Below are 63,618 nucleotides of genomic sequence, written 5' to 3'. Positions count from 1 at the left end.
TTGCCCCAAACCCAGCTCTAGTTGTGGGCAGTCATTACAGTTTTTGGTTCAGGGATCAAAGAAAACCCTCTAAACGATGTGGGACAGTGCTGCCCCCGCCGCGTGGTTCGGGAGGGTCAGGATCGGAGCAGGTGCGGTGAACGTGAAGCTGGATGGCTGGGGAAGGGGCCCTTTATCCCTGTCTGTAAACGAGGCGGCAGGTGTCTTTCAGGCCCAGGAGGACCAGGCTGGGATTCAGCCGATACCTCGATACCTCGGCAGGCCCAGGCCGGGCGGAGCGACTGGGAAAACACCCCCTCGCCCTTGAGATGGACTCCTGGACTCCGCCCACCTGAAGCCGGACCCGCCCCCGCGCTTTCCCGGCGCAGGAGCCCGGCATTTCCCCTTATTAAGCCACACCCACTCGGCAGATCCTTGTTCTAGACCTTCACATTTCAACCAACGCAGCAGGAGTGTCCAAGTTGCCGAGGAATTAAAAGCTTTCTAAATGTCACTCTCAGCTTCTTTCATTTTTATCACGTACGAAGTTGGCAGAGAGTCCCCTGCTCGACGGAACACCTGATTGCCACTTAATGAGCAGCTGCTGCTTTTCCTTTCGGTATCCCGGGCGGGCGTGAAGACTCCTTCCTTTTTGTGAAAAGCTAAAGAAAATAAAGCTTCCCATTCGTTTTCTGTGCCTGTCAAAAGCTCAATTAACAGGGGTGTGTACCTTTAGAAACATGCTCACAGCTCCGAGCCGCTGCAGCCGCTCGGCCCCTTAGCCTCCCCCTCCGCCCCCAGGTCTCAGCCCCGCCCACTTCGAGGCCACGAATCTGGTTTCAAGAATTGGAACATTAGGAATACAATTTTTTCTGTCATAACAATCTAGAAACATAAAACTCATTCTATGTAAATTATATAAAACATATCGTTGAACCCAATTAGAAGTTTAAAAAATCACCCCAAATAATTAGGATCTCAAAATCACCAGGCTACAGTAATTAGCTTAATGCATTTTTATCTGTTTTCCCCTTTTCCAATATTTTGTGAAATTTGTCAGTTGCAGGGGGCAAGGAAGTAAATGGTGGGAATAAACTCAACCTGGTGCTTTGTTGTGATAACTACGTGCCATGTGCTTTTCCTGACATTTCATCACTATCTCCAAATATTGATGCAATAATAACATCCTTTGTTCTTTAGTAGATTTCAGTTTTTAAAAAAATTTTCTGATCCTAAGCTTTATTTTATGACCTATAGAAATGGTAACATAAAAATATGCAACATGTTCCTCAATTTTAACAGCAGTTATTGTCAGCTTTGGGGGCAGAAAAGTCTGGGGTCTAGGGAACCTAGAATTTCTTTAAACAACATTAATGTACGGATCTGGAGCAGATAGACTCTAGAACGAGCCTGTCATTAAGGGCTTTGATATAAATAGATGTAACTTCCTGAAGAAAACAAACCAGCGCTAAGCGACCGCCTCCAGCCCCTTCTGGAATGTTCCGCAGAAAGTGAAGCTCCACCCGGGATGACGTCAGCCAGCAGATGGGGCCCCACCTGCGTCTTCCACCTCCTCCTGCTCTGAGGCCGTTTAAAGTAACGTCACACCGCCCACTGTTCATGACATGCTGTGGTCAGTCAGCCATCGCTGTGTTTAGTCAAGGGTCTTGGTGAAGGAAAGTCAGGCGAAGTGTTTGGGTGAAGAGAGGGCGCTGCGTTGCCGCCCGGTCTCCCTGATTGTTTCTCGGAAGAACGGTACCGAGGAGAAGCGAGTAAAGCCGGCCCCTCGCCCTCCGAGCCTGCCAGCGGTCACGTGCCCGGAAGCGGGTCTGCCTCCTGCTCCTCTGAGAACCAAAGCGCCCGTACTCACGGCTGCGGTGCCCGGAGCGGCGAGGCGAGGGGAGATTTCCCGAACCCTCCTAGCGACCAGAGCGCGTCCGCACGTCACTAAGGAGTGACAAAACTTCAGAGCCACGTCCTCCTCTAAAAACACCCGAGCGGTGAAAGCTGCCGCGCGGGCTTCCCCGAGGCCAGAGGCTAACTTCCCGTGAGACACAGGACGCCTTGGGGACGGGGCTCACGGAGGGGTGGCCCGCGATGGCCTCAGGATGGCAGCTTCCGTCTGTGCTGGTGGCCCGGGCAGCCGGCCCCGAGGTGGGGCACTTCCGGACGTTGGGAAGGGCTTATTCTGCGGGAACGCCGCCGTCCCCACCGGCGTGTGCCTTACGTTCCGCGGTCTAGGCTCCCGTGCTTTGGGTTAGGGTTTAATCCCGCGAACCTGCGGACGATGGGCTTCATCAGTGGAGCTGCCAATACGCTGCGCGCAGGACGGCTGTTAACGAGGAACGCGGAGCTCGTCAAAGGGGAGCGGGTGTGGCTGTAGGGTCCGAAAGCGGCTTAAAAATTAAAATGGGTGCGTCTCAGAGGGACTAAAATTGACACAGAAAAACATGTTAAATGAAAAATATCGAGGTACTGAAATTAACCTATTTTCAACCTTAAGTAAATCAAATCAAATTTAAAAAATTAAAAAAAACGTAATTTAAATTTATGACCAGGAAAATAAATACTCTTCTCCAGGATTACCATGACAGGTGTCCAGGTACAAGCAGCAGGAGGGCCGCGCTGGCGCGCCCAGCTTCCGGGAGCCCCCACACCCCCCGCCCCCGGGGCCCAGGGCGTGGTTCCTAACACGAGGGCTCCCAGCCGGGGCTCCTAGGGAGGCCTACGTTCCCGCGGGGCGTTCTCAGTGAGGGCGGGACCCAGGAGCCAGCCCAAACGGGCTCATCATCTGATCGTTCAAGACCACATTCAGCATTAAAAAGAAAATGGACCCTCCATCCCAGGAAGATTCGCTTTTGAAGGTCTGTGGGTTTATAACGATGCTCCGGAAAGGTACGTTAATATGAAAGCGCGGTGAATGGAACAGGGCGCGCCTGATTTTTATTGGTGTTCGGGAGTCAGGGAACGTCAATGTACGTGTGCGTGGGGGTGGCTATTCATTTAGGTCCATACCCATTTATGAAGGACGGCGGTGGCCTTGTTTGCTAGTAGTGCCCAGGTGAGTGAATTGGTGAGGTCGCAAAGGTGGCTGACTGTGCGGGCGGGATCTCCTGATGGCATGTTTCAATTAAGGCCACAATGCTGTGATTAGGTCTGGTGGCCTCAGGGAGCATGAGGGAGTAGGTCACAGCCTAAGAGCTGCCTGCCGTTCCCAGAGCAAAGGTGAGTGAAGAAGGTGACAGTATTTTGGACGGACTTCTCACAACAGGGCCAAGCACATATGGCCTTTCCATTCAAGTCAGCTCTCCTGGGGAGGTGAGAGAATGAATCGCGCGTCAGCCTCACACACCTGTGCGGTGGGCCCGTGCAAAGATGGCATTAGCCGGCCATTGGGCAGTTTCCCCGGGTAATGATGCCTCTTTAGGGGATGGAAGGGAGATTTACATAAAATTAAGAGGAGTCGTGGACAGAGTCTGCTGCACTAAACTGCAATACCAGGTCAAGTTCTTTATCTCAAGATCATAAAGGCACTCGCTCTCCCTGGATAATGGCGTGCCCTTCTGCTGGGCCCCCTGCTCCGATTCCTGCCTTCTAATTTTTCAGTCTTTTTATTACTCGCCACCATCTGTCCCCAAATGCTAAAGAGCGTTTGTGCCCAGGTGAGAATTCTCCTCAGGTGAGGCAGCGCAGACAGCAGGCTGTAAATATTTTATGCTTTCCAGGATCATTTTCTTTCAGAATATTAAGAATGCATGCCAACATTTGATAATGGGCCATACAAAGAAGGCTTTGCTTAGTGCAAGATTTGTCTTGGAAAAGGATGGGAAGAAAGAGCTCGAATAACTTCAGAGCTGAGATTTCAAGGCACTGTAGCATCATTGATAATAGTTCATCCTGGTAGACTCACCTATGTATTAACAGTTTTAAATGCCCCTTGCTGACTGTTTTTTAAGAGTTTTTTTTTGTTTTTTGAAACGATCTCCAACTTATAGAAAAGTTGCAAGTAAGTGCAGTACAGAGAACTCTTTATCTTGTGTCATCTGAGAACAAGCTGCTGACAGGGTGTCCTGTGACTTTAAGTCCTGTAGTGCATGTTTCCTGCAAACGAAGACTTCCTCCTACTTTTATGGGCTGAATCACGCCCCCTCAGGATGCACGTGTTGAAGCCCTGAGCCCCAGGACCTCAGATGGGACTGTATTTGGAGATAGGGCCCTGGAACAAAGAGGTCCTTAAAATGAGTCATATGAATCAATGAGTAAAATGAGGTCATAGGTTGGACCCTAATCTTTTAGGACTGGTGTGCAGGGAAGAAGAGGAGGTTAGGACACGGACACGCACAAGGAAGACCATGTGAAGACACAGGGAGAAGATCGCCATCTACGAGCCAGGAGAGAGGATCTGGGAGAAACCAACCCTGCACACACCTTGATCTTGAACTTCCAGACTCAAGAACTACGAGAAATTTAATTTGTGTTGTTTAAGCCACTCAGTCTGTGGCGCTCTGTTATGGCAGCCGGAGCAAACTAGGAATCCCACACAACATAACCCACAACCAAAATACAGCCCTCAGAATGAGAAAACTATCCCCGATTCATTACCACTGTGCAATAATCCTTGGACTCCTTTCATATTTTTCACATTGCTTCAATCTTGCCTGTTACGATGAGACAGTCCATGATTGTGTGTTACATACAATGAGACAGTCCACAATCACGTGTTATGTTCGTCCATGGTGTCTTGTTAGTTTCAGTCTAGCACAGTGTCTTGGGAATTTTTCCTTGACTTTTATGACTGTGACATTTTGAACATCACAGGCCAGTTATTTAGTAGAATGTCTTGAACTTGGAAGTGTCTAATGTCACGCGTCTGTAGCCAGAACCTCGCAGAAGTAAAACCCTGTTCACTACGAAATTTTCAACTTCTTTATTTCCATCAGTACAGGTTCCCTGTTTTATTCAGTGGGATGCACTTCACTGCTATTCACTGTGATGTGCAAATTGCCCAAGACTGGGCTATTGGAGCCCCTTCAAGCAGGCCCCTATGCCCTTCTGATACGTCCTCTTCATCCCTTGAGCGCTTTCTTGTGTTTTGATGGGAGATGTTTCAGGCTGATCTCAGACCTTGCTGCCCGGAATGGAGAAATCACCCATTTCTCCAGAGAACCCTGGTTCTTTTCGGCGGGATTTGGGCCAACCAGAAACCAGGCTTGAGCACCTGTGTGGCGGGTTAAAATGTATATATGTATACCGCACTTTGACCCCACATACCTGGGTAACATGCATTTCGCTGTCTTGGGAAAACACCACCAAATTTTTATGGTCATACATTTCCACTGTATAGAAAATGGTGGCATTTATTTCCGACACATCTAATCTTAGTCAATGTGGATGTTTTTCTGAGCAAAGGCAAGCTGGTAGATGAGGTCATTACAGAGTCTGTTACGAACGGCCTGCATCCCAGACTCATGCCAGCTGGATATGCATGCTCCCCGCCCACCCTCACCCTTCTCAGTCCCATGTCACCTTCAGACTGGTTGAGACTCAGAGAGGTTAAGTAAACTTGTCCACGTCACTCAGCCAAGTCAGGGGCAGAACAAGGATTTCATTCCTTGATTTGTCCAGCGCTGAAGCTGAACCCCTCCCTAACTACTTGGCCAGAATTAATTTTTGATAATTTTCAAATCACAGTTTAATACTATTTTGATTTTTACTGTATTGTCAAGATTTCGCAGAAGACGTGTTTCCCTGAAGTGTGGAAAGGTAGGTTACTTGATAATCGACACCTACAGTGGTTATGCAGCTGTGTATGGAAGAGAGTCACACAGAGGAACTTGGGGGGGTGTCATGAGATCAGACCCTCCCCCAGGGGACGGGGATCTCACCACCTCCCGTGGAATTACCACTGCACCTCCCCCGCTGCTGGTACATTGGATGGCCTCTCACGCGTGCGAACATCACAGGGCAGGACTCCTGCAGCGATGATTGTGAAGATGAACCAGGGCAGTGGGAGGCGGTAGCAATGAAGGAAGACGAGGTTGTGTGCAGAGTGTGTGGGGGGGAGGTGGGAAGCAAAGATTTCACAGCACCCGGAAGCCATTCTCCTCCCGGCAATAATTCCAGACCACAGTTTCAACACATACAAGAGTTGACCCCCATGACAAGGTTCTAAGACAGACGTATAAAATAACTTTAATGCTTTTCCAAATAGCTCTGCTCAGTGTAATTTCAAACAAGGTATTTGACTGGCACAGTAAAAAACACTTCCAAGCTAAGGATTTATATCCTTTTTGCAATGCAAATTATGTTGACCCGGATGACAGAATCTAATAAAGTAAACCCTTTAAGCACATTAAACAACTCAATCTTCCTTCTTGTTCTGCAAATATGCCCAGATCTGAAGTCCGGTCTCCTGTGGCTTGTAATGTACTATTCGGTTTCCATGAATACGACCTCGAAATGTCATAATTTCCATAAAGAGCCAAAGGATGTTTCTAAAGTCCACTGCGGGGGAGCAGAACCACCACATGTGAGCTTTCCCTGGCGGTCACGTCCCAAAACCTCTGTGGAAACATCACCAAAAGGTGTTGAGGTGAACAAAGACCTGAGTTATTTTTTTGAACTCAGGAAATCCACTGCAGCTTTTGCCTGGAGCCAATGGGTGCCGGCGGTCCTCGTGGACCATCGAGTCCCCGTGCTTATTCCTAACCCGAACTCCTAACGTCTGATCAGCCCTATGAGAGCATCGTAACTGTCGGACAGTACCTGTGCTTGTTTGGTTCTCGGGGGGTGGGGAAGACAGCTCTGTGAAAGTTCAGGTTTTTTGTAGCACTTTGTTAGTTGTACCTTCTCTCTTTACTTCCCGGCACGTGGCTCTGAGTGGCTCTTCTACCGCCTGGAGCAGGGGAGAGCTCGGGCAGAGGACAGTGGCTGGGAGGCCACGTCTCACCCTCGGCTTCCGACCGCCCTTCCGGCAGCAGAGCCGAGCCACACTGTGTCCATGGCAACTCTGCCCTCATTAGGTGCAGCTCAATAGCTTCCCCCTGTGGCACGGTCAACACCCTTCAGAAACGGAGTTGCCTTCTGTGCGAGGGTTTTATTAAGTGACCAGCGATGTCCTGTGAACAAGTGGGAGCAGGGCCCTGAGCGGCAGAGCTGGGGAGGGGAGGGGTCACGTCCAAGTTCTGGAGAAGTTGCTGTTGCAGCTCAGCCCTGGGCAGCATCCCAGAGCCGTCGCGGTCTCACGACTGTGCGCTCCTGGAGTCCCTGCCAGGCTCTCGTCCCCATAAGCCGCCGGCCTCACTGGAGACGACGCAACACACGCAGGACACTCGGAAGAGGGGGGCGGCTCAAGCGCCAAGAGCCGACGGTGGGCATTCTCTTGGCTGGCTGGGCCCAACCCATCCAGGTGACTTAGGGGAATTCGTTAAAATTTAGAGATTCTTGGGTTCTGAGTGGATTTAATGGTACCCCCCCCCCAAAAAAAAATGTCTATGTTGTCATACCTGTATCCTGTGAACGAATGTGAACTTACTTGGAAAGGGTCAGTTGCAGATGTAATTAAATTAAGGCTCTTGAGATGGGACCTCCTGGGTTATACAGCGGGCCCTAATCCAATGACCAGTGCCCTCTGAAGGGAAGAGAAGGGGAGACAGAGAGAGGCAGGCCATGGGATGACCTTTCTGCCCATGTGGCACCAGGGGCTGTCCCAGCCTCCCGGAGGCAATGGGTTTGGGTTTTGTTGGAATGACGCGGGGCTGCTCTGGGACAGGCCAGCACTTCGGCCGCCGGGGACTCTGCAGCTTTTTAAGTCACTTTCTGAGTAATGTGTTGCTTATGTATTAGAATTGTAGATGTTCCTACGGCTTGGGTTTAACAAAATTTTTTGAGACCCTGCTGTCTTCTAAATACTGAGAACTGGGGGTACAAAAATGAAAGTGGTACCTTCTCTATCTACAATCTCAAGGGCCGACGAGATAATTAATTGATGGCTGCGGCAGGCAGGCGCCCACCTTGTTGAAACACCTTCCGTACCACCTTGTGTGACCTTATGGCAACCTTGGGAGCTGATGGCGGTGTCCTCATTTGAGAGATGAGGAAACTGCACCGCGGAGAGAGTGGTGAAGGACCACATACTAGGGGTTCACCACCCAGGACAGGAGAATCGGATAGGCCTGGGGTCAGCCCCTGCTTCCGAGGTCACACCCTGTGGATGACCTTGAGCCAGCCACTGCCCAGCAGACAACTGTTGGTTGCCTCCTGAGTGGTGGGCGCTCAAAGATCTGTCCCCCTCCTCATCCTCAGAACCAGCTGATGTAATGAGGCCAAAGGCATGATTAACCTGAGGCTGCTGAGCAGATGGGCTCATCCCAGTTGTCTGGTTCAGCATCAAAGTAGCACAACCCGCGGCTCACGTACGGGTTCAGCCCGGGCTGCGTCACATGCTGCAACTTCTCCCAGGGCGTCCCGGCCCCGTGACTTGCACACTGAGCAGGAAGGAGCGCATCATTTCCTTAGTTTCCTAAATGTTTAAGATTTTTCATAATTAAAAAGAAAAGACATTGAAAACAAGCCATTAAACTCCAGTTTGAACTGAATTAAGCAGAGAGATAACTAAGTACTGGAGATTGCTCGCCTGGGGGTCCGTCCATCCCCAACAGCTTACAATTTCAAGTGCCCATCAGGCGGGCCTGAGGGAGAGGGAACAGCATTTTAGGGGACCCCTCAACACTGAAACTACCGCAGGCAAGGGCGCTTTTAGACCTGCCCCAGCACGCGCAGACCTTTAGACAGACATGCGATCGCACTCCCCTAAGTGAAGGTCGCTTTTCTCCACGTGCCCTGGGGCTCCTTCAGATAAAGCAGGCTGTGCATGGCCACAAGGCCTCCAGGCGCCTGGCCTGACGCCCACGCTGCCTCTGGCAGTGACACCACCGAGCAGGCTCTGAAGGGCCGGGACGTTCTGGGGGCACCTTCTGGGGTCCAGGCATTCGTGCCTGTCGCCTCATTCAGCTGCTGGAATGAGACCTGCTGGTGAGGCTGGACGAGGTGAGGGAACCTGCGCAAGCCCGCCCGGCTTTAGAATTCGCTTCCCCGTGGTGTGCAATGCCCCCAACTCACGGAGGGGACTGGATTACAGCCCATACGGTGTGACAACCTCTCTCTGATCATTTGAAGGGCGTGGACTTGTCATTTGGTCCCTACAGTTCTCAACTATTTTCAAATGCTCATCGTGAGTCAGATACCAAAGTACATGGAAGGAAGCTGCTTCTGACATGTTAGTTTTAATTTTATTCCACAGATTTTATATAGCTATAAAACATAAAAGCAGAAAATACTGAACTGTTTTCTTATTTATATGATGTTTTTTAATGAAAATTTCTTAGGAAGGATGATGTTAGAGCAGAAATACTGCCCAGGGTCACCTAAAATATGCTCTAGTCAATGATTTTCTACTCTTCAAGGGAAACTCGAACGCAGCTGTCTCGATGCAGCAACTAGCCCGGGACGTCGCTTTGCTGGGCTCTCCTCCCTCCTGCCCTGCCCGAAGCGGCCGCGGAAAGGAGCTGCGGAGGTCAGCGTGGCGTCCGCCCCTCAACACCCACCCAGGGCCGCGGTGCCGCCGCGCTTCGTTCTCTCAGGACCGATTATCCTCGATGATGATAGTTCTTCGAGGATAGGTTTCAAGTTCTACAAATATATATCGAAATTCATATTCGCCACTTTCTGGGTTCTGAAAAAAAAAGTATTTCCCGGAGTTACTGTTCCGCGCAGCGCGCTGCGCCGCGCCGCACTCAGCCCGGGCCCCTCCCCGCCCTCGCACCTCCTTCACTTCCAGGTGCACCGTTCCCTGCTTCCCAGGCTCGGAGCCCTGGATGTAGAACTTCACGCGCATGTGCTTCAGCCCGTCTTTCACATATTCAATAAAACTGCCAAGAAAATGGAAGAACACAGGTCTAAATCCTTTTCATTTAAAAATGATCCCCGAGCCTTGCAAGTTCAAGCCCAAGGCAGTACCTGACGTGCTGCCGGCGACCGCGCCTGGTCATTTCCCCGTAGCCTTTAACGGGCTCACCAAAGACGCTTATTACCTGCAGAGGAAAGAATGTTTTACTTCGTTGTGAGGCAAGTATTCCTGATGGGAAAACTCACAATGAAACGCAAATGTAATTTTTACTTAATTTAAAATACGAACATTCTTGGAAACTTTAAAAAATATTGATATCAAATAAAAAAATAAAACTTTTCTTATTTTGTGTTGGCATCATCAGTTATCACATTTTTCACGCGTAAGGAAAAAGGAGCAGTAAGATGAGAGACACTCGAGAACTGTGGGCTGAAACACATGGAACATCTGTTCAAACAACTGAGCGGATTACGCGTATCAGCATCGCAGCATAAGGTCTTCTATTTTTCAACCAGGCAAAGTGCCTGGCAAAGAAACGGACCTTTATAAATGTTGACAAAACTAAATGTTTAATTATTACATGTAGACCTCTGATAGGCAGCAAATTGGGTTATGACTTTTATATGGCACCACTGTTTATTCTGTGTATTTTGTTTTGGTCAAAGGGTTGAAGCCCTAGGAAAGGCTGTTTGTGAATGACACAGTCCGTCGTCACCTCTGTAGAGAGGCCTCCTCATGGTTAATTAGGCTGCTGTTGATACTTGTCTCCTGTCTTTAAGTGCCAGCTTCCCCTTCCGCAGACGGGCCAAAGCAGAACACAACCCATGGCGGCTTTGGGGTCTAATGAGGACGGCGCACTGAGGCACTACACGTGATCCCTGGCTCGCGTGCACTCTTAGTACGAGTCATCACGGTGGTATGGGGTCACAGGTCAGGTTTTTTGGAAAAGAAAAGACACATCACACAACAAGAGTCCAATAAAAAGGAATAATGTGTAACAAGAGAGACACTTAAGAGCTATGTAGCTGTTCAAGACTCTGGTACAGTCAGAGCATTTATTATTTATGACAACTAGTACAATGACTTCCTCTTGTATAATTAGGGTGGAAACACCCTACCTGGATCTTTGGGTGCCCTTTGGGCAGTTCAAGCACAAAAGAAAGAGCTAGTAACAAACAACGTGCACATATGCTTTATCGTATGAATTCCACTCGGCTCAGAACCGGCACATGAACTCTGCCCACCCCTCCTCGGTTCCGATATTTGCTCCCTCTTATCAGGGCTGTGCAACTCTGTCTTGAGGACTCACCTCTGGATGTGATCTGCATTTTTCTAAGGCTTTCCCGTATATCTTATTAGGGCTGGATGATGAAAAAAGTTCTTTAAAAATCACGTAAAACAAGCTACCTGAAAGGCAACGAAAAAGAAGATCAAGTAAAGCCGGGGTGAGACAAACAGTAAGTGAAATAGATATTGGGGGGGTGGGGTCTTATACTTGCTGTGTTTTCAACCTGTAACGGTGATTCCAATCAGTACCACTATTAAATAGGTAAAATCTCTTCCGGCTTCTTTAACTGTAAAGAGGAAAGAGCACAGAGTCACTGGCGTGCCAGGCGCCAGCAGGAGCCGTCGGTACTTCTGGGTGGGTGTGGACTCAGGCCTGACGAGTGGGTCTGTGTCTGAAGCAGCTGTTTTCAAATGTTCCTGCGAATCAGAACCAAACCAAAAACCCACCTGACCCAAACCACATCTAGGAGGGGATGGCAGAGAGAGTGCAGTTCCTAGGGACCTAAGACGCAGGGGTGGCGGAGCCCATCACATCCCCTTCGCTCACCAGTCCTCCTCTCAGAAAGCCCACAGATCCTAGAGGGCGGCGGTAGTCCACGCGCGCTCACCCCAGCGCCCACGCCGAGGCAGAAGGTAACTTACGGGAGTGCGTTAGCACAGCCTCACGGTGCGGCCACTGATGTGGAGGCGGCACCGTTTGCCGCCTCTACCGGGGAGGAGCAACAGTACTCGTCTGCAGTAACGCGCAACAGGCGGTAGCAGGGTCTATGTATGGTCTTGCCCTGTCACAATACCGTTGTAAGTGACCTGGACATTCTGGACCTGGATGTCCAATACAGTAGCAACATGCCACACGTGGCTGTTTAAGTTTAAAATTAAAAATTAACCTAAGTTAACTTAAAATTAAATAAAAACCGAGTGCTCCCACACTAGCAGCACCTCAGGTGCTCAACAGGCACGGGCGGCTGGCGGCCCCCCTAACGGGACAGCGCACACGCTGAACATTCCCAGCCAAGCAGACTTTTATCTGGACAACGCTGCCCTGGGGGTGCTGCAGAACATGCCACCATGCAAGAGCCGACAGTAACCGGTGGCAGGTGTGGGGGGCGGCCTGGGGAGACACATGTACTCCAAGTGCGGGGAGGAGCCCAACCAAGGGCCAGGGCTGGCCCAGCACCCCGGCACAGCTCGTCAGCGTGCGCCGCAGGGCACACGGGACACGCCGTGCCCAGTGAAAGACAAACAACTGCGTCCTGTCCGTCCTTTCTGTGCGCGACGGGCCTCTGGGGTCTCTGGGGGCAGCACACCCACGCGTGGGACTGCTGCTCCCACCATGCACCTCAGCGGGGCCCCAGGTCAGACAGGGCCCTGCAAAGAGCCTGCCCGCACCATGACCTGTGCCGCAGCCGCCGCCACATGGCCCGGCACGCCCGCGCACAGGCTGTTCCTTCACGCTGAACTTTTCGTCAGACTACTATGAATGAAACACTCCACTATATTTTTGTCACATTCAGCTGATTGCAAAAACTGGTAAGATACGACTAAATTATTTTTGTTGAAAAATACATGCACAGAAATGACAGAAACCAAATATTACCTTGGTCATCTCTGCGTGGTATAATCACGGGTGTCTGAATTGTTTTCTTTTCTTGCTTTTTACTTTTTTTTTTTTATTATTCATGAAATGAAGAAACTAACAAAAAAATGAAATGCTTTCTTATGTCATTTGTGAAAACTTCACCTTCCCTCACCAAATGACATTTCATTTTTCCTATTTTATACATTCTATTACTGCATGGGTCATCAGAAGGGAAGAGGTATTTCGGATGCCTTTAACTCTGTAGTATGCCAAGTGTTACTCAGTAACTGGGCACAACAGCAGCCTCTCAGGAAAATTGTTTATTGCCTTGGTGTGGCTCAGTGGATTGAGCGCCGGTGCGCCAGCCTGTGAACCAAATTGTTGCTGGTGCAATTCCCAGTCAGGGAACAGGCCCGGGTTGCAGGCCAGGTTCCCAGTAGGGGGCGCGTGAGAAGCAACCACGCATGGATGTTTCTCTCCCTTCCATCCCCTCTCTAAAATAAAATAAAATCTTTTAAAAAAGTGTTTATTGGGTTGAACTATATGAGTTAATCCCTATAGATTATGACTCAATGATTTCTTTTCTATTTATTCTCGCCAATTACTACTCTTCATCATAGTCTCCCTAGTCCTCTTTCTCTGTAGCACAACTAATCTTTTTTCGCTATTTGTTTCACACTTTGCATCTTCTTCCCAATTAAGTGGTAGACTATTTGTGTTTCAGATTTCTTTGGCACAGCCATTAGCAACTGTTCAAGTGCTAAGCACTGACGAGATGGGAACTCACGAAATCCTTGTCAATAGTTGTCCTAAGGAGCACTGGCCTGGACGTTAGGAAACCGAAATTAGGGAAATCTGCATTTAATTTTCAGTTGTGTGAAACTGGAGAAGTGTGCCTCCTACCTTAGAACAGAAATGTTTGAAGGACTGAAGGCGAGAGTCAAATGGATGAAATAACATCTGGGCAATCTCCTTGTCTGTTTTAAAGTATTAAAGAATGGCTAAGTTTTATATGGCTCTCTCCACAGCAAAACTAATCAAAGTTGAGAAAAATTTCCTAGACATAATTCAACTTTCAAATTTGAGGTCAAATCTCTGAAGGATATCGCAGGCCTATACTCTCTGATTCTAAACTATGTTTAGCGGTTCCGCCTTTTAATTTGCGTGAATTGACTTGGCATCCTCAGCACTGAACTTCTCTATAAAAGCGCACGGGCACTTCTTGTCACGCTTGCTGCAAGGCTGGTCCTTACTGGAGAATTCCCTTTTACCTTTCTGTGCCGTCGAGATGGCGGTTTCCGCCCTCTGACTGTGCACAGACACTTGCTTGCTGCCGTCCTCCTTTGCTCGCTGGCGGCCCTGTCCCCGCGTCCAGACGGTCCTCGGGGCGGCTCCAAGGATACATCCGGGCCGCACTGTTTTCCGCTCGTGCAGCGCCCATCTCCGTCTGGGCTCGGTCTTAAAGCAAGCTTTGCTGAGTACGAAGTGTGGCGAAAACAGGCGCTTCCCCGAGGACCTATGCAGCTTCTCCGTATACTGCACAGCTCGCAGAAGAGAACAAATCATGTTCACAGAAACCCGCTTCACTTACGGAAGACGCCAATCACGACCAGCAAAGCCTCACTGGTCCCTCCGCGCCTGGCAGGACGTGTGATCCAGGGCACACATTCACGCCGGAAAGGCTACCTGGCGTTCTCGACAAAAACGTTAGCTCCGGCAGCGTTTTTAAGACCAAAGGAGTTGCTTGTCCACCTCCTCTTCCCTTTGGTCCTCTTTTCGGTGGAATCAAAGTGCTCTTCTACGTTGACATTCACACTGTCCCCGCCATGCCTTTGCAAAGCACCCTGGGAAACCCTTAGGGATCCTGGGAATAGTAGTTTGAGGATTTCACATCTATCTTAGTTGCTTAGTCAAGGACTACAGCTCCCAAAATGCAAGGCGGCCATACCCCACCCAGTCCTTCATTTTCTCCCAACGAGCCCGTGCTGACTACCTACGCATGCGCTGCACGAAGTTGGTTTTTGGCAAGATTGGCGTTCTTGGAGCATAGTTCTAGAACTCACAAAAGTCAAATTAGCATTTGCAAACTGCACGTTCTTGCGCCTCTTTATACAGGACAGTGTAAACCGAAAATTCTCGGCTCTGATTGTTGTTCTGCCCTCCCTTAAGGCAAATGACAGAGCCTTTGCATTTCGGATTCTTCCTTAAAAAAAAAAAGGGACAGAAGGTAGCACGAACTACCTAGAGCTAGCACGTAGGACGGAACGAGGCCCCCACTTTTGCAACGCGGTGTTAACAAACAGCACTCGTAAATTTCTAGAACCGCTAGTGGAGTGGGCGGGAAAGCGCTTCTGCGCACGAGTGCCGGGGAGCGCGCCGGCGTCGGGTAGGCGTGGCGTGGGCGGCGCTCTATACCTTCCCCGGGTCGCACCGCCCACGAGTTCCGACGGGTCTCCATGGCGACCGGACGCGGCCGGCTTCTGCAGCGGCAGTGGCTCGGTCTCCAGGAGCTGCGCCTGCCTCTCGGGGGCTTTGGCGCGGCCCCCGGGAGCGACGGGTTCAGGTGACGGTCCCCCTCTCCTCCCGCCCTTTCCCCTTTCTATACAATGGTCCATCTCTGGCGCGTCGCTGGCGGCTGCTGCCAGTGCGGGAAAGGTCTGGAAGAACGGCGGGAGGAAGTGCCTTCAACTTGGAAGCGTGGGGCCACCCCAAGTCAGGGTACAAGGAGAGTAGCCCCCAGGACACCTCCTTCCTTTTCCGTTAGGTCAGTTAATGGGCACTGTGGGGGCGCGAACGTCGGAAGCTCTCCAAGCCCCGAGCAGCGCCTCGCGGGGACCCGCCGCGCGAAGGAGCTGCACCAGCCCAGACAGGTGCGCCTCGCCAGTCTCCACCTGCCCGGCCCGAAAGGGTACAGCTCCGCAACGTGCCCCCGAAGTCCTTCCTTGTTCTGAGGCCAGAAGTCCCCTTTCGTCTTTTTGTGACCTTACAACTTAGAGAAGTAGACACGCTAGGGTTTTCTGTCCCACCCACGGTCCGGGCGCGTAGGACGCGGGGCGCTAAACGCATACCTCTGGCCGGCGGGCGGGTCCAGGAGCGCCCTCTGCCGGGCAGCACTTTCTGCACGTCCGACTCCAGGCCAAGGCTGCGTCTCTAAGCAAACTCAGAGGGAGGCTTTTGGAATGGTCACCCCGCGGGGCTCAGCTCCTAACCCTGTTCTGCCGCCTTTCCCTCCATTTCTCATGGGGAGCCCTGGAACTGAAGAGTCGTCCTCTTCCACATGAGAGCAGGCAACTGGGAGGAGTGAGGTGGGGGCGGGGGGCAGAGGGCAGGGGGCCGCGGGCCGCGGGCCGCAGCTGTTTCCGGACCTCCAGGTTAACGCCCACGGAGAATGGCTCTTTTCCCAGCGCGAATGATCCCGGCAGTATCAGCGTGCTGTCGTGGCACCTAAATCCTTTTCGTTTCATTGTGAGCGTTCCCAGCTCCGTCCCCATCGTCCCAGTCCGTTTACCGGGTAGAGGGATAATGCTGAGGACACTTTGCACTCTTGAATATTATCCTTTTGTTTGTAAGTCGTCTTAATGTACAGATAGAGAAAGTCGTGCACATTATGCCTTCTGATACATCAATGCCTACGCTTAAGCATTACAAAAGCGTGATGGTACTTGCCAGTTCAACTACTTGTCATTTTTTGTTTTCCTGAGTCTTCAGAACTATGTCCTGTGTCCACCCTAGGGTTCCAGCACCCCGCTCACACTGGTTTCCAGGGCAGGACCCTGTCCCTTGGTGTTGTGGTAATAGTTCTTGAGTGACTCTCTGTAGTGCTAGACATAGCGTACCTACCGCAAGCCTTGTGACATGTGAGTGGCACAGTGACAGTGCCTGCAAAAGTTCTTTTTAAGTGGGAGAGAGAGACTGGCGTTTAAATAGGAAGCTTGAACTTTAAATCATTTTGTCACTCTTACTAAAATTAGTCTTTATATATAGCGCTCTGTTAGTGGGAAGCAGAATGACTTTGAGATGATGAAGCTTCCATCACGTTGTGAGGTGCCTGAACTTCCCGGGGCCGCGCTGTGGTCAGAGTGCCTGTCACTCGGCCTGGCCCTGGAGCCTGCACGCCCACCTGTGACTTGGTGATGCACACATTCTTTCTGGTAAAGAAAGGTCAGGTGCAAAGATGGTTGACGATGTTCTATGTAGGCAGTTATTTTTAGTGTCTCAAAGCAGAAACATTAGATTTCAATAAGGAGTCAGTGGTTCCCTTTTTAACACAAAATGGGAATATGTAGGTGAAAACCATAAACTGTAAGAAATGTAGGAGAAAGCATATCAAGTTGGCTTAACTTATACTTTATATGAGTTGGTCTAAATTCTTGGTATTAAAAATCAGGCCCAGGAAGTAGATTTTTAAAATACTGAACTAATTAAAAGCTACCAGGCAAAGGTCTGTGACATGAAAAAGTGTTTTTAGACTAAACGTGCTCTTACCGATCACACCAGCTAAGTGTGTGCTTAGCTCTGTCGACGGGTCTGTGTGAGCAGCGCATGGGGCTTCCCGGCCGCAGAGGCTGTGGCCCCGAGGCGCGGGCGGCTGTTGCCCGGAGGAGTGGGGACGGCCTTCCGTGGCCCCCAGCCCGCTGGAGAGCTGGACGGCACAGTGAGACTCCTGAGGCTCTGGGGCCCTGTCAGGAGAGAGCCTTCCGGTGCTCCCGGCCTCTGGCTCACACAAGCCCTGCGCTGGCCCCGTGGCGCCGCTCTTGGCGGAGGCCGGGCGCATTCCCGGTCCCTGTGCTTGGTCCAGGGTATTTTCCCAGCTGACGGCCTTGACACGGACATTCTTGAGTGAAGTCACAGGGAACATTTGTTTCGCCTTAGCAGGTATTTCTAGAAATAAAATTCCTGGCTTAAAGAAATGCGTGTGCCTCTGAGGGTCTTGACAGACACGCCCGGGGTGGACCTTCCCCACGGTGCACGGCTGCTGGCCCGGCCGCGCCCAGCGCCAGCCCTCATCATTTATTTGGTCTTTGCTAAGTCGCTAGATTGAGACTGACAGAGAGCGTGTTAATTTACTTTTCTTCGGTTCCCTTGGAGAGGCCTAAGGTAATAGTTTTTATTTCTTCTGGCATCTTTTGACGGAAGAAATACATAAAGGCAAGAAGCCATTAGCAATTTAGTAATGCTTTTAAATAAATTTATTTTTGCTTAACCACAGCAGTACTCATTAAGTAAAAAAGTTGCTAAAGAACTCTAGTGAGAGACAGTCCTCAGTCTTCAAACGACATGGCGCACAGACTTTGTGGTGCGGTCCCCTTCACACTTGCGGGGTCCACAGGGCGCCAGTGGCGACTCCTGAGAGATGTTTTTATTTGACGGAGGAGCAATAGGCTCTACTGATTAGAGGTTCTTTTCACTTGACACTTGGGTATTAGAGACCTTTGTTGACTGAAAGCATTTTATGTTTGAATATGTGACACAGATCATTATAAAACTTTGAAGAATAGTTAATCACTTAAGACATGCTTTTAATCATTTTAAAATGTACCATATAGTTTCACTTACATGTGGAATCTAAGAAAACAAATGAACCAAACAAAAACAGACTCACGGACACAGAGACCAAAGGGAGGGCTACGGGAAGGGCGTGGGAGGATGGGCGAGAAGGGGGCGGGGAGTGTAGTCAACAGTATTGTGATCGGTTTGCATGGTGACAGACGATGACTAGAGTTAGTGGGGTGATCACACCATAAGGCATAAAAAGTCCAATCACTATAGTGTGTACCTGAGCCATAATATTATATACCAACTACACTTAAATAAAAAATTTGGAAAATTGTATATCGTGTTGAATGATGTGCTCCCGCCCCCAATTTTGTCCCCCCAGAGCCTCCAGGTGTGACTTATCTGACAGTAGGGCCTTTGCAGATGCAGTTAGTTAAGGTGAGGTCATGCGGGAGCAGAGTGGGCTGTCAATCAAACGTAAGTGATGTCCTTAGAAGAAGGCACACAGACACACACACACACGGGGAGGGGGCCGTGTACAGGTGGAGCCGAGGCTGCAGGAATGTTGCCAGACACCAAGGGACACCAAGGAAGTCTGGCTGCCACCAGAAGGGGTCAGGAAGGACTCGTCCCTAGAACCGGTGGAGGCAGCCCGGCCCTCCCAGCACTGGGGTTTTGGGCTTCGGGCAGCCAGGACTCGGAGGCAGCGCATTTCTGTTGCTTTAAGCCTCGCATTTGAGGTGCTTTGTGAAGGCAGCCAGAGGAGGGAACTGCAGTTTGCCTGTCACTGCCGGGCTAGAGCCATGCCCGCAACGGCGAAGCTTTTCTGCTGTGGAATTCATCCTTCAGCTTCCAGAAACATCTCTGCCCTCCCTTCCAAGTTCCTGGGGCCCCTCCCTGTGCCTCCCATTATTACCCACTCCTCCTTGAGCGACGGTCCAAACAGGCCCAGGCAGTCAGCTTGCTGGCGGCAGCTGGTGTTGGTTGACCTGGGCGAGCGAAGCGCGGACTCCGCCTGATGACTGCTGGGGAGCGGAGCGACCAAGGAGCACACGCTGGCGCTCGCCTGTCCTAAAGAGCATGCCGGGTTGGGGGCGGGGGCGGCCCGTCGCTGGCCTGTGTGTGTGTATGGGGGGGGCGGTGGTAAAGAGGCGGCCTCCGAACTCTCCCAGGGGGCCCGCCTGTTCCCCAGGGGCGTCTGTGCCAGCCGCGGCCGCGGCACCGGGCTGTGGCGCAGCGACTTTCTGGGTGTTTCAGACCCCGGCCAAGCTGCCACTGGATGCCACTGCTTCTGAGGGCTGATTTTAATAAAGATTATTTTAGGAACTTCTGAGAAGAACCAATAAAATAAATACTATACCCTATTTCATCGAATTGTTACATTGACTGTGAAATTCACTGTTACTTTATGTACCACAAAAATGAAAGATGGACAGTCAAATATATTCCCTTGAGTGTGAGGGGGTGAGGGGTGCTCCTGCGGCCGTGACCGCTGAAGCTAGAGCTGGAACCAGCTGCTGCCCCTTGCAGGTCCGTGACGGTCAACAGAGTCGTGGGTCCTGTTGGCAGTTCTGGCTCACAAATCCCAAGTTTTTTCCCTCTGCTGATGGTATTTTTATTAGGTTCTGTGTTTTGTTATTGAGATTGGACAATGAGTACATTTTATCTTTCTCCTCTTTGTTTCCATTAAGCAGAACTTCTTTGACGCCAACAGCCCAGAAGCAGAGTGAGCGTTAGACATTAGTCTTGGAACACGTGGCAGCGGGCCCAGGATTCAGGCCGCTGGCCGGTCCCTGGCCCCGCCTACCCCACCGTGCCCTCCCTCACATCCTGTCTTTGCCGAGCGAGGTTTCACAGGCGCGACCTTGGGAGTCCCTGAGTCCCTTAAAATGCTGTCTGGAGGAATGGATAGTGCCCCTAGCATTGCAGGAATCTGAATTCTCCGTGTTCTCTTTCAGGAGCGGGCCAGGTATCGAAGCTGGTGCATCCTCCGCTCCCGGGGAGCAGCATGCCCGGCCCGAAGGGCCCCGCGGGAGTCCCTGCTCGGACTGCCCCGCGTGGCTGGACAGGTAAGCGGCTCAGGTCGTCGGCCGCTTCTCTGGGGGCTTCCGGGATGGAGTTATTAGAGACAGTTACAATGCCACATATGCCAACTGCTATTCTGAGCTCTCTAACAATAGAATTGTGTAGGAAGAGTGTACAACTTGGGAGTTTGATGTGAGTCACCAGCTGTCACCACCATCATTATTAGGCTAATTTTATGACGCTAAATGTCTAAATGTGATAAGTCAATTTAATTTTCCCTTTTTAAAAAATGTTCTTTAAAATGATTCACTTTCCTGTTGACATAGACCCCTGAAAATGGAGAAAGAAAATTAAAGTGTCTTCTTCTAAGCATTCAGGAGGTCTCTGAATTTCTTAGCTTTCAGGATTTTGGGAACCCATTTTGCCATGGCAAGATTCTATATCGTGGCCTCAGGAACAAGCAACAATCTGTAGAATCATTTTTACTCTTTGAAGTTAGAATTTGAAATGGATGCAGAGATGCCTGCGGATTCCCCACGTTGTAAGATTTATGGAGTGCCAGCTCTGTGCTCAGCCTAGTGCGGGGCCCCGAAGGCTGGGAATGATCGCAGATGTCTTATGGTAGAGGCGGCGAGGCTCACGTGGTCTCCAAATAGCAAAATTCAGATTAGAATGTAAATTGCCCAGTTTCAAGTTTTGGGCCATTAGTACTATTATCATAACTAGCTCAGCTAACAGGATACAAATACTTTCAGTTTTTTTAAAAAGAAGTGAAAAGCCAAAAAAAGAAAAACCCCCCTCAAAAACCCCAAAACAAAACAAGAAAGCATTAAGGACATCAGTTGAAGCTTTAAACTCTGTGCTTGGGGAGTAGAATCTGTCCTACAGTAATCTGACATTAGAACAGAACAAATATTTGATCAGTTACTTCTCTGTCCGAGACACTGCGCTTGGAGCTGGGACACAGATGGTGAGCTGCTCACATGTGTTCTCACGAGGCTTGCGGTCTAGCAGGGAAGACACATTAAAAAGTAATGAAGGAAACCCTGGGGTCTGTGTTGTCGAGAAGACAAAATGCAGCCATGCCCCAGCACAGCGGGCGGGATGGTGAGGCCCGCTGTCCCCGGGGAGGTGACATGTCAGCTGAGAACTGGACGGAGGCGTGGGAACGTGCCGCGGGCGGTGGGCCGGGCCAGGGAGAGGTGGCCCGGAGGAGGCCCGGCCTCCTGGGTCCTGGGGAGGTGCTGGGGTGATTGTAAGCACAGAGGCGGGAGGCCATTGGGTTGTTTTAAACCCTCTTATTGTTTACCTGTTTGCCTTTTCTAGAAGGAAGGGAGATGGAGAGACACAGGCCAGTCTGGATGCACTTGGGGGCCCACGTGACATGATTTGTTTACGAATTTGGTGCAGGTGTGGGGAGAGCAGGCGGAAAGTGGGAACCGGGACCTGCTGAGAGGGCCACTCAGTGGCGCTGCTGCGTATTGGGGCGGGAAAGCTCTTGGGTGGGGGAGGGAGACAGTCCAGCTGAAAGGACAGTGGCTGTGAGCCTAGTGGGGGGCGAGGACTCAGGAGCATCCTAGGAGCCATGGCTCACAGGTCTCGGGAGGCAGCAGGGAGAAAGCAAAGGGACACAGGAGCCAGCGGGGGAAGGAGGAACAGCAAAGAGCAGCCAAGTCCCGGAGGTCTGGGGGGTGTTGTGTGGCCAGGAGAGGAGATCGCTGCTGGACAGGCCGCCCAGGCGGGCGCGGCCAAGGGCAGGCGCCGCCCGCGCGGGTGCCGGGGAGGCCTGGCTGGAGGCACCAGTGCAGGCAGGCTGTGCTGGGTCGGGCTCTCTCTGGACGCTTGGCAGGAGAAGGGAGCAAGGAACTCAGCAACTCACCCTGGTGGTTGGAGGGGGCTGGGGGCACGGCGAGCGTCACTGTAGGGTGCGGATGTGGGGGGTTTCTGGGGCTGACGGGAGTGACACAGGACAGGAGGGCAGGAGTGGGAGACGGAGCCCTCGAGGGGACCCCGGGCAGGGGACCTGAGCTCAGGTGCAGAGGGCAGCTTCGTGAGGAGGCTCGAGGTTCTCCAGGGACCCGGAGCACGAAAGCGGCAAGTGCGGGAATGGGGCGGCAGGTCCTCGCTGGGACCAGGACAGGGGCTCCCTCACCCTGCGGCCGCAGGGCGGAGAGTGAGGGTGCGCGGGACCTTGAGTCCCCACAGGGACAGGCGCTGACCCGAGGCAGATTCCTTGCTCCAGCGCTGACCCTCCGATGGTCCTGCTCCTCCCCTTTCCCCCAGTGCCCCGCCCTGGCCCGGCCGCGCCCACGCGGTCACTGTGAGGTCAGGAGTATTTCAGGGGAAGCGCCCCCGTGAGTGCGCACACCCGCTGTGCTGGGGTCCGGGACAGCTCACGGTGCATAGCGGAGAGCAGCTCCGAGCCCCGCTGGTTTGGCTGTAAAGCCGAGGTTTTCCCTTCCTGCTAGAAGCCCGTGGAGAGGCTCTCCCGCCCTTGCGTGTGTCCGTCTGGTGGGTGGAGGTAAACCTGTGGCGTGACCTTCTCGAGTGGGGCTTTATTCTAACTAAATAATTGTTACAGTTGCTGGATACTTTCCTGAAATGTTTTCTTTAAGTCCAACTCTACATTTTAAAAGCTTACACTGATTTAAAAAAATAACTACAAATTAGGAAATAGTTGAATCAAAATATAAAAAACTATATGCAATGGATAACCCGAATTGTTGCAAAAAACGTGTTTCTTGCAACCTTCCTATCTCGCACGAGAAGCTTTCCTCACCTGACTTTGATCACAGTTTAGAATTAAAATCTCAAGTAGAGAGCATGGCAGGCCGCTTTCAATTGGCCAGAGGGTCGTGTTCCCTCCGGTCCTTTATCCGGAGCTGCCCCGCCCCCACCCTGTCTCCCGCCGCCTCTGCCCCGGCATGCGGGGCGCACACTCCCGGCGTCTGCCCCGGCCAGTGCTTTCCAGGTGCTGCCAGGGTGTGGTTGGGTGTGCAGAATTCTAAGGTCGTGGAAATCCACGGGACATTGGGAACGCATCCCAGCGGCATATTTACAGGGCACAGAAGTGAAAAAAAAAAAGAGGCCTGAGCAACCCTGATAGCGCTCGGTGTGTCCTCGAAGCCCAGGGGACATGGCCGAGCCAGGGGACGTGGGGGGCAGGGGGCTCAGAGCGGCGGCCCCCGGTGGAGGTGCGTTGGTATTTCCTGCTCCCTGCAGGGTTTGTTTTTTTAAGGGGTGGGGTACTGTGTGTTCCCTACCGATAGCCAAGCATGCCTCCGTCTCCTGTTTCCAGTTCTCTCTCCAGCCCGCACTCCTTTCATTGGGGGAGGGCGGGGAGCCTGCCCAGCAGACTCAGTGCGGGAAGGTGGTGAAAGGCCCGGGACCAAAGGCAGCTCGCTGCAGCCAGGGGCCGGTGCTGGGGTGTGTCCCGTGCCCTGTGGCACACGCCACGGGGACGCAGTGGGCGGTGCCGGTGCGGTGGCCTCGTGGGCGGGGAGGGTCTGTCGCCGGCCCTCTCTGCGGGGGGGGGGGCCCGCAGCGGTGTCCGGGGCGAGACGCCCTCGCGCTGACCGCCCTCGCCTGCCCGCAGCATGCCTTCGGAAGTCCTGCTGCAGATTCTCTCCTACTTGGATGCTGCCGCCCTGCTGTGCGTGGGCTGTGTGAACCGGCGCTTCTATCACCTGGCCAATGACAAGTAAGGAGCAAGCCCGATGTCTGTCATGTTCTGACCAAGTCCCATCCTACTTTCCTGGAAGTTGTCCTTCAAACGTCTGAGCTTCTGACGAACCATTCTCATGATTTCTTCTCTTCCGAAGGCCAACCTTCGTTGTCTGAGTGGAATTGTATTTACAAGTGTCTTAGTCTCCATTTAATACTTGGGTGGATGGACAACACATGCTTTTGGAAAGTTAAGGGTGTGTTCTAACTGTTGCTTCTGAAGAGAGAACAGGAGCGTGTAGTGTGGCCAGTTACATGGATAACTTCTGGGGGAACATGTCTGGAGGGGGACTCTCCAGGGCTGTTACTTTGGTGGGGCCACCTCCCTGCCCCATGGCGAGGCCTCAGCTGGCGCACGGCTCTCCGACAGGCCACTGGGCTGGCGCCGGGTCGCCTCGCGCGGTCACGGGGGGTGCCTCTCCCCGAGCTCTGGGAAACGCTGTGCATCAGGACGTTAAACTGGTAAATCTGCCCCACTTTCTGAACAACGGTGCCTGACTGGGAGTCAGGTTCGATAAATGAGCTCTTGTCCTCAGATCTGCCATTTTAGCAGCGTTGGGCTTCGGAGACTGATAGAAGCTTCTTAAGCTTGACATTTGTATTTTATAAGTGGTCACGGACAGCAGTCTGCCCACCACCTCAGTTCCGGGGGATGCTTTTGTTCACTTCAGGCTGCTGCACGGCGACCTAAGTACGGGAGCGTGTGCCCGTGGTGCCGCGCAGAACGCCAGGTGGGGCGGTTGTCACCGGGGGTGTGAGCGGCCCGTGCTCTGCCTGTCCTGCCCGCGGCCTGGCAGCTGCTGCAGCTTGCCGGTGCCGGGGCAGGTGCGGAATCCAGCCAGGCTTCTGAGCCGCACACACAAAACCTTGAAGGCAAAGCGGCTCGGTGTGAAACGATTTTGTGGAGTGAGAAGTGACTTGAAAGACCCTCCCTAGAAAACAGAAAGAGATGCCAGAGGGGCCTGACCACACGTGCGTTGCTGGGAAGGGCAGGGGTGTCCAGGGCAGGGGTGTCCAGGGCAGGGGGTGCCTGGAGAGGTCAGCTGCCCGCGACGTGCTCCTTGCCGCGGGGTGGGGGGGGGGCGTGGCACTGTGTGGCCGGCACAGCCGTCCCCCAGGCCCCGGCCTCACGCTGACGCCCTGCGGCCCGGACCTCCAGCTGCAGCGGGACCGCCCTCTGCTCGCTGCGCCTCGGCCACGGGCTGTCGCTCCCCTTTCTGCACCGGAGAGAATGCGGACACTTAAATGAGCAAACGATTGAATTTATCAATACGAATGCCATCCTTTACAGAGGACATAGATTTTAACCTTTGCCTCAGTGTCCCCCAAGAGACGTGTACTTCTCTCCCTGAAGGAGAGCGTTGGCGGGGAGGGAGGCGCCTGGCCCAGTTGCCGTGCGTCTCCAAATGAACGCGTTACAGCCACAGGTATGTGACAGTGTTTCCGACAGTGTTTCCGAGACTGCTACCGTTTTCTCTCCCTCAGTTTTATTTGGATCAGAATCTACTCATCCGCCTTTTCACTTAAAAGATATAATTGGAGGGTCGATGCAGTGGAGGAGACAGCTGAGTCTGTGAACTTATTGTCGGTTGAGGATACAGAAGCTGGCTATTGGAAGAAAGAATATATCATAAAGCAGATATCCTCTCTGAAGGAGGCTCTGGTTCCAGTCCTCAAACCTGTCAACCAGTACACGGGCCTCCCAGCCAAAACCAAGGAGGCCCTCAGGTACGGCGCTGTCCCCAACAGCAGCGCCGCGCTGGCTCGGGTACTATTGACTTTAAAGGAGAATGGAGGTGTTAGCCCAGACGACTGTGTGCACAGGACACGTGTGCCCTTTGTCTGGGGGGTGGGGGCTGTCCCTCAGAGTCTGCGTGCGCTTCCATGCATCTGTGAAATAGTGTCTTCCTACGCCAGATAAGTGGTCTCAAGTTTTCATGAAAAACAAAAATAGCCCAGTGCTCTGCTCTGGTAAACCAAGAGCATTCGAGGCACTTCTCTTGGGCAGACCTTTTCTGTATGTATGTGCGTGTGCGTGCGTGTGCGTGTGTATGAATGTATGTATTTTAAGCTCGTCTATGTATTGCCAGCACTGAGAACACAGCAGGTGTCCGTCGGGCGAGGAGAAAAGGTGCAAGGAGAGAACTGTAGGGACAGTGGCTGTTTGCCTTGGGCACGTGACGCGCTGAGAACCTTGGCTTTGGAGGGGGGAACCAGGTGCTTCGGAGATGAGACATGACGTAGACTTTAGCATTTTGTTTCCAGTGAGGCAAACATTCCAGTCTGCTTTTCTTTCTGCAGAATGTCTGGCCTAGGATGGGTAATCATACTGGAAGAAAAAAGTGGAAAAGAGTACATCATGGAGCATGTTGATCTTTACATGAACGATTCCTCAGTTACGATCGTCTGGTACGGCAAAAACTGGCCCTGTCTGACCACATTGTCTACCTTAGATTTGTGTGGCGTGACACCGGTTTTTAGGGACTGGCCCAAACCTCCCACCAAAAACGCGTAAGTACTAATTCAGCAGAACTTTTGGGTGAGAGCATCTTATAAGTGAACATTAGTTGGCATTACTTCGCAGTTCAGGAACATCACAGTGTTTTTAATTTGATTGCATCTTAAAGATGTCTCTTTCTCTCTTTGACCCTGGATCGCTATGGAATAGGGAGAGGAGGGGCTTACGCCGTGCGGTTAAGTCTAAATGTAGTCCTGCTCGTCCTGGTCACCTGCGATGGCAGGGGAATGGCGTGCTCATTAACACAGGTTCCTGGGTGGGGACGGCCAACCTGCTGAGGATTTCAGTTGCAACCAATTTAAGGCACAGATACATAAAGCCATTACGCTTTCCTTAGTAAACGGAGTAGTAGTCGTAGTTGAAGCACTGGGTCCTAAAGTCACAACTGTTAGTGATTGTCAGGCGCTTTTCCAGCTCTGGGGCCTGGTGTGAGTAGTTGCTGTCTCTGCGCCTGCGTTTCCAACGGGGTGGTGGTGACGCCGCTGTCTTTAGCATGCAGGCTGTGGAGGTCACACGCTGTCCTTGTCAAAGGCACGGCGCGCACACGTGTGTGACACAGGCTGATTCTCCCTGAGCACTCACGGTCCTGTCGGGAGGCAGCAGTGGGCCAGGCCACACTGTGTACGGTGTGAGTCCCACTGTGTGCAGCGTCTCCTGTGCTCACTTTCCTGACCCGTCGTCCTTCCTTCCCGGATGCTGAACTGTGCGGCGTGTGGCATCCTCACACCTGAGCACGTGGGCGTCTCGCTGCACCGAGCTCACGGCCACCTCCCCCAGGGTGGCTCTCCTGCCGTGACCACCTCCGTCGCTGTCTCCGTGTCCTTTGTCATGCGGTGACATTGGCCACATCATTGTCCTCCCCCTGCGTCCTGCGGCCCCCGGCTTCTCTCACACCTGTCCTCGCGTGGGAGGGGTTGAGATGGCGCCCCTTGTGGCTGCCGTCTCCACGGAGGGACAGCGCTCTTCCGCGGTTCCCCCGGGCACGGGCACGGTTTTGTGACTCCGTACCTGGGACGGCGTTTTGGTCCTGTCTGTGACGCCGGCTCTTGAGGATCATGTCAGCGCGCCGGCTGCTGTGCTCTGACTGTGGGCACGGGGCGTCCCGGGGGTGGGAGCCCAGGCAGGGCTGTGTTGTTGTCCCCGATTCCATTCCTGAAGCTGCCCGGTTGGCACGGCTGCCGGCCTGAGTGCACCTGTGTTGGCACAAAGCTCCAAAGCACCACATGTAACGTGGGACATCGGATTTTTCTGAACCTGCACTCGGGTTTTGTGCGCTCTGAGCTGGGTTTGGGCAAGGAGTCCACATCCTCTCCTCGTGTGACTGACTGTGTGAAGGGTGTCACTTCGCACATCGTGAGATAGTCTGTACAGTGTTAGGGCAAAACGGTTAGCACCGGTGACAATGGTCATGAGAGACTCATTTAAGTGGATGGTCCTGAAAACTGTCCCCCAGCTCAGGACCAGTGGGTACAGCACTGTGACAGGAAGGCTGGGATGCACTGGGGAAAGTAACTTAATGGAATTCATCTCCACTAAACCTCAGCGGACGTCAGCCGGCGTTTGAGCGCCTGTGGCGGACAGACGCCGGGCCTGTTTTTTTGGTCACTTTGGAGAAACACACGTCCTGCGGGCAGCCAGGTGACAGCCAAGGAGACACGCACTCGTTTTCATTGGGAACTTTTTTGTTTCCTCCATGGGAATTTCTTTTTTTCAAGAACCTGAAAGCTGTAATTATGTGATTTGCAATTTGAATTTCCCTGTAATTTGTGCCTTTCTAGTCAGACTCATTCAGTCGGCCCCTCTGCCCCAAAGCCGTCCATCCTGCCGCGCGGGCGGCGGCTTCCCAGGTTGGCGAGAACGCTGGGTAAACACCGGCCCCGCCCTCTGTGTCGCAGCCTGCGGGCCAAGGCACGGGGGGACTGGCCAGGCTCCCCGCACGGCTGTCCCTCACTGGGGGGCTGTGGCACGAACATTCCCTGAAAAGTGACCGAGGGACCGGGGGCGGGGGCTGGCAGCCCGAGGGCCGGCTGGGACACGCACAGCCTCTCTGCCCGACGCCGCCCCAGCGCGCGCGCGCGTTTTTCCAGCCCCCCGGGGCCCCGGGGAGCCCCCGAGGGCCGTGCGCCACGGCTCCTTAGGGGTCTGGCCTGGCGCTGAGCTGCACCACGGGGCCACTGAGCTCTCTCCCTGGGAGTCCTGTGATCGTTCCCTCGGTCCCCGGGCACGACAGGCGCCTGTGCCCACCGCGATAGCGTGTGTGGGTCACAGCCGACGTGAAGTGGATGACGAGCAGTGGAGTGGATGTGTGTTTCCTTATACAACTGAGCCATTCACCCTTCGGACTGATTGCCGTATAGCTCACAGCGTGTCTCTTCAGGACACCCATGCTCGGGTTTGAATTCATTTTCTAACAGTACAGTTCTTACTGTCGGGGTCAGGCTGAGGGTTCCTTGGGAAGGGGCCCGTCCTGTCGGGTGGCCGGCCCACTGAGACCACTGCATTTTCACCGCTAAAGCGCTTCATCTTCGCTTGCACGTGACTCACCCACCAGGGACATGCACTGAGAGTCCACGTGGGTTGCGGCCGCGTGCAGGGTGTGAGCGGAGGCCAGCGAAGGGGCCCCCCACCCCGTCCTCCTACTGTTGCCCGAGGGCTGGGGGGGAAGACGTGGCTGGGCCGGGCAGGGCGTGGCGCTCTGCCTCTGGCTTTCGAGCCGTGTGCGCCCCTCTCCCACACCCCTGACGCTGGGTGTTAGCCACGTGCACGCGATCGGCACGCTCTTCCACAGCGTGCTCGGGTACACACAGGCGGACGCTCACCTCTCTCTCTCCTTTCCCTGACACGCATGTGCGAAGGCCTCGGTGGCGGTCTCTGGTGGCCAGGTACAGTCTGAGCGACATAGCTGACTCCACGGCGATCGGCTGCGACCGCTTGGTTCGGATCTTCCGCCTGGACCCGGGCCTGCTGGTGGGGCTGTGGAAGGTAAGGCGCGGGCCCTGCGGGCGCTGGCTGTCCTTCCCCACCTGCCCCATGCCCGCTCCCCGTGGCCTGGGGGCAGCTGTGCAGTCCTCTCGGAGAGCGCACTCTCGGCGGCCCCCGTACCCTCCCAGCGCTTCCCCGCCGGGGCGTGGAGGCCCCTCTGCTGGTCTGCTCTCCCAGGCGGGGGCTGCCTTCGTGGTCTTGGGGTATCCCTGTCCCCGCCTGTCCATCCATGTCCTTCCATGTGCTTTCTGTCGAAGTCTCTGTGCTCTTTTCATGTCCTTCCACGTGCTTTCTCTGTCGAAGTCTCTGTGCGTCTGACCCACGCATCTCTCATGCCTGTCGCTGACCCCGTGGGTTTGGTGGTGAGTGGCTCTGCCCCCCAGGGAAGGGTGTAAGGACTTACCCTCTGCCGCTGGGTCAGCCTGCTGGTCAGCCCCTGCCTGGGGGCCTAGCCTCTGGGCAGGCCCGTTGGTGAGAAGCGCCCAGTGTGACGTTCCTGTCTCACCGCAGGCTCCGCTGTGGCCTTGGCCGTGGCAGTGTTCCATAGCAGTTCCCCAGTGGATGGCCGGGTGTGTCCCTGCACGGAGACTGGACGGGACCGGATCTCCCGCATCACCCCCGTGCCCCCTTCTCTTCTCGCCCTGCGTGGCATCGCTGTGCCCTCCCCCTTGCCCCGGGTGAAGGCCACTGGTGCGCCCGGCCGTGGTCCGCCTGACCTGAGGCCCTCCGCCGGTGTTGGCCCGTGGAGTCACGGGCACTCTGGTGGGTCTGGCCGGCCCCTGTCTGACCACTGGCGACGTCGCCTTCAGAGTACGTTCTGGGTTACCGACACCAGGCAGCGTCCGCTCTGACTCTGGCGACAAATGGGTGTCCCTTCCTGTACAGTCCCATTTCTCTGTCCTCCAACTTGATGGACGAGGGAGGAGCTGGAATCTAATTGTTCCCGCCGGGTTTGCCGCGGCAGCAGGTGCTCGAGAAGGTAACGTCCCGCCACATGTGTGAAGTGTTTGTGGAACAATCTTGTGTCTGTGAAGCTCTTGCTGGAATCGTCTTTATCTCTGGAAAGAGTTTGAAAGGACCCGGAACTAACAAGATCTGCTTTCACAATTACCTTGTATAATACAGTACTTTGCCGTTTCACAAATGCTGGGATGGGAATCCTTTGACCGCAGGCCCGGCGACTCCGGGTGAAGTGCGGCCCCGCCGTCAGTAGGACACACGCGTCCTGTCAGACGGTGGCGGGGCGTGAGCCGGAACAGCGCCGGGCCCCGCGGCCGCCTTGCAGCTGTGAGGGGCGGCCTCTGTCTGTGAGACGGATGCGCTGCGACCCTCACTGTGACCGGGTGGGAGATGAAGACGTTTCAGCTGAAAAATGTGTTCTTTTTAATTAACGTTTCAGAGGAAGGAAGAGCTGGCTTTTGTCATGGCAAATCTGCACGTCCATCACCTCGTGGAGCGGAGCATACTAGGCTCAGCCATTGTGTACGTATCTGGATGTCCTGCATTTAGTTTTTGTGAAGTCAACATAAACAGTCACACGCTGATACCATCTTAATATCCTGGGACTAGCTACAAAGATACTCTGTTCTTAATTAGTTGACACAAGCCCACAGGCATAATTACTTAGCTGTTGCTGAAATAATTGGATTATTCATGAGTGCACATTGGCCGTGTGTGTTCTGGGGTAAGGCTCCTGTGTGTGGACTAGCGTTTGTGGGGTGGGACGCCTTCGTCGCTAACAGTGCCAGTGCGTCCTGGTGCCTTACCCACAGGGCGCTGCTGTGAGCCCCCCCAAGCCCGGGAGGCACGCAGACCTCTGGCCCGCTGGTCTGCACCGGAGCGTTCGCTTGGTCTGGGCAGTGCAGCCTTGTGCTGAATTTGGGGGTCTTCAGGCAGGGAACATGCTTTCCATTTCACGACAGATACCTTCCTCCCTTTTAAACATAACCTGAAAAGCGCTGGAATGCGTTTGTTTCCCTTACGTAGTCAGGTTTCTCTTACCGGAGACAACTTCGCTCATCGTGGCTGTGGGTCCTGCCCAGGCTCCCCGCTTGCAGGTCGGTTGCCGTTGCAGCAGCCGGCGTGCAGGCAGGTGCTTTCCTGCGGGGTGGCCGGTGCTGCGGGCCCTGAGCCTCAGAGGTGTGAAGCTGCTCCTGCAGAGCGGCTGCCCTGGGTGGTCTTGTGACGCCTGTGGGACTTGGGCCTCTGCCTGTCTTTGTGGAAGTTGGTGGGAGGAGCCGGGGCAGGGAGTTCCTGGCGTGGGGGGCGGGGTCCTGCAGAGGAGTGACAAGGCCGGGAGCTGGACGCAGGCCTGTTTTTTCAGAGTGTTTTCAATGCCAGCCCTTTGTCGCTGGCACTGACAAATGCGTGCGTGTGCTTTGTTTTGCTTTGTAGCCCCTACGAGCTGCTTCCTCAGGCCCGCCTCCTGGACGACAGCCCCGGGTACGGACTGCACGGGTACCAGCTGCACGTGGACATGCACAGCAGCGGGGTGTTCCACCTGTGCAGCACCTTCCACAACCTCTTCACCAACAAAGGTGACGCTGCGTGTTCGTTTCAGTCTCAACTCTCTGAGTTAGGAGTGGCCCTCCTCCCTGGCGGCTCGGCCATCGACGCGCACTCTGTCCCCCCACACCTTGTGAGACCCCCCCGCCGGTCCGGACCTTAGCCTGCTCTGTCCCCTGCGCCGTCTGTCTCCTCTGCCTTCTGACCCTGCCCCTCACCTTCTCTGCGGGCCCCCGCCCCCCCCCCTCCAGTTCACTGAGGCCTGGTTCAGGCCTCAGAGCGCAGTCCGTGTGGGCGGGCGGTCCCTGTGTCCTGAAGGCGAGCGCACGTGCTCTGCAGAGGAGGGGAGAGTTGTCGGCGTCGGCGTCGGCGTGCTGGGCCGGCTGGCAGAGGTGGCCGAGGCGCCGCCGCGGTGCTGCCCGCCTGAGGTGGCGGCCGCGGCGCCCGGAGCGCGGGAACGCCCAGCTCTGCCTGAGGCCTGAGTCCTCCCTGTCGACGCCCTCTCGGCCCCTGCTGCGTGGAGTCGGAAGCTCTGTGATTTCATTCGTGCGCGCGGAAGACTGTTGTGTCTTCCCGACTCAGGGGCCCTGTCCTCATTGATGAGGCGAGCCTCTCTATTCCTGGGAATAGTTTTTGCCCCGAAACGCATTCCATCTGTAAATACAAGTGCCCAGCTGTATTTTGACTTGTGCTAATCTGGTACGTTTCCCATCCTCACCTTGAGCCTCCGCCCGCCGCGGCATTGGGTCGCTGTGCTTCCCTCTCTGTGGCCTATGGCGGTCCATCCCTGCTCCTGTGCCATTCATTCGCTGAAGAAACAGGATCTGTTATTCGTCCATATGATTTCTGCATTTTGGATGTTTGCTTCTGGTATTAACATGCTTCTCTCGCTTGAACAGATTCAGGTTTTTTTCTTTTTTGGCAAGAATACGTCATACGTGATGCACTGTTCTTCCTATTGAATTTATTGAAAGGATGTAGTACCTGCTTTTCTGAATATTAATTACATTAAGAACAACTGTGGGGTTCAGGGAATGTTCAGCCTGACCTTTTTATTAGGACTCTCTCCATGACGTTCATACCAAATGTTCATTTTCTTCATTAGCGACTGTGAAATGCCGCCTTCCTAGCTCTGCCATTCTTTCCACATCTATTAGCTCAGAGTCTTCTGTAAAGAAGTGTTTCTCTCATCGGCTCTTCAGCTACCATGAACTGTAGTTAGTACAGGAAAGAAAGGCAGGGTGCACGCTTGATTCCGTCTCTTTATTAATTCACAGAACAGGGAGTTAATGCTCTATCAGTCTCCAAAGACGACTTGTAAGTGTTTTGGGGGAGATATTATTACTAAACCATGGATTGAAAAATATAGTGCCTGTATCATCTATTTGCAGTCGTCATTCTGTTTGTTGTTGCTGTGACCTGGGTTCTGCGTGACCCTGGCCTTCTGTGGCAGCTTGATGGCCGCTAACACGACAAGATGGCTCGGGCTTGTCTTGTCCTTTTCCTGCCTAGACCCAGGATGGGGCCCCTCTCCAGGGACACCGGTCGCTCTCAGTTCCCACCACGTGGTGGTACTTAGAGGCCATAGTCTGGGTCCCAGGCGCGTGGGGCGCTGGGGTGTCTCTTCCTCTTACGGTCCTCGGGAGGCAGAGCAGAGAAGCCTGTGTATTTTATAATGTGAAGAACTAGGTTGTGTGCTCATTTAAATGAAATATCTTAGGGTTTTTAATGAACTCCTTTGAGTATATATTTATATATTTTTTTCCTTAGGCTGAAAGTCTTTCTTCCAAAGAACATCACAATATATAATAATTTCAAAATAACAGAACTGGTACTGTTGCTAATAATGAACCCACGCATACTCCCTTAATTAAGAATTTCCCTGTCGTTCTTATGTGCCTAAGATATATCATGCAGGAAATATAAAATCAATTCACCTAAAATGATCTTTCTCTGTGTTACTGTGCTACCAGTTTGATATACAGTTAGTGCTTGGTTGCAGTTGATGTTTTATTTTTCAGGATTGTCTTGCTTTTTTGTACATTAGAAAAATTACCACATGTACCGGGTCCAAAGTTGGGTGGATGGAACGGGGCGGTTCCGCGAGGCCCTCTTCGCCCCGGCCTCGGCCCTTCCCTGCCTGCCCAAGCCGCCCTTTCTATGGGCTTTTGGCTGCTGCTTTCAGTGTTTCTCTCAGACTGTGCAATGCTATACATAACTATATTCATACTTCTCCCGGTTTCTAAAAAAATGAGGCACACTACTCCCTCTTAAGTTCCTTGCTTTTGCCTCTTTAATCATATGTTCTGTAGATTATTCTTTAACGTGAGATAGAGATCTTTCTAGTTCTGTTTTTAAACAGGTACGTGGAAAATAAAATAAGACAGCAGCGTAGGGGTTTGTAAATGGCTTTTCCCAGGGGTTTCCAGTTATTGCTGTTACACAGAGTGGTATCAGGACTGGCCTTGTTCATGCGTCACTTCACACTTTGCCAGCTTGTCTTGGGACCACTTTCTTAGAAGCAGGATTGCTACGTCAAAGGGTGACTGCATCTATATTCTTGAAAAACAAGAGGCAAGTTCCCTTGATGAGGTTGGACCACTTTGTATTTCCAACCTCACGGGGATAGTAAGTTGATAAAATGTTTTATTCCTAAGTGCGTTTGTTCTAGGTTTTTGTTATATGTTTTTACAAGTTAAGATGTCTCTGTCTGTTCCTAGATTAGTTTGTTTTTAAACACTCAGAAATGGTTGTTCAATATTACTAAATATATCTTGGACAACTGTTGTTGACCTATATGTTTTTTTTCTCCTTTACACTATTAATAAGTGAATTTTATTACTACATGTTCTAATGGTGAACATCCTAGCATCCCTAAAATTAGCTCCTCTTGTCACGTGTGTGCTTAAACTACTGGTTTCAGTCATTTGATATCTAGGTTTGTTTGTTTTTTTTTTTACACTTACAGGTTAGACTACCTATAGCTTTCATTAGAAAACCTGTTTATGATCTAGTTTTACTCAGGTTTTCTGTTTTTCATTGAAGCAGTTTTAGTATTTATATGATTTCCCAGAAAATCCCTTGTTTTCCTTAGGCTCGTTTTGCTCTTACGTCCAGCGTTTTGGGTCGACTGCTCAGCTTGTTTGGTTTCCAGGTTTCCCGTTTCCCTCCAGGGGGCTTCCTGCGGCGCCCGGGCCCCGGGACCCGGGGTCGGGGGCACTGCAAGCCGGGCTGGAGAGCCGCCCTCTGGGCTGGAGCCTCCCGCAGCTGCTGAGCAGGGGCGCCGCCCGCCCACGCCCGGCCCCTTCTGCCCCGCCAGGAGAACGCCGCCTGCCCCGGAGCCAGCGCAGCTCCTCTGACCTCCAGTCCGCCGGCCTGTGCTTTGCTGTTTAAACAAGGAAATCGCGCCCCTCTTCCCCGCATGGGCTGCTGGGGGGTTCCTCACGTGCCTCGGTCTCGTGCCCTCTGGGCTGGTGCCCGCGGCGTCCTCGGTGCCCTCTCCCTTCCAGCCTCCGTGTATGCACTTTTTATTTAGGTATTTTTACAGAGGGGGAAAGGAGGGAGAAACAGAGGGAGATGCATTCACCTGAGAGAGACACATCGATCCGTTGCTGCTGACGCGCGCCCGGACCGGGACTGAACCTGCAACCCAGGCTCACGCCCAGCAAGATGGGGCCGGTGACCTTTCGCTCTGGCGGACGACGCCCAGCCCGCAGAGCCTGCTGTCCGGCCACTTCGTCATTTCTCACTGATGTGGTGCACGGCCACCTTGAGAGCTGGCGGGGCCAGGTGTGCGGGCCAGGTGTGTGGGGCTAGGCCCGTCCTGGGGTGGGGCGCCTGGACGTCGGAGGCGAGGACTCGGCCCTCCCTGTGGAAGACGGGTGTCTGTGTGTGTTCCTCCTGTGGACGCCAAGCCCTTAGTAACGACGGTGCTGAGCGTGACAGAGAATGTTTACGGGCGCCCATCAGCAAGTTCTTGCCGGACGTTGCACGGCCGTGTTCATCGTTTAGCTTGGCCCCCACCGCGAGCCTGGGAGCCGGGCGCTGCTGCTGAAGTGGCACCGCCGCCGAGGGGTCCGTGGCTCCCCGACTCCGCGCGCTCGCCTGTGGCAGCCGCAGCTCCCGCGGGCCGCGGCCTCCAGGGCCACGCTGCGTCCCCCACGGTGCGCCTCCAGAGCGGACCTCCCCCTGCGCCTGCTCCGTCTTGTCAGGTGTTGGCTCTGGGAGGGCGGTCAGCCTCTTCTGCCTGCCGGCTGAAGCCAGTTTTCCATTAACGCTGACTAACCCCGAGAAGGTGAGATGCGGTTACAACACGCAAGCGCCACGTGGAATGCAGGGTCTGGGAAACTGAGATGGGGACCATTCACCTGTGGTGGCCGCCGCCCTGGTAAGGAAACAGATTTTCGCCGTCAGAAGACGCGGCCGAAGACGCAGGTGCCTTTCCTCTGCATGAGGCTCTCCGATCGGGAGTCAGCAGAGGGTGCTGTTGCCACCAGAGTCGCCTCCCGTCCTCCACAGTCCCGGGAACTGTCTCCTGGGACTCAGTGGCACAGTCAGTGACCTCCTGCGCTGTCATTGCGGTTGGGCATGGCCGCACTTTGCCCCTGTTTTCAAAGAACACTTTCTATCAAGGAGAAACCATTCTATCACCGTGTCCCTGGACATGAGGTGGCTCTGTCTGCCGTTTGTCACCAGGGAGTGGCGGGAAGTCATTCATTACATCCAGTTACTGACGGCAGGGGCTGTGCCCGGCGCAGGGGGATGGCCGTGGGAGGGCTGCGGCGTTCCTGGAGGGCTCGGGGGACGGAAGGGGCGGGTGGCCCGAGCTGAGCTGGGGGGACACCAGGGATGAGCCCTAAGCATCCGTCTGGGCCCGTGGGAAGGGCCCTGTGCCCCAGCACTGGTCTGGTGGGCTCCGTGCCGGCTGGGGCCGCCCGCATGGCCCTGTCCACACACGGCAGGCTTGGCGGGGCATCCGGAGAGCCGGGGCCCCCATTCCTGAGCAGACCTGTGAGCGTCCCACAGTGCCCCCTCACGCGGCCGCGGGGTCCAGGGGCCAGCGCCTCCGCCCCCCGGCGCAGCCTGACCTGGTCGTGGATAACAAGGCCCATGTGGCTCCTCTCCCTGCAGGTCCGTCCCACTGTTCTGCGCGGACCTTTGTCCTGCTCCTCCCCCGGGACCTGGGGCATCTCTCTGTGTGTTTTTTGTGTTCTGCCACTCTGGCCCCTCATGGCTACAGTAACAGTTTTCATAAAAGGGCCTGATGATCTTTTTCCAAGGAGAATTTATGATCCCTGACCCTGCACGCGTTTGCTTCCTGCTTCTTTGTGTGTTGCCACCAGAGTGAGGCTGAAAGGGATGCTCAGGTGCAGAAATGTTTTGTCCCCTGTATTGAATTTATGCAAGGCAAGAGGAGGGAAGGAGAGACGGGAAATGCAGAAGGAGCGATTTGTAAATGAAAACCGGGGGACGCTTACAGGTGCCTGGCAGGGTTGTTTACATGCGTTTTGTTTTCTGTTCTTTGGGAAATGGGGGGGGGTTGTTGGCGTTGGGTCCCCAAGACCTGTGCCAGGCTCAGTGAGCTGCCAGGAAGGCACACAGGACACAGGATACAGATAAACTGGGCCAGTGCCTACCGTCTATCACAGCGACAGGGCATGGAGCAAACCCAGCAAAGGCGGAAGGTGCGTGGGTGATGTCGGGGGGGTGGGTGATGTCAGGGGCAAGCTCTCGGGAACCACCTCCTGCGGAGTCGCGGGGGGCTGCTTAGGCCCCTGAATGAGATGTGAGGACACGTGTGCCATGTCATCCACCTGAGAGGGCCATGTGGGCACCCTCGGCCTGGCACCGCCAAACTCGCAGACTCCCTGGAAGGAGAGCGACGTTCTGCGTACACCGCATTGGGTGCAGGCCGTTCAGGTGCAGCGAGCCACCCGTCAGGAGGGGATCCGTGCTGCCGGGCACCGCGAGGCAGCCGGGCCAGCAGGCCTCCCTGGGCACAGACGCGGGCCGGCTGTGCGCGCTGTCCTCTGCTCGGAGGCCCGCGGGTGGGCACCTGGAGGTGGGATGGCGTAGCCGGGGGATCGTCTGGGGCCCCTGGCATGTGGCCAGAGCTTGAGGAAGGGTGACCAGGAGGGCAGAGGTCGAAGGAATGTGTATCTTTTGATCTTTGTATCAGCCTGATTCGTACAGTTTTCAGAAACTGAAGGCGAGAAGCTTCGCACGGGGTGGCTTCTTTGGTCTTGTTATGGGGACTGAGAGGGAGAGGGACACGGGGAAGCCCAGGGCACAGGTTTCGGTGACGGAGTAAGCCGCCGCCGCCGCCACTGCTGGGCTTTAATCTGTGCTGTTTTCAAAATGCAGTTAAAAACGAAGGTCTCATTACGTGTTTGAATTTCTGAACATATAGACGTTTATAAAGGAGCACATGACAGACACCCGGCACCTGCTGTGCACGTTTTGGTCCGTTTTCAGGTATTTGTACCTGGGGACCGCGCTGGTTGAACAATGCCCGCTCCTTCCTCTCCCAATTACACGGGGAGCGTTTTCCCGGGTCACTAAATAGTCTCGAAAGTCTGGTCCGGAAAAGCTGGGTGACACCCCATTGTTCGGTTTCATTGTGATGGGCGACCTGCCCCCCGAAGGCAGGCGAGGCCGGTCGCTGTTTTCCCGACTGTGGCCCTGTCAGCGTGGGCATCGCTTTGAAAAGCGGCTGGCGATGCGGGAGGCGGTGGGGACAAGCACTGTAGACTCGCTCGCCTCTTTGGGTGTTCGGTCGCCCAGAGCAGAGCTTTATGGTTATCAGAGCAGCCACGGTCGGCTGGTCAGGGGGTGTCTTCATGGGGTCCAGCTTCAGTGCTGCCTCTCCTGGGCTTGTGCCCCTGGGCCGTCGGTGTCCTTGCTTGCAGAACGGGTGCCACCAGGACCCGCCGCACAGGACTCGTGGCGGGCGGAGGCGAGGCAGCCGGGAGTGCCTCCTGGGCGCTCGGCCTGTGTTGCCTGCCGCTCCTGTCCTGACTCCTACATGTCTTTTCTAGCGGTGGTCCTCTCCTTGTTGTTTCTGTTTGACGGGTTCCACAGCTTGGACGTTTATAGGAGTTATTGGCATTAGGTCCTTTGCAGGTATTTTCTTTGTTTTGTCTTTGGCCCTGTGGTTTGGTCTGTGTTGTTTTGGTTCCCTCGCAGGTTCTGTGAATTGTATGCACGTCCATGTTAACCAAAATTCCTTTTGTTAATGTGAAGCTACGGTCTAGCCTGTGGCTTCCCACGCCCTCCCCCTCGGGCTCGTGCTCCTGGTGCCGACGCCTGGGCCCTGCTCCACGAGTCCCGCCGGGCAACACGCTCAGGTTGCACCTGGGTGTTTTGTTCTGAAAATACACATCCCTCTCCTGACATAGAACGTGTTGCTATTGAACTTGTATCACAGACTTCTTTGTTATTTTCATCCATTTAGTCTTTTAGATGTTTTTGATAATTACTCGGTCAGATTTTAAAATATCTCACTTGCATTTTGATCAGATTTGTGTTAAATATGCACGTTAATTTGGAAGGAACTGATAGATTTTCACGTAGGGTTTGGGACGCCTTCTCTGTTTACTGAAGTCGGGAGGACTGTCCCTTCTTAGAGGCCCTGTGCCTCCCTCTGCTCATTGAGACTTCATTTTCTGGCTGCCATTGTGAGAAAGTTCTCCTAGATTATGTTTCTATTGTTTGTTAGAGTCACTCTGTATTCTGTAGAGTTGTTGGCAATTTGTTTCTCATTAGAGTATTGATTAAATAATAAATATTCAATGCTTACTCTTTAAGGCATAATAGGAAACGTTGAGGGGATAAAAGAAGTTATGAGTCCTAGAAACTTCCTTTTCTACCAGAACGTGGGGTGGTCAGCTCTTTGGCAGCCCGCAAGCCCGTACAACCTCTCTTTAAGGAATTCTTTTAAAGTTTTTATAGTTTGTTTTAGATGTGTTTGGCAGGTAGCACGTTATCTCATTTTTACTGATTCTGAAAACAGGTGGCTTTTTTGTTCCTTTGGATGCTGGGTACTAATTCCTCCCTGTGTTTCGAGGTCAGCCTGTGCCCTCCGGGCATTTATCGTCACAGGAAGGCGTTAGACACAGCGCGGGCCCGTCGGGGAGGTGACCGCGCAGAACAATTGGACGGCGAATCCCTCGGCCTGGCCGCCAGCGGCGTGGGCGCGCTTTCCCTGCGCTGCGCGCCTGTGGCCCGTAAGGCGCGAAGTCCGCAGCGCCCGGAGCGGGGCCTCCCGCGCACCCTGCCCGAGCCCGCGGGCGGCCGTGCTTGGCCGGCAGGCAGGGGCTGCGTGACCGCGGGGCCCCCTCGGACGCCGCCGGAATCCCGCCCCCGGAGCGCGCTCTGCCGTCGCGCGCGCCAGGCGAGCGGAGCGCGGGGCTCTGCGACCGCGCCAGGAGCCCTCGTCCCCCTTTCCCGCCCTTCTGGACCCCGACTTCTGTCCCAGCTGTGACCGCCAGTTTTGATTGGTTGTGTCTCTTCGGTGAGTTAGATTCTCTTAATCATTAAAAGGAAGGACAGGAGTTTCTTATTCTGTTTAGATTTTTGTTTTCAAAAACATTAATAAGATATTGTGGGTTTTTCACAGATACTTATTAAGGCGGCCGTGGAAATAGAATCTCTCACTTAAAACAAGCAGTTTGGGGAAGATAAGTCTGAGAAAGCGAAGGGGCGGCCTTTGCGGGTCTGCGCGCGCGCGTCCGCTGGGGTCGGGCCCGCGCCCCCAGCTCGCGGGGTGCGGAGCCGCGCCTGGGCCCCCAGCTGCGTCCGCCACGACGCCCCCGCACCCCCCGCGCGGCAGAGGGTCTGCGCTCGTTCTGGCCCCGCGCCCCCTCCTGCTTCCCTCTCCTGGGCCCGCAGTCCCGGCCGCGCTGCCAGCGCCCCCCTGCGCCGCCCCCAGGGCCCGTTCCGTGTCTGGGGCGCCGCCCCCCCCCACCCTGGCCCCGCCGAGAACCGCAGCGCCGCTCACCTTGGCGGGGCTTCGCCAGCGCCTCGGGCGATCGGCCGTTCGGTGGGGGGGTGGGGGGTGGGGGGGAGAAGTGCGGGTGCGTGTCCACCGGGGCTGCCCTTTCCGAGAGTGGCCTCTCGCCCGCCCCCAGCCTCACGGCCGTCTCCTCGGCTCTGGGCGGGTCAGGCACTCAGCCCTGACCCGGCCTGTGGCCGGGGAACAGGGGTCAGCGGCCCGGAGCCTGGCTCGGGCGTGTCCTCGGCGCTGGAGGAGCAAAGCCGGCGTGCGGCGGCCAGACTGTCGGGGGGTTAGTCCGGAGAAATAATCGGTGCTGGGACGGACTCGGCCGACAGGAAGCTGGTCCCGAGGCAGGCGTGGGAGATAAACGCAGGTCTTGTGAAAGGAGCAGTCTCAGCCTTTAAATACGTCCATAGAAAAAGCTGTTTTCCAACTATTGATAATGAACAGTGCATTTTTAAAGAGTCTAAGTATACACTTTGTTCTCTTGAAAATCGAGTTGTCACCAATACGACCAGCACATGTGGCCTGTGGGGACCCCAGTCACTCTGAAAGAAGCGGAGGCCCCGTGACTCGAAACATCGCCGGCGCGGCCGCGGGAGGGCAGGGCACCCCCCGGCCCCCCCCCCGCCCCGCCCCGAGGTGTGGGCGTCCTGTTTTCAGTCTCTCCAGTTCATTGGACTCCCGCAGCTTATAAAACAAACACATGGAAGAGAGCTCTGATCCTCGTCATGTTCAGAGGGTGCCTCGCTCTTGATCTTCCCTGATCTATGTCTATGAGTGTATATAGCTACTTAAATTGCCTGTAGAGCTGGGGTTTGGGAAATAACAGGTATCTGAAAACAATTGGGTGATAAAAAGAGAAAAGACCTGCACAGGCCTCGAGGAGCATCCTGTCTGAGACCTAAAGGAACGGGGGGGCGGGGGGGGGCACTAAAGACTTCCTGTCCTGAAGAGTAAGGGCCACCTCTGACCGCTGGACGCTAATGACTATACTATCTTGTCGTCCGTTCCTCCTCTGTAGCATCAGGTCTCTGCAGCTTTAAATTGTTTCTACTCTGTGGCGCATGTTTTTGAGTTTATGGGGTCTCCCCGCCTCTTTACCCGGGATTCACGCATACACGTGAGAGCTGAGCTGGTGTCTGTCACGCTCGCTGTGCGCTGCTGGCCTCAGAGGGTGGGCCAGGGCCCCCCCTCCTTCAGTCCCCCCTCGGGCTTCTCCCCCCCCCCCCCCCAGCCTGTGTCTCGTCCCGGCTTCAGGGGGTTCTGCCTCTCAAATCGTGGCTGAGAAGTGAGAAATGTTATCAGAAGGGCCACGAATGCCCCATGGAAGATGTGGCCTCCCTTCCCGAGGGCTGTAGGTTACCTGAGGAGCCAGGTCTAAGCTGCAGAAACAGCTCAGGACCACCAAGGCCTCCATGTGCACAGGAGGCGTTTGCGCAGGAAGAGGTCAGTGCAGGTCAGAGGTGCTGCCAGCCCCCGGGGAGGGAGGGAGAGAGAGCAACATCGATGTGAGAGGGAACCATCCATCGGTTGCCTGTCCTATGCGCCCCAGCGGGGGACCAAACCTGCAACCCGGTTATGAGCCCTGTCCGGGAATTGAACCCACAGTCCTTCGCTTTACGGGACGATGCTCCAACCAGCTGAGCCACCGTGTGTACTCTTGTTTCTGGGCTCTTTTACTGTATCCCTTGGTGTCCTGATGTTTTTCCTTCAGCAAAATGACTTTGAGTTTCATCTGTGCTGCTGTGAGTGTCGCTAGTCATTCCCAGTTACTGGTGACAGTGTCCCCCAACTGGACGTGCCACAGTTGGCTCGCCCGTCTTCCTGCTGAGGGACCGGAAGTCAGGGTGGTTTTCTGCTTTGGGTTATTAGGAATAAAGCTCCTATGGAATTCTGATGAAAGTCTTTTTGGTGGACCTATGTTTTCATTTCTCTTGGCTGAATGCTTAGGGCTTGGAATTGTTAGGGCTTAGGGCTGGTTTATGTATGACAAATTACCAAACATTTTTATGTATAAGAATGCCAGACTTGTTTTTAGAATGATTGTACCATTTTACACTCTTTATCAATGTATGAACGTTGTTGTTGCTCCGGGTTCTGACCAGCGTTCGATGTCATCAGTCTTTTATGTTTTAGCCATTCTCCTGTAGGCTGGTAGCTCACGGTGGTTTTGGTTTGCATTTTCTGATGGCCAGTAATGCTAAGTACTTTTTCATGTGCCTATTAGTCATTTGCTATCTTCTTATTGAAGTATGTCTTAAGTCTTTTGCCTTTGTGAAAAATGAGTTGTTTGTCTCTTTATTTCAGAATTTTAGGAGTTCTTTCTGTGTTCTGGATACCCATACTTTTTCAGATACAGGTTTTGCAAATACTTTGTCCCACTCTCCTGCTTGCTATTCATTTTGTTAATGATATCTTTTAATGATCAGAATTTTCTCATTTCAATGAAATCTAATTTATCAGTTTTTTAAATTTGATGGCTATTGTTTTCTTTCTTTCTTTTTTCCCCCCCTGTTTTAAAGCTTTTCACACCCCGGGTTGTGGAGGTACTATTCCCTTCCTTCCTTCTTATTACAGTTTTAGCTTTTCCGTGTGGTTCTGTGGTCCGTCCTGATTCGTGCTTGTGTGATGTGCAAGCTCAGGGTTGAGGTTCATTCTACTTTCCCATATAAATAGCAAATTGCTTTTTGCGCCATTTGTGACAAGACTTTGTTCCTCACTGAATTATTTTGACCTAATAATCCACCCTGTAATGCCGGTATTTGTTATCAGTCCCATTGGTCTTCCCAAAGCTCCACGAAGCTGTTTCTGGGTGTGTCCGTTCCTGGCTCAGGGGTTGGCTACGGCTGTGCCGCTGGCGCGTGGCTGCGCAGGTGTGGAATGCGGTCCTTGCGGCCCCCACGGCCGTGCTGGCGAGGCAGGTCCCTGGGGCCTGGTTGGTGAGCCGCGGGCACGTTTCCCTGCGCCTCCAGTGAGCAGGAGGGTCTTACGGAGAGGCTAGGTTTCGGGTTGCTTCTGAATGGCGTCAGGGACACGGGTTCAACGGAGGGCGTGTGAGCTGTCCGTGAATGGACCAGGGTCACTCGGGACCTGGTAATAAGGAGGTTGGGGGGATGGGTGAGGGAGAGTGCAGGCCTCACCAACAGAGGAATCGCCGAGCATTCTGGGGAGCCGAGAGTGATCTCCACTTACTTTGCTAATTTGTAGATTTTTCTCAATTGGCAGTAGTACAGAAGCACTTCATGAAAATTTAATCCACATTATAGACTCTCAGTATTTAAACTAATAGGTGATTGTTTCCCCTTTTTGTATATGTTTTGATCTACTGTCCCATGGACTCTAGACCCAGAACAAGGTTTGAATCCTGTCTTCGCCCCTCGCCAGCAGTATGACTGTGGGCAAGGTACCGTTAACCTCTCTTTGCGTAGCTTTCCTGCCTGGGGGTCCAGAAAACTGTAATACCTAGTTAATTGTGTTATTTTAAGGTGTTCTTCCAGAGTAGTCTTTTAAGCTACTGTACATGACGTGCTTAACACAATGGTTGTACACAGCAAGCACTCAAAACCATCCCCCGTTTTCCACGCACATGCTTCCGCACGAACCTTCTGTGTGCGGGTTGTTCACACGCGGGCAGAGCCTCCCGTGGTGCTCACAGACCCGCGGTGGCCGTGGCGGCGGGAGGAGGCCGCGCGGGCCCTGGGAGACCCCGCAGGCGCGGCAGCAGCTGTGGGGAAGGGGAGGAGCCTGGCAGCGACCCGGGGCAGCAGTCCTGGCCGCCCGCGGGGACGTCACGTTCATTAGCTCAGACGTGGCCACTCAGGCGTCCCTGGCGGCTGTACTTGGGGGTCCGTTTTTGGCCGTGTCCCCAGGACAAACCACATGGAAATGCAGCCCCGCCTCCTGCCCAGCACATCCGGGCGGGGACGCAGCAGGGCCCAGTAGCACGCAGCCCAATTGGCGGCCGTTCTCCCGGCTGCACCGAGGCCTCGCTTTGCAGTTGCTCCCTGCTACCCCCAGCTCTGCCCGGCTGACGGTGGGGCTTGCCCTGGAAGGGCGGTGCCCCTTGGCGTTCACGGGCCCAAGGAGAGGCTGCACAGGTCCTGCCAGTGGCTCAGCAGCTTCTGTCCTGGGGGCAAAAGCCAGACCGGGCAGAGGCGGCATCGCCAGGCAAGGGTGCTCCGCCCCCGCGGGCCCGTCCTGGGCCGCGCCCTGCTGTCTCACCAGGGAGGCTGCCAGGAGAGCGCGGATCTCAACTCCGTCGTCTGGCACCCCTTGGTGCGATCGCTGTGGGAGTTTCTAGAATAGGGCTTTGGCTCCCAAGGTAGCTTTGCTTCGGTTTTATTTTATCCTCTGAAATCGTCAGCCGAGGGTCAAAGGACACGCGCTAGTCTCCATTCTTCTTCCATCTGCTCTGCCCCGTGCCTCACAGTTTGCCTTTGTCCAGGTGCCTCCCTCTGAGGAAGTCCTTCATCAAGGGGAGGGGCTCTTGTGCTGTTCTGCGTGACAGCCACTTGGGGGGGGGGATGGGCAGCGCGCGAAGCTCAGGTCCTGCAGTTCCTGACATCGGGGCCTTGGAGAGCGGACTGTGCGTGGGCCTGGGACCTGTCGGGCCCTTGGCGGCCTGGCGGTTCTTGTGAGGTTTGCACGGCTCCAGGGCCCCTGGCCTCACTCGCCGGGAAGCGCGGGCGAGGACGCTGACTGCCTGGGAGCCGTGGAGGTGTCCGCCCCACGTGTGTGTCCCGTTCCCCTGCGCCCCAAGGCCTCCCTGCCCTGACTCGCCCTCCCTGCTCCCAGCCCACGGCCTCTCAGGTGTTCCATGGTGCGGCCTGCGCAGCCCCCCCCCCAGTTCTCATTCTCTGTTGCACTGCTGACAGCTTCCTCAGGTCAGGAGACCTTCGCCTCCTTAGCAGCCTCTCTGTCCGTGACGGGATGTCCAGGTTCACCCGGGTCGCCTCCCCCACTTTTTCAGGGCGCCCGCTAGTTCTCATCCCTGGGGTGCAGGTGCTCAGCCCTGGCTGCCGGTGGGCGCCTGGAGGCGCCCCGAGCTCCCGCCCTCGGGCTCCGGGCTTGGCTGGGGGGCCCTCCGCGCAGCGGCAGGCCCGGAGGGTCTTGACCTCCCGTCCTGCGCTGGCCCGTAGCAACGTGAGGCTGTTTCGTCTTTCCAGGATGCATTGAAAATGGGCGCGTGAAGCTCACTGTGATACATTTTCAAAACAGCACGGAGCACCTGCCTCTCGTCGGGGAGGTCGGCCTCTCCTGGAGAACCGACATTGCTGACGGCTGCGTAAAGGTAACTGCTGGTGTCGCTTTTAAAGTAGCCCGGCGCCTGAATGATGAAAAAGGTCAGCTGACGCACGTGTACGGTGCTGCCTTTGAAGTCCTGGATTTATTACTCTGGCGGCTGAAGGTTGTGCGTGTGCTTTAACTGTTGCCCGCCAGTGGGTGTGTTGGTCAGTGCTTCCAAGTGCCTTCCGTGTCACTGGGAGTGGAGGTGGCAGGGCACCTGCAGCCGCGTGCGTGGTGGGGCGGGGGGCTGGCTGCAGCTGCCAAGCCCTTCTCTTTGTTTTGTGGAGAAGGAGCGGAGCGGCAGGCTGGATCGGGCAAAGCAGCATTTTCTCAAAATGTCTTAATTACTCACCCACCGATTCAACCTTTATCACAGTTATGACTCCCAGGTCGCAACTGTTTCCGCCAACAGTTAAATCAATTTCTACCTCCCTCGAAACTTGGCCACATGCTGGGAGAGTTGATTTGGTGGCTGGGAGCCGTCAGGGAAGCTGGGCGGGGAGGGCGAGGGGCAGGCGGGGGCACGAGGCCGGGCGCTCCGACCTGGCTCTGCTGCTTCTCGCAGCTCTGGTGCCGGGGCTGCCCCCCGACTGCTTCGCTCCCCGGCTCTGTTCTGTGGGGGGAACAGGGTTTTCCCAGCCAGTGGGGTCACTCTCCTCTGAGCGCCGAGGGCCCCCAGTACTCGGCTGTGCGTGTGCGGGTGCCTTGTTAGAACTGTCGGTGGCGATGACAGGGACCGAGCGCAGCATTTGCCACTGAGCGTTCGAGGACGCAGTCACTGTTAGGTGCCGTGGGCCCTTGAACAGCGCAGAGGTTGGGGTGCCGACCGTATTTCCCGCCCCCGTGGGCAGCTGAAAATCCACATGCAACTTTTGACTCTCTAAAAACTTACTATTAATTGTCTATGGAAACAGACAATTAACACAGATTGTGTATAGTATATGTGTTAATGTTCGAGATTCTTACGATAAAGTCAGCTGGATGAAAGAAAGTGTTATAAAGAAAATCATAAGGAAGAGAAACACACTAACAGAACGTGTTGAAGAAACCGCATACAGGTGGGTCCGTGCCGTGCACGCCGCGCGGTCCAGGTCCGAGTGTGTCGTCTCCTGACCCCCTTGCTGCTTGGTGTAAGGAAGTGCTTTACAGATTGGTTATCACATGAGAAAGGATATGAAAGACCACAGACCTGAATTTTTAAAAATGGGTTTAGACGGGTTTATAAAAATATGTACTAAAATAAAACATGGAGACCAAAATAAGACTTGGAGGACCAGGAAAGGCAGAATGTAAAGCAGGCGTAATGGGGCAGCATAATTTTGGAAACAACCATCCCGCCCTTCCTGGTCACCGACAGCGGGCCGGGCAGTTACCTGGCTCAGAGGGCCGTGTGGTGCCGGTGCGGAGGGACAGCGTCCCGCGGCCCTGGTCAGTGCGCCCCGGTCTCCAGTGGGACGCGATGTGAGGCGGACCGAGCTGCACGCTGCACCATGGTTAACAGCGCGTCGGCCGCAAGCGCGGAGCGGGTCCCCCTCCAGCCGCTGCGGGCGTGGCTTCAGGGTGGGCTCCGGGCAGCGGCCGCGCAGGCCCCTACACCCGTGTGACTCACACTCACAGGTTTCTAGTCAAACAGCCTGACCCGAGCCCGGCTTTCCCGCTCTTCCAGGCGGGAGTGAACCGCCTGTCCTCCGACAGCCGTCCCTGGAAAGCCCTCCCCTCAGGGGCTTTGTGTGGGAGGAGGAGGGGAGCGCGCAGGTGCCTGGGGCCCCTCCGCTTTGTGCCGCTTCGCATTTGGGTTCAGTGTTGAGACTAAACTGTCCTCGGAGCTGCTGAAGACCAGAAGTCAGAGGTGTCACGTCCCTGCCGTTTGCCATGGGGATCAGGACTTTCCCTCCAGCTTCCTGAACCCGGTAGCTACACTGAAGCCTTGAAATACCCTTTAAGAAATTAATTTCACGGAGTTGAAGAGTTCTTACCAACAAGGGCGTATGAGAGAAAACGCTGACAGCCCCACAAACAAAAACCCTCGCCTCTCCTGGAAACCGCAGAAGCAGAAGGTGCCTCCTAATGCTGTCATTTACAACGAGCCCAGGCGTGTCATCCAGATCCGTGACTCCGGTCACAAGGACAGAAATGAAACGGCGGCATTGCTGCTGCTGAGGGGCGAGGGCCTGCCCGCCGCCTGGCCTGCAGGACGCCGTCCGAGGGCCTCCGGGCCCCTGTTCCCGCACGGTCATCTCCGGCAGAGGGGCAGAGGGGCAGAGGGGCAGGGAGGACGGGCCCTGCGGCCCACGCCCGGGCTCGGGCCGTCCAGCCGGATGGTGGCGGGAGCCTGAGCGCCCGCGATTTCACGTGGTCCGTGAGTCAGTGTGGAAGAAGTCGCCTTACAAACAGATCAGTTGGCTTTTCCCTGCAGCCAGGCTGTGGTATCGGACACATCTAGAGATGCTGACCGAGGCTGAAGGGCCGGTCACACGCCCGCACGGGACCACTGCTCTGCGGCTGGTCGCCGTGCTGTTTGCGGAGCTGTGGGGACAGCCGGGCCGCCTGTGCAGTGGCCCCGCTGGGTCTCCGCGGAGCCAGATCAGAGCCCTCTCCTGGTCTGCGCGGCCTCGGGACCGTCAGAAGTGGGACTGATGGAGGTTTTCCTTGCACTTGTTCCGGTGCTTTTTTCTGTTATCCCTTGGCATCTTTGATGCAATTGTAATGTGACTTCCAGATCCGCCTGGAGCTGGGCACCCATTTTCACCCGAGCTGCGTGTTCCAGCACGGCCCGGGCTGTGTTCTGAGGGACCCACCGGTGGGCGTGGCCCCCCCCCCCGTGGCGATAAGGGTGCTCTGGCCAGTCTGCTGGCGAGCTCTGTGGTGACCTGGGTGATTACAGGTGATGGCACTTGAGGGACCGAGACGTCCCCGCACGCGTAGGCGCTGTGTGCCCCCGATGTTGCGTTTCGCGCCTGGAGGAGTTCATTGTAACTGGGGAGCGGGAGAGGAAAACTGTCACCGGGAGGGTCCTGCTGGCCACGTCGGGGCGCGCTCTGCCGGCGCGTGGGGCGCACCGACTGAGGAGGCTGTGGGGACAGCTTTCTCCTGAGGAGGAGGATGGGGGAGAGTGAGTGGAGGAAGGTGCGGAGGCGGCTCTGAAGTACGCCCCCCGCCCCCGCCTTGCCTCCCCTGTCCCCCAAGGACGGAGGGGTTGGCCCTGGGGAAGGAGCCTGGTGGCTGGGACGGGGAGGAAGGAGAGGTTCCGGGAGGGGCGAGGAGGGGGCCTGCGCGCCTCGGAGGCTGCGGGTGGGGCTGGAGAAGCCCAGGGTGGCACGTCCGTGTCCCTGTCCTGGTGGGACGGGGCTCCCTGGTATGCGGGACAGGGCTGGCGCTGCGCAGGGGCTCTGGGCGGCTCCTGCGGGGGTGACGCCCGCGGGAGCGAGCGTGGGGGGCCCCGTGCCTGCGGGGAGCGATGGGAGGGCTTTGAGTGCCCGCGTGTGCCGGGCTGCTTCCCGGGCCGCCAGGGAGCTGGCGGATGCTCGGCCTTGGAAGCGGGAGGGCTTTGCGGCGATGGTCGCCCAGCCGGCTTTCCCTGGCAGTGCGGGCGGGGTGGGGGGCAGGCCCTTCACTGCAGGCCTGGGCTGACGCCCGCATCCTCGCACCCTGGACAAGGGCTAGGATGCCCTTGGCCATCCCTTCCCCGCCTCCTCCTCCTCCGTCTGCCGCACGGGTGTCCCCTCCTGGCCCTGGCCCTGGCCCTGGCTGCTGCCTGAGCTGGTGGGGTTTCCCGGGGCTTCAGGTCCGAAAGCCGAGCGACCGCGGAGCCGGTCGTTAGATGGAGCACAGTGAGGTGGAGACCGGCCGGGGTGCCGTGGCCACCCACCCCACGGTACCGGAAGTCGCCAAGGCAGCCAGCGCTCCACCCCCAGCGGTCCTGCTGAGGGCCCACCGCGCGGGCAGAGACATCCTTGCGCCCTCGGTTCAGGCTCTGGTCCCTGTCCTCGGCGCAGGGAGGCCACAGTGAGGACGGGCCCCCCTGCTCCGTCTGCTCCGTCTGCTCCGTCTGCGAGCTCACGGTCCCTGCTGTGCCGGAAGCAGCGGGTGCGATGCCCTGGCTGATCTGCCTGCTGCTCGGGACCCGGGCAGGCGCCAGGAGGAGGGCCTGTCTGTGGGGGCCCCGGGCCGCCCCGATGGGCGCCCCTGCTGAGGCGGCGCGCTTCCTGCGCAGCCTGTGCCGGTGCCGGCTGGGGCGGGGTTCCCGTGGACCGGCTCTTTGCTCGGGCCCTTCCACAGGCCGGCACTTACTAAACGGCTTATTTCCCTTGACTGGTGGAGTGTCTCTGTTCCTTCCATTTCTGTGAGATGCCCGATTTTTGGGTCAGGACCTTTGGCCTGGTCATGCTCAGGTCCAAACGGCAGCAGTTTCGGCCCCGCTTCATCGCGTCCGGATGCCTGGGAGCAAGTCCACCCGTGATATCTCGGCATCGCCGTGGCTGTGCCTGCTACCTCTGCTGACCCCTGAGAGGAAGTGTTTAAGTTGCAATCAATGAAACACACACACAGGGCAGAAGTCACAGCTAACAATGAGCCGTATCTGAAAAGGTGTTAGAAGAGTTCACCCTCGATGTCAGCTCACAGTTCCTTGGGAATTAAATAAAATAATGCATGTAAACTGCTTGGGTCGGTGCCTGGCACATAGAACCCATGAGAAGATACAGCCCACATTGCCCGCTCGTGGTCGTAGCAGCATCACACGTGGTGGCCGGGGCGGGAGGGGCCTCGGGGCCCATGGGTGGCGAGCGTGCACCCCTGGCGGCGGGATGGCCCCGCCCCTCTAAAAGGAGGGGCCGTCTGGCACCCGCTGCTCCGCGGCCGAGCCCTGAGGACGTGAAGGTAACGGAAGCGAGCCGGACACAGAGGACCGACCCCGCGGGAGGCCACATACACGGGCGCCCAGCGCAGTCAAACCCACGGAGACAGAGTGTGGGGGGCGGAGCGGGGGCGGGGGGCGGCAGCTGCTGTTCAGTGAGCCTGGTCAAGGATTTCAGTTTTGCAAAGCGAAGGGAGCCCCGGAGGCAGGCGGCGGCGGCGGCGGCGGCGGCGCAGCCGTGTGTGCGCGCAGGGCCCGTGAGCTGTGCACGCACATGTAAACGTGGCTTTGGTATGTGTGCTTTGCCACAGTTAAAAATGAACTTGAAATATAGCTCGTTACTAACCTTCGCGGCGATTGGTTTCCCCAGTGCTGCCTCCCACCCCAAGCCGAGTCCCCACCCAGCGACGCCTCTTGGACCCCGCGGGCCTGACCTCTCCACATTTCCTCTCCCAGACCCTCCCCTTCTGCACAGGGAACCGGGCGGGGGGGCTGACCCTTCTCCGCCCTCCCCCTCTGACCCCAGCCCCTGCCCAGGCGGCCTTGCGTTTCTTCTGCCTCCTCTTCCCCGCGAGTGGCTCGGTGGCTCAGTGAAGGCTGTGACTTTGGGGCTGGCGCCCGGGTGCCGCAGGGGTGCACGTCACCACTGCCCTGCTTTTGCTCCTCGCCTGACTGGCTGACACTGCGCCGGTGACAGGCGCGGGCACGGGTGCAGCGAGGGACGGGCCGCCCCACCCTCGCGGCTCGGTCTGGCACCCCCCGCCAGCTGTGCCCAGGAGTTAATGGTCCCTGTGTTCTCTCTCAGCGCCGCCCTCCTCTCCCGCCTCCCTCGGGTTGGCTTCCCTGACGCACTCACGCGTTTATTCATCAGACCCGCCAGGTCGGAGCAGCCTTGCCATCCTCACACTTACCGATGTTTGTGCTTATTTTGTAGAGTTGCTCTATAATGGATGTAACTGTTCTGGATGAGTATGGGAAACCCTTCTGGTGTTTCAGTTCCCCGGTCTGCATGCGAGCGTCTCCCAGGCCCCCCGACGACCCCCACTTCGTGGGACAGACCTCCTGCATCGACTGCACGGACACGGCGGGCGCACTGCACATGGAGCTGGCGTGGATCAAGGAGACGGAGGAGCACTTCGTCGTCAGCCTGGTGCTCTTCCTCGGGCTGGCGGGGGTTGGCCGCTGACTTGGGGCATGAAGCTGGGGGTTAGCCACGGGTGGCAGATGGCTAGTTGTTTGTTTATTTTGGATCGACCAGGTCTGTTCTTGGTGTTGGAAGTGAAAATAAAACAGTAGCCTGCGAGATGCCTCCTTATTTCACATGAGAAATTACGATTCTCGGATCATTGCAAAGCTAATGTTTCAAGGCTTAAGTTAAATTTTAAAAATGTGAAAATAGCACATCTCGATGAAAGGTCATAAAATAAAGAGAAAAGATATTTCCTTCTCTTCTACCCTTACAATTTGAACACAAGACATTCTGCCTACGCATGTGCCTCTGTGTGCATGTGTGTATTGTATGGATAGGTTTTTCTCTACTGGTTGGAACCCGAATGACAGGATCTATTTACATGTGAGCTCCGTGGGGTTTGATCACAACCAGAAAGCGCTGTACTTGTGGCATCGGCAGCCACATTCGTGCTCAGTAAAGCAAAGTGAAACAGCCTGCTCCCTGGGGACAGACGTGCCTGACGCCGGCAGAAGGGAGCCATCGCTTTTGGGGCGAGGCGACCCGGAGCGGGTCTGACGCGGGCCGGAGCCAGACTCCGCAGAGAGGCTGCGAGGCCTGGCGGATGCTCGGGGTCCACACCGACGTAGCCCGTATGTGAGCGTGTGGTTTTTAGGGGTTTGGTTCTACATTTGTTCTGGATTGTACCGATTGACTTTTGATTATATTTTTATCTCCAACGTGACGTCCTCCTCAGACACGTTTCTGGAAGTGCCGCGCAGCCCCTGCTGGGCGCGCTCGCTGACATCCCCTCTCCTCTGGCCCGTGCTCCTCGTGTGAGTGACCCTGTCGTTTCTCTTCAGAGGTGTGTGTGTGGCGTGAGTGTAGAGTGAGGAGCTTGAAGACAGCAGTTGGAGAGTCCTGTGGCTGACGCTGTCCCCGTCCCCCTGCCCCGCCAGGTCCTGGGCAGAGCCCTGGGGACAGAGCACAGGGCAGTGCTCTTTTCATGGTGTCACCAACGAGCGGACGTAGGGCACTGGCCCCTCCCAGTGAGTACGAATCGTAGAATGAAAATACTTCCTCTTAGAACCCGGAAGACTCTTTTCTGGGGAGCGTGTGTCCTGGTGCTGCTGCTGTTGGCGTGCGCGATGCCATTTTGGTGGTTCTTCTGTCGTATGTGATCTGTTCTCTTTCTCTTCTCCCTCTGGAGGCTTTCAGACTCTTCTTTCCTGAGGTGTGGACATGTCAAAATGATGTGCGTTGGGAATAGGTCTTTTTCATTCGTGAGGGTCCCTTCCCCCTAAGAACTTGTGTACCTGAGTTTGGGATTACTTTTTAATCTGTCGGTGTTTTCTCTGTTGTTTTTTCCTGTGACTTTCACTGATCCGCTCTCTTCCTCTTCCTGCCTCTTACCTTTTCCACCTTCCGTCTCTCAGTCTTGTGTTCTGCTTCCTGGAATGTCGCCTCCATCTTGTGTTTCAAGCCTGACGCTGAGTTTTCTTTTTTATTTTGGTGGTGAGGTTTCTCCTTTATTAGAATTCTTTTGCTAGTGTCTCAGAGCACGTCCGCGCCTGCTTTGTAAATGCAGTGTCCCTCGACCGCGGGGACAGGCAAGCCCTCTGTTCTGGGCGGAGAGCAGCTTCGGCTTCGAGGGCCAGGTACTGCCTGTGGCCCCTCAGCCGGGCCCTCCCCACGTGAAGTCGGCCAGAGACGGCACCTTGAGCCGAAGGGCCTGACCGTGTCCCCAGGGTCGGGGTTGACAGAGCGGGCAGCAGGCTGGGAGCCGCCTGCGGGCGTGGATTCCCAACCCTGCACCGAGGCCTCCGAGGTCATCCATTTTCGTGTTCAAAAAACTTTTTCATCTTCACCGTTTGGCAAACCCATACTACTAGTTTCAGGCCAGAACCAAGCCTGGGGGCTCAGATGGGTGGGCCAGGGCGTGGGGAGGAACAAGGAGCGCCACAGCCTGCGGGCGCCTCGCCACAAGGTGCCTCGGGCTGCAGAGGAAGGAGCGGCGGGTCCACGGGGGAGGGGCCGGAGGGCGGCACCGCCCCGGGGCTCTGTGGCCCCCGCTGCGCCAGCTGCCTCTGCTCCTCGCTGGGTCCCGACTCGCGGAGGTTGGGTGCTCACCACGAGGAGACCCTCGTCCCTCTGCGTCCCTCTGCCAGGGCCCCCGCAGCTGCCTCGGTGGCCCCACTCCTGCCTGTGCCGCCTCCCCAGCCCCCCCCACCGCGCTCGGCCCGGAAACGTCACAGTCGGCCGCTGTTCCTAAGACCGACAGGTTCTTGGTGCCTGGACACAGCTTACGGACACTCGGGTAGGTGACAGCACCAAAAGGGGGAAGGCCCTGGCGCGCTGCGCCGGGGGTCGTCCGGTGACGGGTACCCGCGAGCTGGAGCTGCCGGGGGCACCGGTGGGTGGCGCGCTCCCTGCGGACTGAAGAAGGCGAGCAAGTCCGTGGGCTCGCGCACCGGCGCCGCCCCTGGGAGGGGTGCCGGGCCTGGTCACTAGAGCAGGCGCAGAGTGGCCCCGGTGGGAGCGAGCCCGCCACGGCTGGCGGGCGGCTGCGGGCCCAGGACGCGGCTGGCCTGCCTCTGGCCGCGAGACTGGCTCGGGGCAGCGTTTAAAAGTGCCCCGACCGAAGCCAAGGCAGCCGCATCACAGCGCGTGGGCTGTGGGCCTCGGCGCCCCTCGCGCGCTCCTCCTCGCCCGCCCGGGCCTGGCGGACCCCCGCCCCCTCTCTGCTGCCCCCGGGCTTGCTGTGGACTCGGCGTGGGGGATGGGACACGCTCTCAGCCGCTAAAGTGCGGACATTCCATTCGCTGCGCCGTAAACGTTCGCAGACCACACTCAACACCAGCAAGAGCCCCTGGGGCGGCGCGGCCGTCCTCACGCGGTTTGTACTGAGGGTAACGTGGCAGGCTCAGGAGACGGAAGCGTCGGCTAGTCCCGCTCCTTTGTCCGAGAAGAAGTCTTTTGCGGGCTCGTGCCCGGAGGGGGTGGCGCGCAGAGGGGCAGCGCTTCAGGGAAGTGGCCGGTGCGGGCTCTGCCTCGCGTTCCTGGCAGCGACGCGCGGGGCGCAGAGAGGCCGGTCGACCGCGAGCGCGGGGCGAGGGCCCGCGACTGCCACACGCGCCGCAGGGTCGGCTCGCGCCCCCTGGGCGGCCACCCGACGGTCCGACGGGCCTTCGCGGGGACGGTTTTCACACGTGACCCGGCGGTTGTCTCTTGCTGACGTTGCCTGAGCCTCACGGTTGGAACTGCGGCAGAAAGCAAACGTTCACAGGAGGAGCCCGCTCTGCATATGTTTTTCCAAGGCTCGTGCAGGAAAGAAATGGGCCTTTGCCACACTGGCCGTGCGTGTGTGGCCCCGGCGGGGCTTCGGCCCCGGCCCAGGGCGTCTCTTGGGGTCTCCTGCGGCTTCGAGGAAGAGCGCCGGGGCTTTCTGCGACCCTCTGCGGGACGCGTGTGGCTGCAGGGGCCGCTGGCGGGGAGCCGGGCTCCGGGAGGGAGGGAGGCCAGCAGAGCGGGCGGGACGGCGGGGACCCCAGGGCGCCCGGAGCAGCGGGGGCAGCTGTCGAGAGGCGCTGGGACGCCGGTGCCCAGCCGGCGGCGGCTGCGAGGGCCAGCAGGCTGCGGAGGAGGCCGCGGCAGAGAGGCCCGCCTGGGCCCAAGGCGGACCCCGCAGCCCCAGGCCCGGCCTCCCGCGAGACCTGGGAGCCCAGAGGACTCGGCAGCGCCTCGGGCCCCACCTCCATCACTGCCGGCGGCCCCCGGTGAGGCGTCGCCCCAGGAGTGACAGGCAGGGCCGAGCACCCCCGCTGAGGACTGAAGAGCTGCCATGTCACCTCTCACTTGGCCGCCTCGCCTCTAGCGGGTGAGGAAGGCCCCCAAGGCACATGTGTGTCTACCGGTTGCTGTAAGTCACAGGAGACACAGTGAAGTGGGTGTAAACGATACCTTCATTTTTATGTGTCTGATTCAGAGAAGTGCCCGTCGACTTGGAGATGAGCCACCTGTGGCTTCTCCCTGGCTTGATGTTGGCGGGGGACGGAGTGGGAAACTCACCAGGAAGCAATAACCCGAATTTTAAAAAGCGGGCGTTTCTCGTGTGCCGGGCCCTGGGCGCAAGCTTTCCCTGTGTCTTCTGGGGCCCTCCGGGCGGGGGTGCGGCGACATTTTGCAGGGCCCTGCGTGCGGAGAGGTGGAGCACCCAGACGTGCGCATCGGGAGCCGCTGGCTGCGCCGGCTTCCGACGCCTGCGTGCGGCGCCGTGTGCGCCGGGCTCGCGCTGCCGGGGGCGCAGGGCCTTCCGAGGGCCAATGTCGGCAGGGCGTTGTGTTCGCGGTGTAAACAAACGGGCCAGAAGTGGGAGGCGGCCAGTTCTGCCTGACGGGGATGGGACCACTTGAAAAGGTGGTGCCTTCAGTCCCTGAGACTGCGGTGCCCTGACGTGGAGGACAGAGGCCCCCGAGGCCCTTTGCGAGACACGGGAGGCAGGGCCTGCTCTGCCCGGTGGGAAGACCTCGCCGCCGGAAAAGAACCGACCGGCGAACGGAGCGGGTGCAGAGCGCAGAAGCAGGCTCGCGTGCTGGGCACGTGTGTAGTAAAGGGGTGTCCGGAGCGCGGGAGGAGGGTGGCCCTGATGGGTGCCCAGGGACAATTCTGCAGGAAGGAAATGGGGGCCCACTGCATGCCGCACCCAGAGAGCCTTCCAGGCAGAACAGAGAGCTGGATGCGAAGAGCCTAGTCAGAAAGCTCCTGGGGGACATTGTGGGCACCCGGTGGCTCCCCGGCAAAACCCAGATGTCTCGATTTAAAAAAATGGGCCGAAGATTTAACAGGCATTTCTTCAAAGGAGACACACAGCTGGCCTATAGATGCATGAAAAGACGCTCCATTTCACTCGTCAGGGAAATGCAAATCGGACGCCAAAGAGTTGTCGCTTCCCACCTGTTAGGACGGCTATAATTAAAAAGAGAGGGAGATGAGTATTGGCTGAGGATGTGGGGAAAAGGGGAGCCCATGCACTGCGAGTGGGAACATACGGTGGGGCAGCCGCCATGGAAAAGAGCGTGGAGGTTCCTCAGAAATTAAAGCTAGAACTACCGTGTGACCCAGCCGTTTCCATTCTGGGTATGTATTCCTGAGAACTGAAGCCGGGATCTTGAAGAGACACCTGCACCCGTTTGCTCACCGCAGCATCAGGCAACAGCCCAGGTACGGAAACAGGCTCACATACCCTGGCAGATGAATGGGAGAAGACAATGGGGCGCATGTGGGCAACGGAATGCTCTTCAGCCTTCAAAACAGAGTCCTGCTGTATGTGTCAGCACGGATGAGCCTTCAGGACCTGCTGAGTGAATTAAGCCAGTCCCAGAGAGACAGACGCTGCCTGGTCCCACTCAGTGAGGGGTCTCAAATAGGCCAGCTCATCGGGACAGAGCAGAGGGGTGGCCGCAGGGCCCGGTGAGGGGACACACGGGGCCATTGTCGGGGGCTGTGAAGTTCCAGCTGAGAGGTGAGTAAGCTTCAGAGATTCGCTGTAGTAACATTGCGTCGTATACTTAAAAACGGAAGAGGGTAGATCTCAGGTTACATGTTTCTGCCACAATTGCAATGAGAACACAGTGTGGGCGGTACTTCCAGCACCTCTGACGGGCACTCGGCGGGGGCTCGGCCCCCTTGTCGCAGGAACATCCTCGCTCCTCCGGGGACTCCGGCCGGCCGAGTGTTGGGCCGACCCCTGCTTCTGTTGTGGGTGACTCTCCCTCAGAAACACGGGAGTCAGTTCCCCTCCCTGGAAAGGCACTGTGTCTGGTTCCACCTGCCCCGCCGGTGTTGCTTTTAAAGGGCTTACCCTGAGGCAGGTCTCAAAGCATCACCTGAAGAATCTATGCCGCATCTACTAGACGGTTTCGTCAGTCATGGAGGAGTGACCGGAGGAAAACCAAAAGGGGAAGCTTGTACAATGCAGGGGTAAATAAGGCTGAAATCTTGGACTCTGCTCTTTCAGCTGCAGTGACTTGACTGCGTGCATTACTAGGAAAATTTAGGCCTTGTGGAAATAATAAGTCCACAAAACAAAAGGGAGGGTGACTTAAAGTTCACACAAGAACATTAGACTTGGAGGGAGCAACGGGCACCTAAGAAAATGCTCGTGGCAAAAAATGGTAATTTCTAAAATTTAACAAAGACCACCCCAAAAAATCAATGGATCAAATTGGTGCCGGGAAATTAACACGGAAAGGGATCGGTCCTGATGGAAATGAGAAATTGCAGGCAGTTTGCTTCCACAGCCCAGAACACTGGTCCAAAGGCCGTGGGTTGGATGGCATTTAGTTGCTGTAATTCCAAGGAAAATGGTGTTATTGATAAGTAGTCTAAACATCCTCCGGGTCAAAATGATGGGTTAAAACATCCTGCATCGACGAGATGTCAAGGGCTCGCGCTCTGCTGTATGCTTTCAAGCTTGAGCAACACTTGCTCCTGTGCCAGGGCTGGAAGGGCGAAGGGACCGATAAGTGCAGTTTGGCTTGTTAAAGTCGTGGGATTATGAATGCATTGTATTTGTAATGCTATTGACGGGGCCATCATGCACTTGAGTGTTTAAAAACGTGAACTTCAGTTGGCAGCGGCATGAATGCTTCTGTTAAACCTGGACGGCAGTGGAGCCCGGAGCCGCCGGAACACGACGCGGCCCCTCGGTTCCGAGCTGTGCCCCTGCCCCTCCCCCCCAACCCCGGTGCCCTCTGTTGCTGCCCTGGTTCTTGTGCTTTTCCAGCACACACTGCCTCTTGTGTTTGGCGGGAGCATGCAAAAGTGCCGTTGCCATGGGGTTAGATGCTAAGTGCCATCTGCTTACGGATTCCTCAGCACCCTGCTCTTCCCAGAACAAGATCCTTTTTTCTTGTAATAAGATGCTGTTGGCCCCTGTTCCACAGCTAAATGGCCTATTGTTCGTCTGCTCAGGCGGAGAGAGCGGCCGTGCCAGAGAGCCGGGTCTCTGAAGCCGCGCACCCCGGCGGCTCTGCGGCGTTTTTGTGCCCCACAGCTCCATGGGGCTCGTCATGAGCTGTGGGCTCCCCGCTCGCTCACGAGGAGATAACTGTGGTACCTTTACCACGAGTTTTTGAAAGACGTTCTCAAAGCTGCCTGTAGGAAGAAGTCCCCCATTGGCTTGGTTTCATGGAGGGGCAACAATGGAAACCCTTCCACACTGATTTTAGGAAAGAGTTATAAGAGTCATTCTAGAGACAGACTGCATGTAACCTGTGTGGATTGATGCTGCCATTCACATTTACTCTTCAAGGGAGTTATAAAGTAGGAAGGATGACCATACATGTCAGTCTCGATGATTTACAGTGAAGACTTAATAGCGACAGAGAGCCTGACTCCTGTGTGCTGGGTGTCCCTTCCCCAATCTGCGGATGGCTGGGTGAGGTGAGAAAATTGTCTCCTTGATTTTCCATATGAAGGTTTGAAACTTGGTTGTGCATCAGCAGTTGAGTATGGCTTCTTGCGTGGAATGCTGAGGATTGCCCCTATCTTAAAATACACGGGGCTCCGTGAAGGTGGTCAGATTATCAAGCAGCCGATGAACTTCAGTCCCTTGTCCCCACTGCCGCAGGAGCTCTGGCGTTCGGAGCTGGATCTCCACCTTGAGCTGCAGCTAGTGCTGGGCCATGAAGTTGCAAGTTCTTGCTCCTGCTTCATGGCGCTCATTCTGAGTCATGGATAGGAAATCTCCCCCCGCCCCACCCCCCAATTGACAGAAGTTCGGCAACACTTACTGTGCACCCATTCAGCACAAGGCACTGCTCTGGGTGCTGTGTGCCCAAAAGTGAGCAGGTGTCCGCGCCGATGGACGGAACAGGTGCTGCACCTTGCCCTAGGCCAGTGCTCTGTGCCCCGGGAGCGGGGAGGGGGTATCAGGCTGGTCGACAAGATGCCGTGGACCTTGAAACATGGCTTGATTTTTGTTTTGCAAAATTGAGGTTGTCCGGGAAGGGAGAGAGGCTTAGGAGGGGGCCTTGGAGAAGGAAAGGAAGTGGAAGAACCTGGGATAAAACAGCAGATGAAACAGGGCTCCCGCTGAAACAAATAGTTTTCCTGATACAGCCCGTGCCCGCCATCTCTCAGAATATTTAGGTTTGGTGAAAACAGCTTCATCTACTTCCTTTCCATTGAGGGGAGCGGCCTCTCTCAGTATGTCTCCAAAAATGCCGTTCCAGCAGGCAGATGATGCCAACCAACCGCCTGTGGCCATGGAAAGAAGGAAGCGCCTTGTTTTCAGACCAAGAGGGCGAGGAGCGGAGGGAGGGCAGGGCCGGGGCGCCCGCGGGGCGCGGTGCAGGCGTGAGCCCCACGTGCACCGCGCAGGTGCGTCCCGAAGGAGCCTGACCGCCCAGGCGGTCGCCTGCTCTCGGCCCGTGTCCCGGGAGCGCCTTCGCCCCGCAAGGGGCCCCTCACATCCTGAGGGGGCCCCAGAGGCCTCACTTTTATCCTCCAAGAATTGAAGTAGACCGCTTCGGTTATCATGGATTATAACCGTCATACATGCTTTTTGTAAGGCACTTTAAAAGTACAAAACAAAGTACAAAGAGGGAAATAAGCACCCTCAAATACAAACTACTCTTTTTGGAAAACAAAATCAACACCTTTTAAGAAAAATACAACAAAAACTGATTCAAGGTGAACATTTATTTTTCTATAGGAAAGAAACTAATAATCAAAGGCCTGTATATTAAAAAAAAACAACAAAACCCACCAAGTACAAAGAATTGGAAGCTAATTTTTTTTACTTCATAGTCAAGGACTAATAATATTTTATCAACTGATCTAGAGCATATGAAAAAGAGAATGCTCTCTATTTTAAAACAATTTAAGAGTCTTTTAAAAGTGTCACTTTTAATATGTGTAAAAAACTTGCACGAAGGAAAAATGTAGGGAGGGACGCGTCACTGGAACCCACAGCCCCGCGGGCCCTCTCCCGGCCCCCCGCCCCTGGTCCCCGGCCCCCACATCCTTCCTGATGCGGACGCCTGCTGCTTTCCCCGAAGGGAACCATTCTCCCCACTTTCAGATGCGCATGCTCTTGTTTTTCTTCACGGCTCAGTCATGTAAGCACGCATTCCTGAGTGCTTTAGTTTTGTTCATGTGTGAGCTTCACATCCATGTTTGGATGGAGGTCCGGACAAGGCAGTGCAGTAAGACAGGAAAAGAAGGGAAAAAATGAATAAGGATGAACAAGGAGTAACCAAACTGTGTTTTGCCAATGATTGGATTTTTTACATCAAAACCCCAAACTAACCCATTGGAAAATTATGAGAATTAGAGACTTTAAAAAGGCTTCTGGGTAAAGTCTGGGTAAAAATCAATTCAATTCTTAAAAAAAAAATCAACAATCAGAAAGTTTAATTAAACAATGTGTTATTGGTAAATGCCAAACAAAAACCACTCCACAGTACTTGGGAACAAACACCCCAAAAGGACATATATGACCTCTATGGAGAAAACGCAGGACTTTCTAAAAAGACATTAATCAAAATGTAATTAAATAGAGTTGCTGTTTTCACAGATGGGAGAACTTACCCTAACAGTGTCAGTTCTCAGTAAATTAAACTAAAAATTCAGTTCCATTGCAATCTAATGGCAAAAAAGAAAAAAAAGAGGAGAAAAGAAAAAAAAAAGCCATATGGAAAACGAGTCTATAAAAGAAGTTTTGAAGAAGAAAGGGACATGCTTAAACACACAAAACCAAGAACCCAGAAACAAGGTCATGCCTAACGGAAGCCACTCATGGCAACGTAACACGCCTATCAGAGGGGGACGGGCGGGGTATCGAGTAAGTGGAGGTGGGACAATTGCAGATCCATATGCTGAAGCTTAAAATTAGACTCCCTGCTTCACACCATACGCAGAAATACATTCTGGGCAGACTGAAGACATAGCAAAGTTTCAAATTTGAAATGAAAACATCAGAGACTATCTAGCCTGAGTGTAGAAAGGGATTTTAGGTAAGAAGACAAAACCGCAAGTGATAGAAGAACAGGGGATCAGATTGACAATGAGCAAAAGAGACTCCCATTCACGAGCAGATGAAAGACAAACCAGAGATGGAGAGAGAGTCGTAAGATGTCTGTGACAGAAAGCTGGTAAATGGCTGGTCCCCAGGCTCTGCTGGAGCTCCTTCGGGGCGGCTCCCAGAAGCTTGCTGGGAAGATGGCACCGGGCGTGGACAGAGGCCGCCGGAGAGGAGCCGCGGGTGGACACGGCACATAGCAGCGATAATCCACGGCACTTGTCATCAGAGAAGTCCGAGTCGGGTACCGTTTCACGGCTTCAGCTGGCGAGAACGGGAAGATCCGGTGATTCCGGCCGTCGGCCAGGATGTGGGGCCTAGAGACTCAGGCCCTGTTGGTGGGCGTACGAATCGGTACAAAGACTTTGGGACATAATTTAGCATTCTCTAATAAGCTGACAATCTGCCTACCCTGCAATTCCCCTTCTAAGCACGTGTCCGTGGCAGACGCATGCCGCTGAAGGAGAGACGTATGTTCTTGTTTGTAGGAGCAAGAAATGGGAAAAACCCTGTCTGTTCATCAATAGCAAAATGAATAAAAATTGTGGTGTATTCATAAAATGTTAATATACATAAGTTAAAGTGAACAAACCAGAGCTACCTGCATGAATGTGGATACACCTTGAAAATAGCATTACACTATAACACAATTTATATAAGGTTTAAAAAACCCTTCAAAACCAACTCCCAGGTATTTTATTGAAATGGGCACTTATCAAAAATGCATTTAAGACAGCAAGAACATTCATGGGAATGACAGACATGTAAGTGGTTAAATGTAGGTACAGCGGGAGGGAGGAACAGTAAAGGAACGGAAAATACTTTTAAAAAAAGTGATATGAAGCCAACATGGCAAAACATTAAACAGTGACTATACTTGGCAATATTCTGTGTGGAATTTAAAACTATCATCGGTATTTCTCATCAAATCTCTATTCATAGCTCTCGCGTGCTCTACCTCTGCCTGTTGTCCACCCATTCATTTATCCATCTTTCAGTGGGAATGGGCTGTCTGTCTGTCAACTACCATCTATCTTCTCTATATATTAAATTTCAAGGTCACCAGTGTTCCTTAGTAAGGACCTACCGTATCTCATAGACTTACATTGAAGGTGATTTCTTGATTGTACTTTAACATACATAAAGGATGTTACATTTTTGCAAACCTTTGCAACACATAATTACACATACAGCTCTCCTCTCTTCCCAACCGCCACGGGCAATTC

General features: G+C 55.0%; 2 protein-coding genes across 2 annotated transcripts; one reads left to right on the top strand and one right to left on the bottom strand.

Moving 5' to 3' along the window:
- Window positions 1–9,324: 9,324 nt before the first annotated feature.
- On the bottom strand, window positions 9,325–14,600 carry TIMM21 (translocase of inner mitochondrial membrane 21). Its single transcript, XM_054583896.1, has 6 exons — window positions 14,024–14,600; window positions 11,398–11,460; window positions 11,196–11,293; window positions 9,997–10,070; window positions 9,803–9,908; window positions 9,325–9,712 (listed from the first exon to the last, which is right to left on the bottom strand). Exons 1-6 carry the CDS (start codon window positions 14,316–14,318, stop codon window positions 9,617–9,619), a joined length of 732 nt encoding a protein of 243 aa, XP_054439871.1. The 5' UTR covers window positions 14,319–14,600; the 3' UTR covers window positions 9,325–9,616.
- A 608-nt stretch (window positions 14,601–15,208) lies between these two features.
- FBXO15 (F-box protein 15) lies at window positions 15,209–52,326 on the top strand. Its single transcript, XM_054583380.1, has 10 exons — window positions 15,209–15,315; window positions 20,207–20,317; window positions 23,869–23,973; window positions 25,482–25,724; window positions 26,298–26,507; window positions 29,370–29,496; window positions 30,896–30,978; window positions 31,891–32,033; window positions 46,165–46,289; window positions 52,075–52,326. The coding sequence occupies exons 1-10, from the start codon at window positions 15,209–15,211 to the stop codon at window positions 52,324–52,326; spliced, it is 1,506 nt and encodes a 501-aa protein (XP_054439355.1).
- The last annotated feature ends 11,292 nt before the right edge of the window (window positions 52,327–63,618 follow it).

The sequence above is a fragment of the Pteronotus mesoamericanus genome, unplaced genomic scaffold (genome assembly GCF_021234165.1).
Source record: "Pteronotus mesoamericanus isolate MK-2021 breed Mesoamerican mustached bat unplaced genomic scaffold, CSHL_Meso_final contig_74, whole genome shotgun sequence".
Classification (NCBI taxonomy): domain Eukaryota; kingdom Metazoa; phylum Chordata; class Mammalia; order Chiroptera; family Mormoopidae; genus Pteronotus; species Pteronotus mesoamericanus.
Note: the sequence above shows the minus strand (reverse complement) of the source record. Positions and strands in the feature narration are given on the sequence as shown.

Bases quoted from the DNA above. Each gene is read 5' to 3' on its own strand.
- FBXO15 (XM_054583380.1), top strand. From the start codon at position 15,209: ATGGCGACCGGACGCGGCCGGCTTCTGCAGCGGCAGTGGCTCGGTCTC. The intron at 29,497-30,895 runs GTAAGGCGCGGG...TTAACGTTTCAG, and splicing joins TGCTGGTGGGGCTGTGGAAG to AGGAAGGAAGAGCTGGCTTT. The intron at 32,034-46,164 runs GTGACGCTGCGT...TCGTCTTTCCAG, and splicing joins CAACCTCTTCACCAACAAAG to GATGCATTGAAAATGGGCGC.
- TIMM21 (XM_054583896.1), bottom strand. From the start codon at position 14,318: ATGATTTGTTCTCTTCTGCGAGCTGTGCAGTATACGGAGAAGCTGCAT. The intron at 11,461-14,023 runs GTAAAAGGGAAT...TCCTCTTTACAG, and splicing joins CATCTCGACGGCACAGAAAG to TTAAAGAAGCCGGAAGAGAT. The intron at 9,909-9,996 runs GTACTGCCTTGG...TTTTCTTGGCAG, and splicing joins GGTCGCCGGCAGCACGTCAG to TTTTATTGAATATGTGAAAG.